The 70520-nt window shown below is 37.3% G+C and overlaps 5 protein-coding genes and 1 pseudogene across 9 annotated transcripts; 4 read left to right on the plus strand and 2 right to left on the minus strand.

Annotated features, from left to right (window-relative positions):
- Positions 1–10145: 10145 nt before the first annotated feature.
- Positions 10146–15467, plus strand: LOC103330973 (DUF724 domain-containing protein 3-like). Of its 2 annotated transcripts, none has more exons than XM_089053653.1 (9): positions 10146–10734; positions 11412–11864; positions 12045–12419; positions 12711–12774; positions 12945–13090; positions 13504–13600; positions 13836–13904; positions 14377–14514; positions 14590–15467. In XM_089053653.1, the coding sequence occupies exons 1-9, from the start codon at positions 10261–10263 to the stop codon at positions 15228–15230; spliced, it is 2457 nt and encodes an 818-aa protein (XP_088909779.1). In that variant the 5' UTR covers positions 10146–10260; the 3' UTR covers positions 15231–15467. The 2 variants fall into 2 exon arrangements, with proteins under 2 accessions (XP_088909779.1, XP_088909780.1); XM_089053654.1 differs by having other exon boundaries at positions 13836–13898.
- Positions 15468–15894: 427 nt separating this feature from the next.
- LOC103330974 (DUF724 domain-containing protein 7-like) lies at positions 15895–21413 on the plus strand. 2 transcript variants are annotated; one of them, XM_008233579.3, is made up of 10 exons: positions 15895–16548; positions 17215–17667; positions 17930–17993; positions 18199–18347; positions 18909–19005; positions 19255–19326; positions 19840–19914; positions 19991–20059; positions 20249–20419; positions 20497–21413. In XM_008233579.3, the coding sequence occupies exons 1-10, from the start codon at positions 16075–16077 to the stop codon at positions 21135–21137; spliced, it is 2265 nt and encodes a 754-aa protein (XP_008231801.2). In that variant the 5' UTR covers positions 15895–16074; the 3' UTR covers positions 21138–21413. The 2 variants fall into 2 exon arrangements, with proteins under 2 accessions (XP_008231801.2, XP_016649892.2); XM_016794406.2 differs by having other exon boundaries at positions 19991–20050.
- Positions 21414–27147: 5734 nt separating this feature from the next.
- Positions 27148–33026, minus strand: LOC103330975 (gibberellin 3-beta-dioxygenase 1 pseudogene; annotated as a pseudogene).
- A 708-nt stretch (positions 33027–33734) lies between these two features.
- LOC103330970 (gibberellin 3-beta-dioxygenase 1-like) lies at positions 33735–35256 on the plus strand. The gene is made up of 2 exons (XM_008233575.2): positions 33735–34213; positions 34527–35256. The coding sequence occupies exons 1-2, from the start codon at positions 33735–33737 to the stop codon at positions 35116–35118; spliced, it is 1071 nt and encodes a 356-aa protein (XP_008231797.2). The 3' UTR covers positions 35119–35256.
- Positions 35257–42251: 6995 nt separating this feature from the next.
- On the plus strand, positions 42252–50551 carry ALA1 (aminophospholipid ATPase 1). 3 transcript variants are annotated; one of them, XM_089052828.1, is made up of 8 exons: positions 42337–42540; positions 42913–44445; positions 44583–44889; positions 45083–45791; positions 45907–46030; positions 46158–46377; positions 46877–47335; positions 48439–48950. In XM_089052828.1, the coding sequence occupies exons 2-8, from the start codon at positions 42936–42938 to the stop codon at positions 48656–48658; spliced, it is 3549 nt and encodes a 1182-aa protein (XP_088908954.1). In that variant the 5' UTR covers positions 42337–42540; positions 42913–42935; the 3' UTR covers positions 48659–48950. The 3 variants fall into 3 exon arrangements, with proteins under 3 accessions (XP_008231798.2, XP_088908954.1, XP_016650153.2); XM_016794667.2 differs by adding an exon at positions 50412–50551 and having other exon boundaries at positions 42430–44445; positions 48439–48662; XM_008233576.2 differs by having other exon boundaries at positions 42252–44445.
- Positions 50552–52747: 2196 nt separating this feature from the next.
- LOC103330972 (Adaptin ear-binding coat-associated protein 1 NECAP-1) lies at positions 52748–56326 on the minus strand. Its single transcript, XM_008233577.2, has 8 exons — positions 56050–56326; positions 55677–55708; positions 55188–55288; positions 55016–55088; positions 54859–54890; positions 53613–53703; positions 53348–53459; positions 52748–53250 (listed from the first exon to the last, which is right to left on the minus strand). Exons 1-8 carry the CDS (start codon positions 56146–56148, stop codon positions 52951–52953), a joined length of 840 nt encoding a protein of 279 aa, XP_008231799.2. The 5' UTR covers positions 56149–56326; the 3' UTR covers positions 52748–52950.
- Positions 56327–70520: the final 14194 nt, after the last annotated feature.

Genomic DNA, 70520 nt, shown 5'->3' on the forward strand with positions numbered 1-70520 from the left:
AAGTCGGTCACTTTAACTTCCATGGGGTTGTATGGGCTTTTTAGTTTTTGCAGCTACTGATGGGCTTGGGGTGCTGTAAAGAGCCAAATGTATGAAATTACCCCTTGAGTCTGAGTTCAATGATCAAACCCCAAGAGTGTTTCGAAAGGGTAGCTGAGCCTTAGGAAACACCTTGGTCTTCTTCACCAATGAAACCGACAGTCGCTTACAGATAAATTCTTAGCTTTGCATGAGAAGCTTGTGGCGTGGGAGCTAAGCATTCATGAGTTTAGCATGAGAGAGAGAAAGAGTTGTGATTTCCTATGAGAAACAGAGGTTTAAAGCAAGGGGGAATAGATTTTAATGGGATTCGTTGAGAGAGAGAGAGAGAGAGAGAGAGAGAGAGAGAGAGAGAGAAATATATATATATATATCAGACTCTGGAATGGCTTGCTAGAGGAGAAAATGGGAGAAGATAGAGGAATAGGGCTCGAAATTGCAGAGGTTTAAGGGATAAGAGATGAAACTTGCTCTCTGGATATGGGTTGCTTGCCCTTTTTTGAGTTGTTTTGGTGGGTAGAAGGTGTCTTCCTTTTATAGGTGCTGGAAGCTCCTTCGTCCCAAGAAAACCCTAGTTGGTTTTCTCCAATTTTGCTAAGTCTTCTCCTCTATTTCTCTTCTCTTCCTTCAATTCAACCTCTTTTGTGAAACCTTCCTTCATCCAAACACACAAAGACAAGATTTTTGGGAACTCTAAGACCTTCCCGTAGTTGCTTCAGTGTTAAACTCTTATTTTTGGCTACTACCTCACCTTGTTTCCTTCCTTATTTCATGGCAAGAGCTGGTAGGAGAAATGAGTGGGTAATGGTGCTAGTCTAAAGGGTGTTTTGCTCAAGTATCCTTTGGTTTTTTGGATGGCTTGTGTTGGGATTTGTCTTTGGCCATGTGCTGTTGATTCCCAGCAGCTTGCATACATAGGTAACCTTTGGCTTTTATCGTTGTTTTGTCTCCAGCCATGTGCTTGAGACTTTTAGATATTTCATAGGTCATTTGGGCCATTCTAAGGTGATGGGTTAACCCATTAATGGAATGGGCTAATTTCCTAGAGTATTGGCCTATTTTTCCTAAAGTATTGGGATATTTTCTCTCCTTTATGCTTACCCACATATTAGGCTCAAGAAATGGGCTTGAGTTTCTGGGCTCCCAAGCAACCCAAAACTTCCATTTCTCGACTCATCAATGGGTCTCATGAAAACTCGTAACCATCCATACCGCAACCCGCTCAGAAGCCCAGGCATTCGCGTGGCTTGGGCCCACTTAAAATTGTAGAGTAGCGTGTTGCTTATTTGCTTGGCGTGGCATGTGTGTAAGCGCATGTGATGAATTATTGAGTACCCAAGTTAGGTTTCTTCCCAAATTAGGTGTTGTATTGGGCTAGAAATATATTTGGGCCAATCCTTAGAGTTTTTGGGCCTCAACATTTGCCCCCTTGATTATTGGGGCTATGAATGTTTATTGAAATAGTCTGAATAATCAATTTCCAGCCCAAAATAAATCGCAATCGCATGGCATGGCATGGGTTTAGGAGCAACTCAAGGATAACCAATTAAGGGTCTCTGAAATTACAGCTAGGTTTTTTCCAGGAAGGTTTGAGGGGTCGCAATGGTCCCGCTTAAAACTCAATCCTTCTTAAACACCGAGGATGTTGCCTTATAGAACTTTCCTAAACACTATAATTTTGGAGGTCACTTACTAGAGTTACCAAGAGTTGGCCTATTTTGTGGCATGACAAAGAAGAAAATGATTGGTGGATTAGCTCAAAATAACTTAGCTTGCATGATTTATTTGCTTGAGTGAATAGAGAGGCTTGATTTTGCATGGTTAAGAGTTGCATTGACTTGTGTGTTTGATATTAGTTTTTATGCTTGATATTGGCTTGCACGCTTGATTTTGACGTGTATATTTGGTATTGTCATGTATTCTTAGTATTTAGCTTGATGCTTGGCAATGGCGTGTATGCTCGATTTTGGCTTGATGCTTGGCATTGGCGTGTACGCTTGATTTTGGCTTGATGCTTGGCATTGGTGTGTATGCTTAATTTTGGCTTGTATGCTTGGATGCTTGGCATTGGCATGTACGCTTGATTTTGGCTTGTACGCTTGGTATTGATTTGTATGCTTGGCTTTGGCTTGTATGCTTGGTATTGGCATGTAGGCTTGGTATTGGCTAAGGTGGCATGGTTTAATAAAGCTTTTGGGATATTTAGCATGGTGGATGTCATTTGACAGTAACCAGATGTGCTAGTAGATGGTGGGGATCCAATCTTGGAGTTGTCTATGCAATTAGCTTTGATTCACCATTGTGTTTGAGTTTACAGCACTAACCTTAGAACATTTGAATTTGGCAGACAAAACCTCAGTGAAGGTGATAGCGTGCGACATGATGGCTAGATATTGGAAGAATGCTTGAAATAAGGCATGTGCTAGAAGGATGTTTGAAATAAAGCATGTGCTGGAAGAATGTTTGAAATAAGGCATGTGCTGGAAGGATGTTTGAAATAGAGCAGGTGCTGAAAAATGTTTTGTTTGACATGGAATAGGGCATGTGCTGGAAGAACGTGACTTGGCTTGGCATGATTAGCTTAAATTTTCTATGAGGATGTGGATAATATAATGGTTGAGTTGAATCAAGATATAGCTTGGTCTAGCATGAGGGTTCACTCTTCCGGCAGCATGAATATAGAGCTTGTGTTATTTTTCAAGAGCATCTCATACAACGCATCATTATCTTCCATGTTTTGCTTGGCTTGAATCTTGGTTACTGCAAGCATATTTTGGCTTACAACAGCTTGAGCTCTTTACAAGTGGCTGCTATCTTTTCCTTTAGTTTGGCATGGCATGCTTTATTTTCTGATTTTCTCTCATTCTCTTCTTTCTTCTTCTTCTTCAAGAACCAAACCCATAGGTATTGTTCATCGGTACAGAAGTTAGATTTTGGAAGCTCATATTAGAAAACTTCCTTGATGAAAGTTGTTCATCTGCTCGATTACTATAGCATGTAAAATTAGTATGATTTTTTGAATTTTTCTGATGCCTCAAAGTTGGTTTGCAACTTCTATGTTCATCCATAGTTGGTGAGTTTCTGCATATTCTTCTTCTGCATGCGTCTTTAACTTCTGCTGCTTGGATGATTGCGCTTGCTTCACAAAATTTGCTTGAAATTATGTTGTTTATAACATATCCAAAATTGAGGATCATCCACCCATTGTAGTGCTCTCTACCTCCATTTTTCTAAAGCCTGTTCGTGAGTTGATGTTGATGCCTTTGTTGCATGCTTGTTTTCTATGCTTGAATGCTTGAGTTCCTCTATATTTCCCAGCATTTGTGAACCATAAATCGAATTCTGAGGTTGAGCCTTTGGTTTAGGATTCTAACTTGGTGATAAACAAGAGTCATACAAGCTCACTTGGGTAATGCATGCCAAGTGTTTGTCAAAATATCTCAAAGTACCTTGTGGGCTGTTCTTTGAACTTTTGAAATGTTTCTCTTGGAATCTGAGTTGGACATGAAAACAGACTTCTCAATGGCTGTGTTGGAACTGGTCTTGTGCCATTTGAAGGAAAAATGAATTTTTGATGCAATTTCAAAGGGCTAAGCTGCTGGAATTGTGCAGTTTCTGCTGCATAGCATGTTTTGAAAATCTGTTTGACATGCTTCTCTAGTTCTAATTGCAACGAAATTTTGGAACAATGAAGCTTGATATGTCTAGTTCAAATATGGAAGGTTTGGGATTTGTTGGTTGTAAGCTTGATTTCTAATGATTTTTCAAAGGTGGGATGTTCCAGCTAGAATGGTTGGAAAGTTTGTGTATAAGTTTTGTTTGACATGTTGCTTTTGTTTGAGAATTTGGCATGCCATTTCTCTTGGCATTGAGTGCTGATATGGGCATTGCTAGAGCATGATCTTGAGCAATACTGTTGTGAGAGCTTGGTGTTGTATGGTGTTATCGCAAGAGCATGAGTTCTTCAATTTGCTTGAAATGCCTGAGTTGCTTGGAATGCTTGAATGAAATGAAATATCTTGGCATGTGGATTGGTATTACGCCCTGTGAATTTGTCAAATGCTTGATAGATGAGTTTGCTTGCACTTTGAGGAAATTATGTTTGCAGCGCCTCCCTTTGTGTATGAGTACTTTTTCGGCGCCTGATTTTGGCTAACGTGTTCTCTTGTTTAGAACCTCCAAAGCATGATAAGTCTAATTTTCTAGGATTTTGATAGCATTAAAGTGAGTTTTGGTTTATTGCAACTTGTCTTTGAAAAAAAAATTATGCTTCAATAATGATTATGCTTCCGGCACCCCCTTTCTGTAACAAAATGATCCTAAATTAATAGTTAAACATTAAATTATTCAAGGAAAATACAATTTTACCTTGAGAATATTGAAATGATTTAATAGTTGACTTTTATTCGGGGGAGATTAAATGATTAAAATACGATAAAATAAATTGAAATAAACAATAAAATAAAAAGATTTGAATTAATTAAGGTTTTTGAAAATTACAGATGTTATTTAATATAAAAAGGGGCAAAAGGTCATTTTAAGTTTGGGAAGGAATTTGGAAATGCCGATTGGATTGTTGCATAAAGCACTTCGAGACGAGTACGTAGACACGTAGTGGGCTCAAATTGGAGTTGTAACGAAGAAATGGCGATCAAGAATAGGCCAGTGGCATAATCGTAAATATTTTGAAGTTCAGTTTTTTTTTTAACCCAGAATTTCTTCACTTGGGCAGCTCGACCAGCCAACTGCAGATCGTGACTTCTCCCAACCTCGGGCATCGTTTCAAGCAAGACCGATCCCAGACGAATTACCACACTTCCCTCTTCTAGCCCCAGCCCTTCGCCACCTCTATCCGCCGCCGTAATTGCCGGAATCAGCCATGAAACATGCGGTTTTGGATAGATTTTTCTTAAACTTTCACCGGCCGTTTCTTCCTCCTCCGGCCACCAAACTGATCAAATAAGGTATGCTTTTCCACCTATTTTTCAAGCTCTAGCTGATGATTGGGTAGGATTTGATTGATTTGTAGCCTAGATAACCCGAAATATGAATTGAAAAATGGTCGATTTCGGATAGAAGTGGCAGGAGGATTGCGGCTTGGCCTGGGAGGATTGTGGCTCTAATAAAAGTGGTATCTCCAAGGCCTGTGAGGATTGCGACTCGAATACATAGGTAACCTTTGGATTTTATCGTTGCTTTGTCTCCAGCCATGTGCTTGAGACTTTTAGATATTTCACAGGTCATTTGGGCAATTATAAGGGAATATGCTAATTTCTTAGAGTATTGGGCTATTTTTTTCTAAAGTATTTGGATATTTTCTTTCCTTTATGCTTACCCACATATTTGGACTGAAGAAATTGGCTTGAGTTTCGGAGCTCCCAAGCAGCCCAAAACTTCCATTTCTCGGCTCATCAATGGGCCTCATGAAAACTCGTAACCATCTATACCACAACCCGCTCAACAAGCCCTAGGCATTCACGTGGCTTGGGCCCACTTAAGCTTGTAGCGTGGCTTGTTGCTTATTTGCTTGTCGTGGCACGTGTGCAAGCGCATATGACAAATTCTTGAGTATCCAAGTTGGGTTTCTTCCCAAGTTAGGTGTCGTACTGGGCTAAAAATATATTTGGGCCCAACCTTTGGTTTTTTGGGCCTCAATAGGGGTAAAGTGAGAATGACTAATGTTTCCAAAGTGCACTGTAGCAATTAAGCCTTAAAATAATGCACATAAGATATAGGAGAAGACTCAGTTACATTGGAGCAAGAATAAGATAATAGCAACATTTGATATTATTAACCTAGATGTAACCATTAAGACAACATATATCTCTTGTAAAATAAGCAAGAATTTGAAAATATGATTATAGATATAAGTTACCAAATATAGTTGAGATAATAAACAAAATTCAAGATAGTAAATATTTTAGTAAATTTGATTCAAAATCTGATCATGATTTTGGAAGATTAAAGGAGCAAAAAAATCAATTTAGTGACAACATTCACTTGTCCAAAAGGATATTTTCAATGGCTAGTCATGCCTTTAGGTTTAAAAATGCACCATCAATCTTTCAAAGGAAGATGGATAAATTTTTCAAGAAGTATAATAGTTTTTGTAGTATATATGTAGATGATATACTTGTACATGCATAAAATAGGAATGAACATAAAAAACACTTAGAAATAATTTTACAATTATTTATTAAGCATGGTATAGTTATTAGCAAGAATAAGATAGAACCACATAAACAAGATATAGAATTCTTAGGCATGCATGTTAAATAAGGAACAATACAATTACAAGAAATCAATTTGAAGATAAAAAGAAATTGCTTGACCTGGGGATTTGAACTCCATCACCTCTCAAACCGACTTTTGGTTTATGAATATAACAACAACAACAAACAAACAAAAACAAAAAAACAAAAACAAAAAACAAAAAAAGAAGAAGCAAAATTAGCACCATAAATCATTGGCAAAGTCACTTTTTGTTCTTGTAGTTCGATGAAATTTTCACTTTCGTCCTTGTAGTTCAGTTATAGCAATTTGACCCATGTAGTTTGATTTTATTGGAATTTAAAGACACGTCCAAATTTTCGTCCAGTTTGTCGATGGAATAAATGCTTGCCTATTATGTGGAGGGGTATTTTAGACTGAATTTTGGATGAAATTGGATGGAAATTTGGTTGTATCCTTGATTTGCGATAGAATCAAAGTACAAGGACCAAAAGTAACTTTTCCCTAAATCATTTGAGGCATTACACAATTAGGGGCTGCTCAATTGGTTTTGGTGTTTTGGGCTTGGTTCATTATTTGACCCATTTTGTTGTTTCTAAATTAGGGGTGGGCACGATATAGATTAGATTGATTTTACCTCAAAACTATGGCTGAATCAATTACAATATAACAGTTTGATTTGGTTCAGTTTTGACAAAAGTCATAAAGGAAACTGAACCAAAACAAACCAATTTAAGACACTTTGGTTAGGTTCGGTTAAATCGGTTTGGACCTAAGCCCAATTCTCATTCCTTTTGCATTTTTTCAATATTGCTAGCCTAATTACAACCAACAAATTCACAACTTGCTCCATACTTAAATCATTTTCTAGAGTACGAAACCATCCTTAGCTCAAGATGCCATAAAACTTCAAATTTCAATAACTAATATAGCTCAATTCAAGTATCCATATATAGTTATTACCTAATTATAATATTACACATATAAAATATAATATGAATAAATAAATACACATATAAACGATCCTACTTGGTTTAGGCCGGTTTACAAAAATTCAAAATCAAACTAAACCAAACAAAATACAATCCTATTGGGTTTTTAAACCGTTTACCAAACCAAAATGGTAATTACAATTTGATTCAGCCAATTTCATCGATTCAGCCGAATTCATGCCCCACCCTTACTCTAAATGGCCGCAAATAATCGGAGGCTAATGTTTATACCAAAAAGGAATAAAATAAGCGCAAGTATGTGGATGGTCCAGTGTCATTTAACAACTTAAAATGAAGAAATCAATCATTTGCTAATTCTAATTAATTTTGGGAAATCATTTGTCTAAGAGCACTTCCACCCACAAGGGCTAAGTCTAAGGCAAGGGCAAGCAGTGAATAGTGGCAGCCTTGCCATTTGTGGTTCCACCCATGAGGGCTAAGTCTAGGGCAAGTCTAAGGTAATTACTATTCACTTAAATTTATTTTTTAATTTTTTATACTTAAAACATTGATTTTGATAAGCTTTTCGGATAGGATTTTCAATTCCCAAATGTTAATATTTATCGTAAAATCCTCACCTAAAAATCAAGATAACATTTTTGGATAAAATTTTGAAATTAAATTGGTGTGGAAAGTGAACAATATTGGCAGGTATGTATAGAAAAAATTTCCAGAATTTTTTGATATTTTTTAAATATTTTTTTGATATTTTTTTCAATTTTTTTTAGCCAAAAATTGGACAACCGTTGGATTGTGCAAATTTTTTTGATCAGAGGCTCCAGGAGAAGTCACATGGCACGTAACCATTGGGCAATGTGGGCTCAAAAGTAAAAAACAATTTGAAAATCTGCTGTTGACGTCATCTTGCGTCGGCCGAGGTTTGGTGCCCAGCAAGATTAGCCCGTGGGCTTGCCCGAGCTAGTGGGTCCCACGCCATGCCCAGCCGGATTTCCTGGAGGTCTCTTGGGCTCCCAGTATGTCTTTCCCCATTTGGGTCTTATGTTGGAGATGCTCTAAGAGCATTGGCGACAAGGGGCCTAAGGGAGGGTTGGGGCGCAAACCCAAAATGTGGTTTCAAGCAACAAGGAGTGCCAGGGCAGCGGTGGGGCCCACATACAGGCTGCCACGAGCCACCACTTGGCCGACGCCACGATGACGTCGGCGATGGAGTTTAAGTTTTTAACGTTGGCGCGTGCGCTCGCCAACGACTCTCTTCCACGTGTCTTCTTCGGGCCATCGGATCGCTTTTAAACATATCCAACGACAACCATTTTTTCGCGAATAAAAAATCGAAAAAGCAACCCCTAACGGCTCTCGCCATGTGGAAGCTCGGGCTCTCGCCACGTGGAAGCTTCAGGCTCTCCGATCTTTTTCCAGAACCCAACGGGACAATTTTTTGCCCAATAAAAAATGAAAAATTTTAAAAAAAGATACCAAAAAAATACTGAATTTTTTTTCTACAAATACCAACCAATACTCTTCACTTTTAACACCAACTCCTCATACATTTTCTTCTCATTCTACTATTTTTCACTTTCTACTCAATTTTTTTTTACTTTCAAGTTGTTTTTTTCTCTATCATATTATGGGTTCTTCTAGTGAAACCGAAGTTTAAATATTATGGGTTGTTTTTTTTTACTTTCAACTCCTTATACATTACTAGTTTGCTTGCCTTTCATTTCATTGTATTTTTTGTTTTGTTTAAAAAAGTAGTCATTATAATTGCAAATATCATGCATGACTTTATTGAACAAATGAGGTTGCATTCTATATCTTGCTCGAAAATGAACATCAGAGTACAGAGAATGTGGGATAAAATAATCTTCCATCAGATTCTTACCCCGAGAATGTCTATGTCTGTCCATATTCGGTGCCCGGCCTTCTCGTGAACCACTGCAGCTCTAGTTTTATGCCTCCAGCATAGCAATGGCTACACCAAGTTGCTCATCTAGATCTCTCTGCGCCCTTTTGCTTGCAACTCTTCTACGCATTCTTGCTCGCCTTTCTCGCTCTTGGCTCTCCAAAACCTCTTCCATGTCGTCTGACATTGAGAATGGAGAATGAAATCTAAAATCTAAGGAATGAAATCTAAAATATGAGAAATGAAGATGTAGAGAAGATATGGTGTGGGAGGTATGAGCTGAGCCTCTACTTTTATAGAAAAATTTAAACAGATAGAGATGACACGTGGCGCAATTTTAGAGTGTAAATTTTTTATCTAAAATTTAAAATTTGAAATTTATCTGGAATTTGAATTTTGAAATGTATCTGAAATTTGACATTTTGAATTTATCTGAAATTTGAATTTTGAAATGTATCTTAAATTTGAAATTTATCTGAAATTTATCTGAAATTTGAAACCGAAAATCTAATCCGATATGAATAGTATTGACACATAGGAACCTAAAAATCTTATCCGAAAATATTATCCAAATTAATTGTTTAAGTAAACAAAGTTGTGAAAAAAAAAAAAATGAATAGTATTTGCCATGGCAAGCCTTGCACCGCTGGAAACACAATTTTTTTTTGGTGCTAGGACAGCAACTATTCATGTGAATAATAGCTATCCTAGGACTCCCCTTGCCATAATAAAGGGCTAACTGATGGAAGTGCTCTAGTAGATAAATCAACAACAATAGAAGCAGGCTTTAATATTATTCAAATCTTTTCTTTGGTATAAAGGTGAGCCGAAGCCCAAGAAAACTACAGCAGTACTTCGGGTCTAGGGATAACCAAAACATCCAATCCAATGACTCCCATTGCGACAAACGCCTGTCGTTTCGAACAAAACTTGTTTTACACGACAAATCCTTCAAAATTTACGATGAGTCGTTTCACCAGATATGCACAATTTGAGTGTCCTGGACGGACCAAAAAAATCCTATGCTTTTTTCACCCAAACTTGACCTTGCCCGCTCTGTTACTAAAAATATAGTACTGTTTCTCTGTGGAGAAAGTGAAGAGAAAGCAAGAAAATATCTAGAAAACAAGTAAGAAAATGGTGGTGAAGCGGAGCCAAGCGCATTTGAGCAAGGATTCAAAGGTGGAAGTTTGCAGCAACGAAGAGGGTTACAGAGGTGCATGGTTCCCAGCCATAATCCTTGACCCTCAACCCCCCGATCTCTCACCGAAGAAGAAAAGGAAGAAACTTGGCAACTCAAGCAACGCTCTGGTGCAGTACGAGAATCTGGTCTCTGAAGATGACCCAAACAAGCCACTTACTGAGCTCGTTGACGTGCGCTCCATCCGGTCAGTGCCCCCTCCTGACAATCTTGACCAGCCCTTGGAGCTAGCCGACGTCGTAGACGCTTCTTACCTTGATGCTTGGTGGGTGGGGGTTGTGATGAGGTTTGAGGATGACAAGTATACAGTGGGTTTCAAATGCCCACCTGATCTGCTTGAGTTAAGGCGCTCTGAGCTGCGGCCTCATTGGGATTTGCAGGACGGCATATGGGTTCGTGCCCGGAAGAAGGTATTAGTTCTACATTTTAATAATGCATGTGGGTTTGTCTTTTTAATATAGGATTTGCACTTGGTTTATGCTTGCATGAGCTTTCTTTTGTTTATCAATGAATTGTTTTGGAGCTTTCTACCATGGGTTTTCATGATTTAAGAACATGCAGGTTGTTTATTGTACATTGGCCTTGCCTTTGTTGTTCTGCTTTTAGATTCTTCTTTTTTTCCTTAAAAAGATTTCTATTTTTCCTAAAAGTATAATCTTTTTATGTTGTTGCAATTTTTAAGAGCAGTTTAGCCGTGTTCATGTTTTCTTTAATACCGGTTGTCATGAGTATCATTGGTTCTCTTGACTATTCTATTGATTTTCCTGAATTATCAACCAAAGTTGTTATTTTTATCGCTTGTTGTCCTTGGTCAGTACTTGATATCAGGTTTGTTTGTGCTTTCTAATTTTTTTCTGGGACTTCTCTGATATTGTGGTGTTTGTTAGGAACTTGTGATTTTATGGAGTTTAAAGTTTGGATTTTTTGAGGTCTTTACTTATATGTTTGCAAGTTCATGCCTTTTCAGTTCATTCATTAATCTCATCTGCCATATATCTGGATTCCTATTTTTGAAGGATGATAGAAATTTCTATATGCTGTGCTTCTAATAGAAAGAAAACTGATATTTCTCACTAATGGTTCGAAGAGGATGGCGGGATCATTTTTCAGCCCTGGGACAGCAGTGGAAGTGAATCTCAACAGAGAACATCTATTCTGTGCTTGGTTCCCAGCAATTTATCTTGGTGAACTAGGGGTCAACTCTTTCTTGCTTCAATATAAGAGCTCTAACAACTGCGATGTTAAAGTGGTTGTAGGTGGGAAACAGATTCGGCCTCAGCCTCCAAAGTTGGCGGAAAGAGATTTTAAGTTGGAGGAAAAGGTGGATGCATTTTTTGATATGGGTTGGCATGTCGGAGTGATTAAAAAAGTTCTTAGAGGAAAAAAGTATATGGTCAGTTTGAAATTCACAGAGGAGGTGAAGCAATACAGTCAGTCAGATTTGAGGCCTCACATGTACTGGACGGATGGAAGATGGGTTACTATGATCAATGGAAAACAGGTTACTATGATCAATGGAAACTGGATTCCTTACTTTAAGGTATGTGTATTTTTGTCTTGTTTTATGATGGGAAAAGGGCGGGGGGTGTCACGGCTTGTTACTTTATGGGTATGATGGTAAACATGTTTGGATCATAGGTAAGTTTGAGTTTCTATGCTGAGAAGCATACATGGTCTCAAATTATTTGTGGGTGGCTAAATTTTTGCCCTTCCTTTTCAGGAAGGTCACTTTAGTAGGGACTATGAAGTACGATCAAAGCTAGCATGTGAGAGTTTCAGTAGTTCTGAGTTAGCTGCAGCACTTGAAAGTTCAGGTGCTACCAAGGATAATAATGAAGAAAAAACACCTTGTTCGAGGATTTCGTGGAAGAATCAGTCGGAGGACTTGAGTCCTTGCATTGATAAATCACCTTATGGAAAGACCAAAAAGAAACTAAAAATAAATCACAAACCTAATGATGATGCAACCATTTTAGGTCTGTCCAAGAAGTTAATATGTGGACATTCAGAAGATTCCGTATCTTTTGCACAATTATTTCAAAGCAGAACGCCAGTCAAAACATCAAGCAAAGAAGCCCCAGTTAGAGATGGTGCGGTAAGTGAACTCTCAAAATATTATTGGTATATATTCTCCTATTGCTGAGTGTTCCTTTCGGGGTAAACAAAATCATAAGTCAAGTCTTCCCTTGCAAAACCTCATTAACATGCCCTCATTATATGAATTTTATAAGTTGATAGCATCTGAAGACTGCCATTTGAATGTAAGAAGTGATATATAGCAAAAAATAAAAATAAAAATAAAAACAGATGCATTATTTTTTCCTCTGGTTTTGTTTCTTCTGACACCTGATGGTTCTGATTAGAATGCATTTTATTCCCATTGCAGAAGACTAAGCAACTGCAGGTTGGAGGACTGAACAATCAGACAATAGTTTTTTATAAACGAAAAGGTAAACCACAAACTTTTGAAGTTGATATCCTTTGGCCAAGACTGAGACATGAGGGGAGGGGCAGGCCACTGAAATTGCCTGGTGAAAAAATCAATAGTCAGAGGCATATATCCATGCTGAGTATCATTACATGATATTGTTTCTATATTAACGTGTATAATTATTTGCAGTCAAGGAAGGCAGTGAAATAAAAAAGGCAAATGAAGATGTTGAAGATGAGTATGGACGAGACAACATTGAATCTTCAGGTATACAGTCAGATTTTGAACTAACAGGGGGATCTCTTGCTGACACATCATGTCTGCTGCCCATGGAGGTATATCTAAAGCCCGTATGCTATGCTTCTTCTATATCTCTCTATTTATCAAAACTGCAGTCTACATTAATCTTATATATTAAAAAAAAGTTAGAAATATTGTTGCAATAAACAAGAGAGCTTAATTTTACCTCAGAGGGTGGTGTATAAGTGAAGGGAAGGACTAAAATGGAAAATGCCTTTAATTCTACAAATATTTAATATTGACCTTACTAGAGGATTTGTTTTTATGAAGACAATTATTAATAAAAAACTATAATATTTCATTTTAATTTTATCTATAATTAATACAAAAAATGTATTCGGCTTTACTTAGTCTTTGGAATAAGTATGGATTTGGAGGCATCCTGTTGATATTTATTTCCCTCTAACACAATTTCATTCATGATGATATTTCTTATTAATTCATGCAGGAGGTTGAGCAGAATGAAGATGGAGTGAGCAGTGAAATAGAAGGGAAGGGAAAACTGCCTGAATATCTTATTGAACACCCAAAAGATCCAGCAACAGGTATGTATAATGTGTCAGAGAGACAATTCTCGATAGATTTGTATATTTACAAAATCCAATGTATACCAGCATGAACATAATTGCATTGGATCTTTTGCTGCAGATGATACGAATGATATATTTGAATTGCCTGTAATAACAATGTGGGATTTGACATGCATGAGTAGCTAACAACCTGAATTAAGCACAATGGAATAGAAGACTTGTGGCCTGAATAAGTTCTGTTTTTTTGCAGGTGAGAAGCACAATGGAACTGGAGTTGGTCAAGTTGAATTGACTAAGACACAATTTGTCAATGGTAATGGTATGGTACATCACAGCCTGGAAAAACCTTTGGTTTATGTAAAAAAATTACAGGAACTCGTGTCCAATTTAATTTGAATGCTCCCCATGACCGATATGCTTTTGCTTTAGTATTCTATAATTTTTTGCTGTGAAAAAGATACGAGTCAAGTACAACATTTGGATGAGTGATTAGTAATACTGAGTGTGCTTTATGCAACTGAATCACGTGTGAGGGAGATACATTTAAATCCTTTAATATTGTTCGAATGTCTACAAGACAGTCCACTTTGCCTTTTCTGAAAAGTTCTCCAGTTGCGGAAAAAATTGAAACCATGGATGTATTCAAAATGTTGCTAGACCAAAAACAATGTTAGCTTAACATAATAGGGATATGCTTTTCCTTTATTGTTTTTTCCCCTTTGGATGTACTTGCTTATCCTATTCATTTTTATCTTGTGTTCTAAAATTTCATGTCTTTCTTAAATTTGCAGGTTCTGAAGAAGCCATGAGAGAGACAAAAATTGTGGATTCTGCAATGGATTACTTGACAACAGCATCTGCCCATGATCAACCTTTATCTCTGTGCTGCATAGAGGAAATGCATTCTGTAAAAGCCATAGAGTGCTCAAGTAAGCTATTGAAAATTTTCAATAGATTCCTTTGGGTGTCATTAGTTTGACTAATATCAAGATTGTGTTCTCCAGGTAACACTACTAGGACTGTCAACCAACAAAATGAGGTTAGAGGAACACAAGTTGAGCAACAAGACAGTCCACATTCGCCTTTTGTGAGAAGTTCTCCATTTTGGGAAAGTATTGAATCCATGGAAGTATTCAAAAGATTTCCGCAAAAGCCACACTTTCATCCTCTGGTGAAGTATAAAGCAGTTTGCCGTGAAGGATCCGCCCTTGGAAATATGATAACCTTTGCCTCTTTGGTGGAGAAGACTTCCAAGCTGCAAGTTGGCGATCCTAGAGACTTATTTGATAGCAATTTGGAGGCACTTGTTGAGTTGGAAATGTTGGGATTTGATGTAACGGCAGTACGGCATCGTCTGAAGGAGTTGGTTGAAATGAAAGTTAAGTTGGGGCAGCTTCATAACCAATTAAAAGAAGTTGACATTCAGATCACTGAGTGTACTCTGGACAGAACCAGAAACAATGAAACCATCAGTCGGATTGATAAGAAGATTAAGGACTTGAAGGAAAAAGGGGCAACGCTGATGTCAATCAATGTGGCCAAAGGTTCTGAAATTAGCAAGCTGCAATCAGAAGCAAATGCTATCACTGAAGGCATTCAGAGCATCCATTGTGATTTTGAGAAATTAGCTGCTGCAGCATGGTGATTGTTGTGATTCTGATGGATGACACCCTTTAGATTACCACCCCTTTTGCTAACCTTCGACACTTATATAATATATATACCCTTTTGAATGTAATGATATAATATTTACACCCTTTAGATTAACTTTTCTGTAGCTTTTTTTATTATAACAGCCATTGGCCCTCGAATGCTGGTAACAAACAATTATTTGTATGTACTACTGTATCCTCAAGTCATTATATAATGAGCGTCTTATCTATAGTCCTTGGGTCCTATTTCGTAACCGTTAGATCAAATAGGTTAATTGTTGGATCAAATTGGTAAGCTCTCACTATAGAATTATTGTTATATCCTCAATCTCGAAATTCTATAGTAAAAGTGTAATTTATCAGTCTGTTATTCAAAAAAACTTTGTTTGGTATGAAGGTGGGCCGAAGCCCAACAAACATCCATTCCAATCCATCAACTCTCATTGGGTCGACTAAAAGCCTGTCGTTTCCAACAAAACTTGATGTACGCGACAATTTTTTCAAATTATACGATGTTACTCTTTTCTCCCAAAAAGTTCCAACTTGAGAGTCCCGGACAGCAACGGACCAAAAAATTCCAACTTTTCTCCCAAAACTTGACCTTGACTAAATAATACTACTCTTTTTATCGACCTTGACTAGATATTACTATTTTTATCGCAAATGGGTATGAGGTCTGTGAAAGGTCTGTGAAATTATCACCTTTCCTACTTTGGCGTTTTTGGAATATTAATGATCACCAATCGTACTTGGGCTGTACATCAATTTGGTACTTAAAAAGGTTTTTTCAATCTGTTTCTCTGGAGAACCAAAAAGTGAGAGAAAACAAGTAAGAAAATGGTTGTGAAGCGGAGCCAAGCGCATTTGAGCAAGGATTCAAAGGTAGAAGTTTGCAGCAACGAAGACGGGTACAAAGGTGCATGGTTCCCAGCCATAATCCTTGACCCACAACCCTCAGATCGCTCACCAAAGAAGAAAAGGAGGAGCCTTGGCAACTCAAGCAAGGCTCTGGTTCAGTATGAGAGTCTGGTCTCTGACGACGACCCAAACAAGCCACTCACTGAGCTCGTTGACGTGCGCTCCATCCGGCCAGTGCCGCCTCCTGACAATCCTGACCAGCCCTTGGAGCCAGCCGACGTCGTAGACGCCTCTTACAGTGATGCTTGGTGGGTGGGGGTTGTGATGAGGTTTGAGGATGACAAGTATACGGTGGGTTTCAAAAACCCACCTGATCTGCTTGAGTTAAGGCGCTCTGAGCTGCGGCCTCATTGGGATTTGCAGGACGGCATATGGGTTGTTGCCCAGAAGGAGGTACTAGTTCTAGATTCTAATAATGCATATGGGTTTGTCTTTTTAATATAGGATTTGCACTTGGTTTATGCTTGCATGAGCTTTCTTTTGCTTAGCAATGAATTGTTTTTGGAGCTTTCTAACATGGATTTTCATGATTTAAGAATATGCAGGTTGTTTTTTGTACATTGGCCTTGCCTTCGTTGTTCTGCTTTTAGATTCTTTTTTTTTTTTTTCCTAAAAAGATAATCTTTTTATGTTGTTGCACTTTCTAAGAGCAGTTTATCCGTGTTCATGTTTTCTTTAATACCGGTTGTCATGAGTATCATTGGTTCTCTTGACCATTTTATTGATTTTCCTGAATTATCAACCAAAGTTGTTATTTTTATTGCTTGTTGTCCTTGGTCCGAACCAGTACTTGATATCAGGTTTGTTTGTGCTTTCTATTTTTTTTCTGGGACTTCTCTGATATTGTGGTGTTTGTTAGGAATTTGTGATTTTGTGGAGTTTTAACTTTGGATTTATTGAGGTCTTTACTTATATGTTTCCAAGTTCATGCCTTTTCAGCTCATTCCTTTATCTCATTTGCAATATATCTGGATTCCTATTTTTGAGGGATGATAGAATTTTCTATATGCTGTGCTTCTAATAGAAAGAAAACTGATATTTTTCACTAATTGTTCAAAGAGGATGGTGGGATCAATTTTCAGCCCTGGGACAGCAGTGGAAGTGAATCTCAGCAAAGAACGTCTATTCTGTGCTTGGTTCCCAGCAATTTATCTTGGTGAACTAGGGGTTAACTCTTTCTTGCTTCAATATAAGAGCTCAAACAACTATGATTTTAAAGTGGTCGTAGGTGACAAACAGATTCGGCCTCAGCCTCCAAAGTTGGCGGAAAGAGATTTTAGGTTGCTGGAAAAGGTGGATGCATTCTGTGATATGGGTTGGTGTGTCGGAGTGATTAAAAAAGTTATTATAGGAAAAAAGTATATGGTCGGTTTTAAATTCACAGAGGAGGTGAAGCAATACAGTCAGTCAGAATTGAGGCCTCGCATGTGCTGGACGGATGGAAGATGGGTTACTATGATCAATGGAGAACGGGTTACTATGATCAACGGAAACTGGGTTCCTTACTTTAAGGTATGTGTATTTTTGTCTTGTTTTATGATGGGAAAAGGGCAGGGGGTGTCATGGCTTGTTAATTATGGGTATGATGGTAAACATGTTTGGACCATAGGTAAGTTTGAGTTTCTATGCTGAGAAGCATACATTTGAATGCAAGAAGTGATGTACCAAAAAAAAAAAAAAAAGAAAAAAAAAAAGAAGAAGTTATTTTTCCTCTGGTTTTGTTTCTTCTTTCCCCTGATGGTCCTGATCAGAATGCATTTTATTCCCATTGCAGAAGACTAACCAAAAGCAGGTTGGAGCACTGGACAATCGAACAATAGTTTCTAATAAACGAAAAGGTAAACCACAAAATTCTGAAGTTGATATCCTTTGTCTAAGAGTGAGACATGAGGGGAGGAGCAGGCCACTGAAATTGCCTGGTGAAAATATCAATAGCCAGAGGCATATATCCACACTGATTAACATTACATGATACTATTTATGTATTAACATAATCATTGGGTAATGTAATCCACTAAACCAAATGTGTATAAATTGTTGCAGTCAAGAAGGGTAGTGAAATTGAAAATGCTGATGAAGAAGATGTTGAAGATGAGTATGGACTAGACAACATTGAATCTTCTGGTATAAGTTCAGATTCTGAACTAACAGGGGGATCTACTGCTGGAACATCATGTCTGCTCCCCATAGAGGTATATCTGAAGCCTGTATGCTACGCTTCCTTTCTACGTATCAAAAGTCTGCATTAAGCTTTGGGGTAGAAAGGCAAGACCAGTGTGCTTCCTATTGAACAAACGGAAGACCAATATGATGAGAAGGATTAAAACATTTATGTTCAAGAGAAAGGAATGATTCTCGTGTTAGCTAACTGGATACATGCTAATTTGGCGATTAAAGTAGTCATGGTTGAAATACAGAGTGGCCTCTTTTTTTTTTTTTTTTTTCCTTTCTAATTATATATATATATATATATATATATTTGATATAGGAGTGTTACATAACACGAGAGATTAATTATACCTCAGAGGGTGCTGTAAAAGTGAAAGGAAGGACTAAGATGGCTCATGCCCATAATTCTAGAAATCATTGTTTTTGTTTTTGTTTTTTTAAGACAATTGTTAATAGAAAAAACTATGATATTTTATTTTAATTTTATCTATAATGAATTCAAAAAACTATGAGGCATCCTATTGAGATTTATTTCCCTCTAACCCAAGTTTGTTGATCATCATATTTCTTATTGATTCATTCAGGAGGTTGTACAGAATGAAGATGGGGTGAGCAGTGAAATAAAAGGGAATGGAAAACTGCGTGAATATCTTGTTGAACACTCAAAAGATCCAGCAACAGGTGTGTGTAATGTGTCAGAGCTACACAATTCTTGATAGATGTGTATATGTACAAAATCAAATGTGTACCAGCATGTGTGGCTGAGGTTGAGGAACATAATGGCGTTGGATCTTTTGCTGCAGATGATACGATATATTTGAATTGCCTGTAATAACAATGTGGGATTTGACTGGAATGAGTAGCTAACAACCTGAATTAAGGACAATGGAGTAGAAGACTTGTGGCCTGAATAAATTCTATTTTTGGCAGGTGAGAAGCACAATGGAACTGGAGTTGTTGCTCAAGTTGAATTGACTAAGACTCAAGCTGTCAATGATAATGGTATGGTACATCAGAACCTGGAAAAACCTCTAGTTTATGTAAAAAGAATTACAGGAACTCATGTGCAATTTAATTTGAATGCTCCCCATGACTGGTATGCTTTTGTTTTTGTATTCTATAATTTTTTGTTGTGAAAAAGGTACAAGTCAATTACCACATTTGGATGAGTAATTAGGAAATGAAATTGGAAGATTCAAGAGTAGAGGTAGTTAAACATAATTAAGAAACAATGATTTTGGAATTCAAGAAATACACTGATTTTGGTAATACTGAGTGTAGATTCTGCAACTGAATCATCTGTGAGGGAGCTACTTAAGTCCCTTAAGATTTTTCTTTTGTCAAAATGAGTCAACAACGAAAAGTACCACATATTGGTAGACGAACAAGAAAAAAGGAAAATAATTGGGGTTTCCTTATCCTTTTCTCACTTTTTAAAATGTTGGTAGTAATTGTTTAATCCTATTTATTGTTATCCCACATGGTATAAAATTCATAGCCTTTTTAAAATCTCAGGTTCTGAAGATGCAATGGTCGAAGCAGAAACTGAAGCTACTGCAATTGATATTGAGAAAATAATAGAGGGCTTAAGTAAGCAATTGAGAAAGTTGTCAAAAGTATTTCTTTGGCTTTGGTTTCTTTGATTAACATCAAGGTTGTGTTGTAGGTAACCCTGCAGGGTTTTCCAGCAAACAAAATGAGGTCAGAGGAAGACAGGTTGAAACTGGTATAACAGGTGACACTGATCAACAAGACAGTCCACTTTGCCTTTCCTGAAAAAGTTTTCCAGTTGGGAAAAAAATTGAAACCATGGATGTATAATATGCTTTTCCTTTATTGTTTTTTCCCCTTTGGAAGTACTTGCTTATCCTATTCTTTTTTATCTTGTGTTGTCTAAAATTTCATGTCTTTCTTAAATTTGTAGGTTCTGAAGAAGGGATGAAAGAATCAAAAACTGTGGATTCTGCAATGGATTACTCAACAAAAGAAGTTCAGGTGTCTGTGACCGGAATATCTGCAACGGCATGTGCCCATGATCAACCTTTATCACTGTGCATAGATGAAATGCATTCTGTAAAAGCCATAGAGTGCTCAAGTAAGCTATTGTGAAAATTTTCAATAGATTCCTTTGGGTGTCATTGGTTTGACTAATATCAAGATTGTGTTCTCCAGGTAATCCTGCTAGGACCGCCAACCAACAAAATGAGGTTAGAGGAACACAAGTTGAGCAACAAGATAGTCCACATTTGCCTTTTGTGAGAAGTTCTCCATTTTGGGAAAGTATTGAATCCATGGAAATATTCAAAAGATTTCCGCAAAAGCCACATTTTCATCCTCTGGTGAAGTGTAAAGCAGTTTGTCGTGAAGGATCTGCACTTGGAAATATGATAACCTTTGCCTCTTTGGTAGAGAAGACTTCCAAGTTGCAAGTTGGCGATCCTAGAGACATATTTGATAGCAATTTGGAAGCACTAGTTGACTTGGAAATGTTGGGATTTGATGTCAAGGCAGTACGACATCGTCTGAAGGAATTGCTAGAAATGAAAGTTGAGTTGGGGCAGCTTCAGAACCAATCAAAAGAAGTTGAAATTCAGATCATGGAGTGTACTCTTGACAGAACCAGAAATAATGAAACAATCAGTCGGATTGATAAGATGATAAAGCACTTGAAGAAAAAACAGGCGATGCTGATGTCAATCGATGTGGCCAAAGGTTTTGAAATTAGCAAGCTGCAATCAGAAGCAAATGCTATTACTGAAGGAATTCAGAATATCCATCGTGATTTTGAGAAATTAACTACTGCAGCATGGTGATTGTTGTGATTCTGATGGATGGCCATTGTGATTACCACTCGTTTAGCTGACCCTTGAATAGTTTGGAGCTAGGTTTGTCCATGGAAACTGATATATAATATTTATACCCTTTTGAATGTAATATAATGATGGAAGTGATACCAAACTGTTCTGTAGTTTTTTTATAACAGATATTAGCCCTGGAATGCTGGTAACAGTTTTCTGTACTACCATATATCCTCAACCAGTATTAGACCTAATGCTGCTCAAAATATATTTATAGACCGGTTTACTGCCTATATCACTATCTATTGGTTTCCTATAAGATGTCTTGTCCACACTTTTTCCCTGGTAGAGAAGCTTCTGGTCCCTTTCAGCAAGTTATGAGCTTTTTTTCTGTTAGAAAGGCAGATAAATAGCAGCGGTGGTAAAACTAGAAAAGTTAGAACAAAACAAAACTGACTCTGTAAGTAGGGCTGAGGTTGCTCTTCAGCATTTATAAGCATGAAATTTGAAAGAAGGCACGCGTAATTGGAAATGGAAAGGCCCACGATGCACTTCAAAATCTCGAATTACTTCATAAAGTAAATGGCCACCATCCACATATCAATCATGACGCGAATCAATATGAACTTTTCCACTTAAACAAGTAACAATAACCATTAGGAACAACTCAGAACGTACATTGAAAACAGGGCTTTTGGCAACAACTATCTGTTTTTTTTCCCTTACAAGGGAAACAACACTGCTTGGACCCCTTTACCTTTCTTCATCAAGAGGAGCAACTTTGCAGCTAAAAGATATCATTCCTCCTTGTGGACTTTGAAGCCATAATTCTCGGAACATAATTCTGACTCGCCTTCTGCGGTTTAAGATGGTCGTAGGTCAAGAAAAAAAGGTGAGGAAATGAGGTTCCAAAATATACTCCATCAATTTCTAAGAGTGTTTGTCAAGGAAACATTGGAAAACTGATGTTCAACAAAACATAACTGAAGTCATTTGCAAAAGTCATATATATTTGGGTAAACGGCCGAAACCCTCCTTGAATTATAACGCTTTTCGAAATGTCCACTCTGAATTATTTTTTCAGCCAATTTAACCATCATACTATTTTAAATGGCCAATTTAGCCCATGCCGTCAAGTTTTTAGACTTCCATCCAACTTTCTATTAATTATAAGGGTAAGTTTGTCATTTTACAATGGCAATATCAACAAATAATAAAGAAAATATAAAAATCATGATTTCTTCTTTCTTTTTTTTTTTTTTTTTTCATATTCTTTTTCCTTTTCCTTCTTCTTCCTCCCTCTCTTTGGACACAAACCCTCATAAAAAAAAATAAAAATAAATAAAAAAATATCCCAAATCTGCAATCCGGTCACTGATGAGGAATCTGAAAAACTAGGTGTCGCTTTGTCTTTGAAGGTACATATGACTTGAACCCAATGTTCATTTGCACCAAACTTTCCATCTACCACCTCACACCCTAACCGACCTCTGGCCCCCTCACATGAGCCTAAACTAGGGGGTGCATTTTTGCTCACCACTTTAACTCAAAGTGTACCATCACCACCCCTTTTAGAAGTTGACACATTTCTATAGTTATAACCATAGTTAACTTTTAAATTTTAAATTTATTAAAGTATTTAAAACCAAATAATAATAATAATAATAATAACATTTTAAAGAAAGAACAACCCTAGCCACCATCCCCGGCAGTGCAGCACCCAGCCACCATTCCTCCCCACCTCGTTCACCACCACGCCCCAGTCAACATATCTTTTACAAAACAAGAAACTAAAACGATTATCAATTTTTAAGAAATAAAAACTCAGGAAGGTTTAGCATTTTGTTGAATTGGTTGGTGGGGCCTTCAAGGCAAATCAGAATGTTTCTTGTATTTAACTTGTCGCTCAGGCATCGACAACATGGCTTGCGATTAGAAGTCTCTCTTCTTTCCAATCGGCCATGGCAGCAACGGATTGGAATCTGGGGCTGAATATGAGTCTCTGCTTGTGCCATTGTTTTCAACTTTAACAGGATCGGACAACTCTCTCGCTCGGATTTTTGGGTCTCTTGGATTCTGTTTTGGGTCTCTTGGACTCGGTTTTGGTTCTTCTTACCTCGCCATCTTCGGCTGATTTTGGATTGCTGCAGGGGAACGGTGGCTGTGGTTGCTGAGGTATTTCTAGCGGCAAGAAGGAGAGAAGGTCGCTGCCGACGGAGTTTACCAGATTGGTTGGGTGCGTGGTTGCTGAGGTATTTTTGGCGGCAAGGAGGAGGAGAAGGTAGCTGCCGGCGGATTTTACCAGATTGGTTGGGTGCGTAATGGTGGTGTTGGGTTTTTGGTTTTTCTGTAATTAAATTTTATTAAAAGGATTTTTGTTTTTTTCACTCTCATAATAATGCCATCAGAAAAATAAAAATAAAATAAAAATTAACTATGGTTACACCTTTGTACACATGTCAACATTTAAGATGGGTGGTGAGGGTACACATTGAGTTAAAGTGGTGAGCAAAAATACTCTCTAAACTAGGGGTGGCAATTTCGGACACGACTCGAAATTAGTGGATTCAACCCGCACGATAAAAAAACAAGTCAATTTCGGGTCAACCCGTTCTGACCCATTTAATAAACGGGTGGGTTTTGGGTCAACCCGCTAACCCACTATAATACCTAACTAACCCGTTTATTAAACGGATCGTGTCACAGGTCGTGTCAACCTGCTATAATACCTGTCAACCCGCTAAAAAATGAAGAGAAATAGAGACTTCAGCACACACACAAGGGGTTTCGAACCCCTACCACCCTCATTTCTCTCACACACCTTATCCACCATGCTACAAACAACTTTGTGATTTTATCATATGTCTTTTGATATTTATAATGTTTTTTTTTCTTTTGTGTTTTCCTTTCTTTTCCATCTTTCTTCTCCACTTTTTTTTTTCTTTCTTTTCCTTCTTTCTCCTCTCTCTCTTTTTTTTTTCTCTATTTTCCTTTCCTCTTCTCTCCTTTTTTATTCTTCTTTCTTTTCCTTCGCTTTAGTTTTCTCTCATCTATCTTTTTTCTTTCTTTCTTTCCTTCAATCTTCTCTTTCTCTCTCTCTATTTTTTTTCTTTCTTTTCCTTCTCTCTTCTCTCCTCTCTTTATCTTTTTTTTTTCTTTCTTTTCCTTATATTTTCTCTACTCTCTCTGTTTTTTTTAATTTAAATTTTTTTCAATTGTGAGTTTCGTAACATGCATGTTATTATTTATGAACCCGTTACACGACTCGAAACTCGCAAGATAAAAGACGACCCGAACCCGACACGACACGACACGTTTATTAAATGGGTTGGGTTCGGGTTGAGCATTCTTGACACGTTTATTATCCCGACACGACACGACTCATTGCCAGCCCTAGCCTAAACAACAAGTTATCTCCCATCGGCCCCTCCGATCTGAGACCAAAATGTGAGTACGGACGTTGCTTCGACATCAATTAGAGCACGGACGATAAGATCAATGGCACCAGCTACTCATCTCCAACTTTAATCTCATCACAGCCGTCCATCTTTCTTCGTCGCACGGGCTTTGCCCCATAATACTTACACCTGCGTCGCACCATAACAATCTCTCTATCTCTGCCGGTGAGTCACAAAAACGGAGAGATTTTACATGGAAGGAAAGTTGCAGAAGGGCGGAGAACTCGTGCTTGAAACACTCGTTCTGATTCGGGCAAGCAAATCGGGTTGAGCTTGGCTCGAGAGCTCGCAACAACCGAGTTCGCCAAGCCACGCGGTGATGAGAGGGAGCTTGTGGAATCGTAGAACGGTACAGAGGTTGCGGCAGGCGTTGATCTCGACCGTTGGATCCATGAAGATCAAGCTTCGCTTTGCTCTGTATTGACTTCACGCTCATCGCGCCGGTGAGCTTCGGACTTTATGGGATGAACCCAAGCTTCGAACGTTGATTGCTAGGGAATTTTTGTTTTTGTTTTTTGTTTCTTGTTTTTGCCTTTTTAGTTTTTAAAGATTTAATTATTTTTATACAAATTTATAAATAAACCCAATCCTAGACATTTATTTATAGAAAAATCGAAGTACTATTTAAACATAGAAACACACCCAAAATCAACCCCAAAGTCAACTTTTTGGGTATGTTTATAAATGGGTGTGTTTATATGTTTAAATAGTGTTTGAATTTTTTTTTTATAATTTAAGCCTCCACTTTGGGTGTTTTAGTGAAACTCCCTTATTTTTAATGGAAAATTAGATGAAATTACATGAAAACTAACGGAATTGGCCATTTAAAATAGTCTGATGGTTAAATTGGCTGAAAAAATAATTTAGGGTGGACATTTCAACAAACGTTACAGTCCAAAGAGGTTTTCGGCTATTTACCCTACATATTTTATTACAAGAATACGATCTTGGTGTCCGAATGTTCCCATAAGTCCACAATAGTCCGCTAAATAAGTCCTAAGAGTTTGGCTACGATCTGACAGTCGGATCATCGTCGATTGCATGATTGGAGACGATCAACAACCCTACTTGGATTGATGACATCGGAAAACTCAGAAAGGTTTGGAATTTTTGAAGCTCACAGTGTCACCGTGAGTGGTTGATAGGCCTAGTTATGGTGTTAGATGGGTTCACTTGTCGATGGTGTTCCTTTTCCAACTGGTGCCATCACCAAAGGTGGTTAGACGGCAGAGATTCCTTGCTAGGAATCCGAGGAGGTGCGGTGCACCTGTTCTGAGAGAGAGAGAGAGAGAGAGAGAGAGAGAGAGAGAGAGACAGACATGACAGACAGAGAGAGAGGTCTCCACCTTACTGGACCAGCTGGCAAGGGATTTAAAATTTGGCTTTTCAAAATTTACGGAATTGTCTCTAACTTCCGTTGATCAAAACTTTGTCGTTTTAACTTCGATTCGAGCTCGCCACGTGGCTACAAACTTGTGAGCTCGAGCTTTATGCATTGGAACCAATAAAATTTCCAAAACTAATCCTAAACAAAAATTGAACCCCAAATCACTTTAAAAATTCTAATGGTGTGTTTGGATGAAGTAATTCTAATTTCTATGGAATGTAAATGACGGAATTTCAAATTACATCATTTAAAAATTATGTCAATTGCAAATTTCAACGTTTGGATGTAATATATGCAGTATTGGACACTGATTAGAACACAACTCAACCATAGAGATCTAATAACAGTACAGGTTACAGCTCAAAATGGCAAACCATGCCAAAAGATTGGACCATATTTCATGGCTACAGCCAAAAGATTGGACACTGATTAGAATACAACTCAACCATATAGATCTAATAACAGTACAAGTTACAACGCAAAATGGCAAGAATGTGCTTGAAGTAGCTTCCTCGAAAACTTAGTTTCAACTTGATTATGATCTTTTTCAAGAATGTGCTTGAAGTATCTTTTCTTAATTCTAAAAATAAAAGAAAAAAAAGAAAAAAGAAAACCAATAAGGGGCCAGTAAATCATAAAAGAAAAGAAAATATTAAATAATCTTAATTGATGTCGTTGTCCACCTCAGCTGCCACATAAGATGGTATAAGGATGTGGTATACAAATTTGATAAGAGTAGCATTATTCTAAGTTAATACTACTTTATTTTAAGAGTATTTTAAACCTTTAATAAATGCTAACTATTTTTTTTAATAAAGATGAACCAACTAAAAAAGACTTATAACATTTATGACTTCTTAAATTAGAGAGTATGATTGGAGTTAAAATTTTATAGAGAGCTCCTAAAATAGCTTTTATATGTTTTGAACTAAATTTTAACTAAAAAATAGAGAGCACGATTGTAGATGCTCTTATAAGATGAAGTGGGAAAAATTTGAGTAGGTTGGCTTATTTACTCATTTACCCTTTAGTTGGTTGTATAGTGGGCTGGGTTCAGGTTCAAGAGCGGTGGGCTAGAGGCTATGTCGTCCACTGAGTTTCCTTTTTTTTGGTCCAATTTCTTGAGTAGCCCATACAGCTCAGACCTGGCTTATTTACGCATTTTTGTTTATCTTTACACTGGAGAATAACACAAGTCTTTATTAATTTTGTTGGACTTACAACAAATGAGAGTAGTCCCCATTCTCATGTCCAACCGACTGTCAAAGCAGGAGAAGCATTTTACATAAACTAGAACACTTAAATTTATTTAGAAAATATATATAATTTATTGATACAGTCGATTTTGAAGCATATGCATGCACAACATGAAGATATGATAATTTAGTTGCATGCACCTATCTTTTAACTTAGAGGAGCACCAAGTCGGAGTGATGGAAGTGTCTTGTCGTTAAATTTTGCCTTGAGCACAATATACTCATTCCAAATGACCGTCGAGTAGAGGGTGACTTGAGCCTACCAATTTTGATAAGGGTGCAATCTGGGAATGCTCTGGTGGACCATATAGACAAGCAATTGATAGACGGTGTCGAGTTCGGTTCACCACTGCCCGGTGAAGGGGGGCAGGTACAACCGATTAGATAATATATGAATCAAGTCGACAACGTTGATCACGAAAGCACCCGGGACCGGTGGAACCATAAGCCACCCTGCGCCTTCTCGGAAAATGTTAGTTCTAGAGAGAAGAGAGGCTTAGGATAATAGCTTGATGATGAATAGAAAGCTTTTAAAAGAGTAACAAGATAATTTTATTTTATTGATTAAAATAAGAAGGGTACAAGAGCTTTAGAGATAGTTGGATACAAGAGGTGGCTGATGGGAATTTTTTGGACAGCTGTAGTTATTGAGCTCTTTCTAACTTGAATACATAATTGGGCTGCTATAGCTATATATAGAGTAGCCAAACCGACTTTCTAAGTTGGCTTTTTGCTTAGTTAGGTCGGTTTGCACAGTGACCGACTTTGCCTAAGTAATTTCAGCCATATATTGTAGTTTTCTACTAGAGCTTTCTACTAGCTTCATTAACTAGTGTTTAGGGAATACAACCACCGACTTTTCATTCTATATTATTCTAGAAAATTCTGTTGTCTTGTACAAATCTCTCTCAAATGTGCATTAATGTTTAACACTCCTCCTTAATGCACATTTGTGTAATTCCGAGCATGTTACGTAGCATTTCGAATCTTGGTCTAGGGAGTGCCTTAGTAAAAATGTTTGCAATTTGCTCCTCTGTCTTGCAATACTTGAGCTCAACCTCTTTGTTTGCTGAGACTTCTCGTAAGAAGTGGTGCTTGATGGCGATATGCTTTATCTTGCTGTGAAATACAGGATTCTTCGTCATTGCTATAGTAGACTTGTTGTCGCAAAGTATTTCAATAGTTTCTGTTTGGCACTCTCCCATATCTTCAAATATTCTTTTGAGCCAAATAGCTTGACATGCTGAACTTGCTGCTGCTACGTACTCGGCTTCTGCTGATGATAAAGCCACAATCTCTTGTTTCTTTGATGACCATGAAAATATTCCTGATCCAATTGTAAATGCATAGCCTGATGTGCTTTTCATGTCATTTACTGATCCAGCCCAATCACTGTCTGTGTAGCCAAATAGTCTTGGATCTGTAGTGGGCTTATACCATATGCCATAGTCAATTGTGCCTTGCAAGTATCTTAATATTCTCTTTGCTGCTCCATAGTGTATTTGACTTGGATTTTGCATAAATCTTGATAGTAAGCTCGTCGCATACATGATGTCAGGTCTTGTTGTTGTTAAGTATAGTAAGCTCCCAATGAGACTTCTGTAAATTGATTCATTAGCTTTTCTTGATCCATCTTCCTTTCTTAATTTCTCATATAAGTGGAGTAGCAACAGTCTTGCACCCGTACATTTTGAACTTTTTCAAAAGATTCTCAGTGTATTTTTTCTGGCATATGAAGATTCCATCTTCTTCTTGGTTTATTTCGATGCCCAAAAAATAGTGCATCAACCCAAGGTCACTCATCTCAATGTTTTCATCATATCTTTTTTGAACTCTTGAATTATTTTTTCATTGTTTCCAGTGCAGATGAGGTCATCCACATATAGAGAGACGATCAAGATATCAGACTTACCTTGAGTTTTAGTGTAGAGAGTAGGCTTGCTTTTGCTCCTCCTAAAGCCTGCGTTGATGAAGTACTTGTCTATGCGGCTGTTCCATGCTTGTGGTGCTTGCTTGAGTCTGTACAGGGCTTTCTTTAGCTTGAGTGCTTTATTTTCTCCTCCTTGCTCAATAAATCCTTGTGGTTGCTCCACATATATTTCTTCTTCGAGCTCTCCATTTAGAAATGCAGACTTTACGTCTAGCTGATAAATTTTTCATTTATTTTGAGCTGCTAATGCTACCAGTACTCTTATAGTATCAAGTCTAGCAACTGGTGCAAAAGTCTCGTTGAAGTCTATGCCTAGCTGTTGCGAATAGCCTTTAGCTACTAGCCTTGCCTTATGCTTTTGTATTGATCCATCAGGATTAAATTTGGTCTTATAGACCCATTTAACCCCAATGATCTTTTTGTCTTTTGGGCGATCAACGAGTTCCCATGTTTTGTTTTTCTCAATTGTTTTAATTTCTTCTTCCATAGCTTTTCTCCAAATTTCTTCTTTTACTGCAACTTCAAAACTTTCTGGTTCTATAGTTATGAAGTTGCAAGTTTCATATATATATATCTTGGAGTGATCTGGTTCTTGGTTATGGAGAGCCTTCATCTTGTATTGCTGGAGGAGTTGTAGGTTGAGGAATCGTACCTGGAGTTTCTTCAGTTTCCTCTATGCACGGTTGTGTTATAGTAACACTTTTCTTTTCAACTTTTTCTTCCTCCCAGTTCCATGAAGTCGATTCATCAAACTCAACATCTCGGCTTATCATGAACTTCTTAGTTTTGGGATTGTAGACTCGATAGCCTTTAGATTGAGAACTATATCCCAATATACCAACTTCATATTTTTCTTCTAGCTTGTGCCTTTTCTCCTTAGGAATGTGCACATAGCAAATGCATCCAAATACTTTGAGATGCTTTGCTGATGGCTTTATATTGCTCCAAGCCTCAATAGGAGTCTTATTTTGTAAAGCTTTTGTTGGGCATCTATTAAGTAAGTATACTGCTGTGTACACAGCTTCTGCCCAGAAAGTGTTTGGCAAGCCTTTTTCAAATATCATAGATCTTGCCATCTCCATGATAGTTCTATTTTTCCTTTTTGAGACTCCATTTTGTTCAGGAGCATAGCCAACTGTTAGTTGATGCTCTACTCCTTCATCTTCACAAAATTTGTTGAATTCTTTAGAGGTATATTCTTTTCCTCTATCACTTCTTAGAGCTTTAATATAGTGGCCACTTTGTTTTTCAACATGGGTTTTGAATTTTTTGAAGATATTAAACATCTCTGATCTTTCTCGTAAAAAATAAACCCACGTCATTCTAGTATAGTCATCTATGAACAGGATAAAATACCTGTTATTATCAAGAGATGGAGCCCTCATGGGTCCACAAACGTCTGTGTGAACAATTTCCAGCAAGGCCTTAGCTCTCCAAGCCTTTCTAGATGGAAATGCTTGTCGATGTTGTTTGCCAAGTTGGTAAGGCTATGCCATCCCCTAAGGTGCTGCTAAATGGAAGGAGCAACCTTCACAGACATCATGGATCTCTTTTATGTTTGGAAGGTCTCTCATCATATTTTTTTGATAAAGAGTTTTTAGTGCATAAAAATTAAAGTGGCCAAATCTTTTATGCCATAACCATGAATCTTCTACTTCTGCTTTCATGGCTGTGGCTTTTACAAGTTGCCATTGGATAGGAAAATTTCTATTTTCCATCTTTACTTTTGTTATTATATGATTTTTATTTCTTTTATCGAATATTGTGCAGGAGTCTCCAGAAAAGTGCAGAGAGTATGCATTTTCAATCATTTGTCCAACACTTAATAGATTATGCTCCAGGCTAGGTACTAGTAGAACATCTTTTATATATTTAGTTCCTTTATTAGTTTCAATAGAGATTGTACCTTTTCCTTTTGTCTCCACCAGTGTTCCATTTTCCAGTTTTACTTGTGATTTTACTGACTTATCTATGTTGGAAAAGATACTTTCATCTCCAGTCATGTGGTTACTACAGCCGCTGTCAATATACCATTTCTTATTGGTTCCTTCTGGTGTGGCTTGATTAATATAAAACACATGTTCATTCTTCTCACTTTTTTCTGAGTAATTGGCTTGATAGTTCTTGGTTCGACAGTCTTTTTCTTTGTGCCCAATTTTTTTACAATTTCGACATTTGGGCTTGCTACGGAACCAACAATATTTTTCTAGGTGGTTTGTATTTTTACACACCCCGTAGGGAGGATAGTTTTTTCTTCCCTTTATTTCTTTTTTATTTCCCCAATTCTTATTGAATTTATAATCTTCTCTTCTAGAACTTTCTCCAATTTTCCTTTCCCCTTCTTTAGTTTTCTGAGACCTTAAATTTAGTTTTGACTGAAAGGCACTTTCAACTAAATTTTCATTTCGCCTACTCAGTCTTTTCTCATAAGCTTCAAGAGAGCCAATTAGTTTTGTCACTGACAGATTAGTTAAATCTATTGTCTGTTCAATGACAGTAACTAAATGATCATACTTATTAGGAAGACTATTAAGTATTTTTTCTACAATTCTTGAGTCATTAATATTTTCTCCATAGGCTCTCAATTGATTAATTATTATTTTTATTTTAGCATAATAGTCTTGTGTGGTCTCAAAATCCTTCATTTTAATATTTTCAAACTCTCTTCTCAAAGTTTGTAGTTTAACTGCACGTACCTTGGCATTGCCTTGAAATTCCTCCTTTAAGGTATTCCATGCTTCCCTTGCAGTTGTGACTCCCATGATTCTTGGAAAAATCATATCATGCAAGGCTTGTTGTAGGGCATATAAGGCCTTTGCATCTTTTTGTTCCACAGTTGGGTTTTCTGGATTATTAAAGCCACTATCAATTATGTCCCATAAATCTTGAGACATAAAATAGGTCTTCATTTTAATACTCCAGAAATCATAGTTTTCTCCCATAAAAATAGGAAGAGGGTCAGAGTTTTGGCTAGTGGTAGACATGATGGAGGAGTAGTGAACCAACGCCCAAAGTTGATCGGAACAAGCTCTGATACCAGTGTTAGTTCTAGGAAGAAGAGAGGCTTAGGGTAATAGCTTGATAATGAATAGAAAGCTTTTGAAAGAGTAACAAGATAATTATATTTTATTAATTAAAATAAGAAGGGTACAAGAGCTTTAGAGATAGTTGGATACAAGAGGTGGTTGATGGGGATTTGGACAGCTGTAGTTATTGAGCTCTTTCTAACTTGAATACATAATTGGGCTGCTATAGCTATATATAGAGTAGCTAAACCGACTCTCAAAGTTGGCTTTTTGCTTAGTTAGGTCGTTTTGCACAGTAACCGACTTTGTCTAAGTAATTTCAGCCTATATTGTGGTTTTCAACTAGAGCTTTCTACTAGCTTCATTAACTAGTGTTTAGGGAATACAACCACTGACTTTTCATTCTATATTATTCTAGAAAATTCTGCTGTCTTGTAGAAATCTCTCTCAAATGTGCATTAATGTTTAACAGAGAACTTGCAAGCCATTGGTGTTGCTTTTGGTGCACGATTGACAATAGGTTTGAATCAGTATGCTGAGCAAGACCCATGGTCCGATCCGGATCCGGACAAGCCGGGTAAGAGTTCAATTGTAAGACAGGAGATGCATATTCAAATTCACGTTTTGGAGCAGCCCATTTGATGTCTTCCTTGGATACGCCAAATGAGCCAAGCATTAGCCACACTAGCCTAGAGCCAAGCCTTCTCATCTCCATTTCATATTCTTCAGTAATATTGCTGACGAGAGAGAGAGAGAGAGAGAGAGAGAGAGAGAAACAAACAAAGCTATTTGCTATGTGTGGAGAAAGAAGAGAGAGGGAGAGTTGTGTGGGAAGGAACTCGTGCATAGCGAGTATATATATAGAGATGGAGTCTTCTTTTAAAACAAAACAGTCTTTAAAGCATGTGTCTCCTTTTTATTTTTTTCATTTTCATCATTTTTTTTTTCTCATTTTGAATCAAACTGCTTTTGGCTCCTCCTCATTTATTTTTGCTCTTTTTTAATGAAATGTCAACTTCTTCTTACTTGACGGATGTGCATACTCTCATTTACTTTTTGATCATTTTTGCTCCTTTTTAATCTGCCAACCTATTTTCTTATTTATTTATTTTAATCATTTTCTTCCCTCTTTTTCATCAATTCAGCTGCTACTCATTTATACATTTTCATTACTCTCTCCTTTTGGATCCACTCTTTTAATTTTTCATCATTTTCTCTCCCTTTTAAGTTTATGCATGCACAATGAAACTGATCCAATAGAGAGAGAGAGAGAGAGAGAGAGAGAGAGAGAGCCAACTTTCTCTCAAAAAACCAAAATCCAATAGTCAACTTTTATTTAATTTTCTTTTTTTGAACTTATCATTCTCACTCTTTTATTTATTTATTTATTTTTTTTCCCGCAACGTCTAATCTCTTTTGGGGTGGGGGTGGTTAGGCTGGGGTGTTTGGGTAAGCTTGGCAGCATCATTATATATATATACGCACTAAATGCATAAAAATTACATCCAAGAACAATCTCTCTCTCTCTCTCTCTCTCTCAACATTTGCTCTAACAATGGCTCCAACTGCAACAGCCCCTGATGCTCACAACCCCAAAACTTTCGATGTTATTCTGGGAAAGGTACCAGATGACTTCAAGTCATTGCATGAGATACCAGAAGAGTATGCATGGACAAACCTCAATGAACATCCATCTTTGGACTCAGATTCTGTGCCCATCATTGATCTAAATGACCCAAATGCCTCCCAACTCATAAGCCATGCATGCAGGACTTGGGGTATGTTCCAACTCATAAATCATGGCGTCCCCAACAATGTGGTTGAAGACATGGAATCTGTTGCTCAAAGCCTCTTCTCTCTACCAGCGGAACAAAAGCTCAAAGTAGCCCGAGGACCCGGTGGCATTTCTGGTTACGGCCTCCACCTCATATCTGCCATTTCGGATAAGAAACTTTGGTCTGAGTGCTTCACTATTCTTGGTTCACCACTTGAACATTATGCCAAACTTTGGCCCCAAGGGTACACCAAAATCTGGTACTCACAGTACTCGCACACACAACTTATTATTATTTTTAATTCATGATTTTAACATGTACTCTTGATATATATATTATTGACATATTAATAATGCATAAAGGCGCTCTCGACATGTTATCGACATGTTCTCGAAACGTAACAACATGTCTCCATGCATTTTTCATACCATATAACATACATTATCTAATTAGCAAAGATTACGATTCAAGGTTTAGGGTTTGAACTTACTTGTTTCGTTAATTAAGTATTGTATACTATATGTAGCATATCTTTGTTTTGCATTAACCAACGTATTGATTTTCTTTTTCAGTTCTATTACCGAAGAATATGATAAAGAATTGGGAAGGCTTTCCTCTAGGCTGATGTGGATAATGCTTGCCTCATTAGGTATATCCAAGGAAGATGTCAAATGGTCTGGCCCCAAAGGTGATAACCACGAGGCACATGTCCTCCAGTTGAATTCTTACCCTGCTTGTCCTGATCCGGATCGGGCCATGGGTCTTGTTCCCCATACTGATTCAACCCTTGTCACCATTGTCCACCAAAGTAAGATCTGTGGCTTGCAAGTTTTCCAAGAGGGCACCGGTTGGTTTACGGTTCCACCGGTTCCCGGCGCTATGGTAGTCAACGTCGGTGACCTCATGCACATATTATCTAACGGGTCGTATGTGAGTGTCCTCCATCGGGTAGTGGTGAACCAAACTCAGCAACGTCTATCAGTTGTTTATACTTATGGACCACCGGACAATGTCCCAATCTCACCCATACCAAAACTACTGAGCGCAAGCCACCCTGCCCTCTACCCACCCGTCACCAACTGGAGTGAGTATATTGACACCAAGACAAAGCTCAAGGGCAAGGCACTTGCATCACTCCGGCTTTATGAGCCTCTTACAAATTGATCGTGTTGTTTCGTAGGTCTGAACGATCAGACAGTAAGAGTAGAAGTAATTACCATATCAAATAAAATCTTCCGTTGTCAAAATGTCACGTGCGTTTTGCTTACATGTGAAGTTTGTATTGGCCGCTAGTGCCCAAGGACCTTGTTATGAACGATATAGTGGGAAAATTGTCCAATTTGAAATATTTCAGTAATTGGAGCAAAAAAACCAGCATCTTTGCCCCAAAAGACATGATTTAATATATTAAAAAAACCTAACAATATAATTAGGTGGAGTTTCAAAATTGAACTTTTTATAAACAGACTCATTATAATATGACATTTTATATATAAAAAAACCCTTCATGTCCAAATACTTTAGAAAAACTCTATGCTGTATTTGCAAGTTTCAAGTGAAAAAATTGTAACGCATTAAAAACCAATTAGAAAATGACAAGTGGTTAATTGAGGGCTTTTTTCTCCACATAGGTTCTTTAAGGGTGTGTAAAATGTCATGTTGGAATAGGTCTATTTGTGAAAATCCCATCAAAATTTATGAAAAGAGTATTAAAATTCAATGGCTCTAGAAGCCTTAGAAGAAGACAAGCAAACATGAGAATAGGAGAAAATGACATTTCCTAGTTCTCAACGTTCCCAAACACGGAAATGAACATCCTCAATTCTCATCTTGTGAGATTAGACATGAGAATTTAATTCCCATAAAGTTCAATATGCAAACGAAATGGACACTTAAATGGATTAGATTCAGAAATATTTATAGACTCGAAAAAAATAAAATTCCCATTAGTAAACTGGTACCTTTTATTTTAGTAAAGAAACTCTTTACACACATACACCATTCTCCAAAAAATCAAACATACATAAGAAGTAAAATTTATATTATATATTGAATCAAATCATCATCGGAAACGACCAACTTAAATTTGATTTAATTTGTTAAGTTGATGGATTATTGGATTTGAATCATAATTAAAGAGTGCTGCTAAACGAACCCTAAAATTAACTTAGTACACCCTACTACCAAACTATTTATTGAATTACTAATTTACCCTAATATAAAATGACCAAAAAAGATATATTGAACTGTGAAACAAATATAATTTTAATAAGTACACCATACTTGCCACATATTCAACCATAATCAAATAGCGAGCACTGGCGGAGGGGGCAACTAGGTGTCATTGAATGTTAGAAGATCCTACGTTGAACTTGAATTGATTTTGGCGTTGAATTATTGTCATGCCTTGAAACTTGTAAGAGGCTATTTCTCTGTTCTATTTATCTACTAAACTTGAATTATTGTCTTGCCTCCACGATTCCTTATTGTAGGTGATGGTTGGCAACATATTGAAAATAAAGACAAGGATACTGATGATGTTGTACAAGAAACATGAAGATGATTTTCTAGAGACGTGGCTATGGTTGCAATTGAGGTGATATTTTGTTTGGTTCAGTTAATTTTGCGGTTTTTGTGCATGTAAGACTTTGGCGTTTGAGGAATACAAGCTATTAGCTGAATGAAACACTTTGGCATTTGGTTTCTTTTACTTTGTGGTTGCGGGAGGAACCGACTATATTGGTGGGATATGTTTCTATTTTTTCTTTCCAAAGGCTTTCGATTTTGTTTCTTTACTTTGTGTGATAGTGTATTAAGGTGTACGAAGGATATTTTTGGTAGTTACATAGGGTGTACTTAGTTAATTTTGCATTTTTATTAAAATATTAGGGTGTACTTAGATCATAGGGTGTACTAAGTTAATTTTAGGATTCGTTTAGCAACACTCTAAGGGGGGTGTATTCAATTGAGATTTTAATAGATTGTTTTGAAGCTTAAAAGTCCATTGGTATTCAATTAGGATTTTTAAGTAATGAATAAAAGTACGTTGGTATTCAATTAGGATTTTTAAGTAGTCAATAAAAGTACTGTGGTATTCAAAAACGTATCGATTTTAAAGTATTTCATTAAGTGGTATATTGTGTGAGACTTTTAAGTGAGTAATATAAATACCAAATCTCATAACAAATCTCACCCTTACATGCCTGATTCTTATAACCCACATACTGCCCCCAGCAAGAACCAATAAAAAGAACCAAGAACACACCAGAGCAGATAACTGAAAAAACAACACCAGACTAGGCATAAAAAAACAAATGTATGTCTTCAGATTGGAAGCACGTCAAATCACCTAGCCCAGCAAACTAACTCCTTTGGGGGCATAGGAGTCATCGTATTGAAGGACAAAGACCAACAAAGTTGGGGATCTGGCTGCCCAGACCTCCAAGTTATGAATGAAAAACTTGTTGAACAGATTCTAAATATTGCAGTGAGAGTTGTTGTGGAATTTCAAGTGAAGTGGATAGAGGATGAGAAGATTATGGTGGTTGTAACATCCCACATCGACCAACGGAGAGGGGGTGATGCACCTTATATGTACATGCCCTCCTCTATCTAGCACGAGGCCTTTTGGGAGCTTACTTGTGAAACCCCATATTTTTAAATATGTATATTAATATTTCATAAAATTAATTATTTATAATTATTAGTTTTCAAAACTATATATATTTTAGTTAGTTGTATGGTAATCTATGTGAATCTAGCTATAGCCTATCAAACCTCATTGTATGACTTTAACTATAGCAATTCATTTAATATTTATTCTATACACACAAAAGCTTTTAGAAAGGTATTGGTGCTTACTAATCTTTCTCTTAAGTGACGTGTTGCATTAGGGAGTCTTCAAAAACCAATTGAAGCATGAGGTGGTATGTTTTGGTATGAGGTGTAAGAACAATAGATATTCTTATATATATAAATGTAATTGGCAAGTGCTCACTAAGCACTCTCCGGAAGCCAAAACCTAAGACTAAATGGGGTGGCAGTTTTACCTTCAAGCCACCCATATAGTCTATAAATCCTAGGATGTAGTCTGGAGATCCCTAGGTTAGTTAGGTGGCATAATGTTAAGCTTCATCTATATTTCCTTTACCGACTCTAACCTACTATATATAGTTCTAACTAATAGTTATTGAATCATAGGTTCTTCAAAGTTGTGTTAGTTTCTTAAAAATTCGAGAGTGAAAACTAAGTGTGTTAAGATTTTGGAAAAGCTCAACTGGGAGATAGCTTTGGATTTGAGGTAGGGGTTTTTCTTGGGGAAATTTTGCATACATTGATTTAATTAAATATTGCAAATACTATATTATGCTTGGTAATATTATTTTAATTATTATTGTAAATCCTATATTATGCTTGGTTATATTGTTTGATTGTTATCCTTGATATTGGATATATATATGTTGTCAATTATCATTATAATTTGATTAATTTTGACATATTCATATGTTGTCGGTGGTGGTTGGAATTTTTGGGTTGATAAAGAAATTATGGAAAAGAGGATAATGGGAAGAGTCTTTTGTGTAGTTGAGTCTAACCATTGTAGGGACCAAGTTCAGGTAAGCCCGTGTGCACAGTAGATTAGGAAATCGGTGGTATAATTGTCGATTTGGTGATTTGGGCTTGGAGATCAATGGTGTAGACAAGATGACTAGCAAAAGGAGAATTATGGGATGATTAAATGGGTGTTAGTTTATATAATGGGGCATTCGGAATCACAGTGGTAAAATGCATGGTATGGGACATGCTGATTTGCTTGCCCTATTATATAGATTAACAGGTTGGGTAGAAATGAAGTTCATTCATGTATTACATAAATTGTACATTAGAAATCTCATTAATCACATAAGACATAGGACCCCTACTGAGCATGTAATGCTCACCCCTTATTGAATCTATTGCAGGCTTTGAATATGAAGTTTAGTTTTTGCTAAGGAAACAAGAAGAACGAGTTGTGGATAGTTTTGAGTGTTATGTTGAAAGTTTGTTACTTTCTTGTTATTTTGCTTGTAATAGTACAATGTAAATTACTTTGACTTAAATAAAAGTTTATGTTCAATTTTCATGTTTCTTGATATTTAAATTTTTAGTTTTAATTTTTCTTTTACCTCACATTCCTATAAAAAAAAAATTTGGGGTGTGACATTACTGACTTCGAAGTCATGGGAACTCTGAAGTTAAGCGAGTTAGGGCTAGAGCAATCTCAAGATGGGTGACCCACTGGGAAGTTGCTCGTGAGCTCCCAAAAACAAAACCTTGAGGGCAGAGAGGGGGCCCCAAAGCGGACAATATCGTGCTACGGCGGAGTTGATCCAGAAAGTTAGCAGAGATGACAATATTGAAAGAAGAATAAGCCACTATATGTATAACACTGTAGGGGGTCTTTTTGTTCCAGCACCCTGATGAATGTGCTTGAGCTGCCGTAAGAAGGAAAAGAAACAAAATTCCCCAAGTGTCTGAGTTCGAAAACCAAGCTCTCAAAAGAGTTTTAGAAAAGTCTGATGAAACTTTTGAAAAACACTCTTAGGTTCTTTTCACTAATAGCTAAATAAACATGATAAATCAATTAATGGCTTAGCTTGAGGAACTTGTGGCATGGGAGCTAAGCTTTCACAAGTTTAGCAATTTGAAAGAGAGCGAGAAGCATGAATTTCTTACAGAGAACGAAGGTTTGAAGTGGGACAGGGGAAGATTAGAACGATTTCTATCTTAAGGAAAGAAGAAAACAAATGAAGAAGAAGATTGGGTGACTTGAGTAAATTCTCAGATGCTTGACAAAGCTTGGTCAGGCTCTGGATGGATGCCCTTGCTGGGTAGGAGAAGCTCCCTTTTATAGGCTAAAAGAATCCTAATTTCATCTAACTTTTTTCTCCCTTTTTCATTGTTTCTTCCAACATAATCTAATTTGGTGAAATTCTCTTATCCAAGGTCCCTGGGTAAGGAGCCCTTTGTGGTTCCAAGGGTTTGACGCAGCTGGACCTCCCCATGAGGGTGAGGCGCCACCCGCTTTCCCTCTTGGTTTTCAAAATAAAGCTTGTAATGGAAAAGAAGATAGGTAGAGCTTTTTGTCTGATGGATATTCTTCCTACCTTCATAGATTTCCTTCGGTTTCTGCCATGGCTCATTTGTTGACTGTTCTTGGAGTTCTTAACAAGGGTGAAACTTGGTGCCCGATTTTTATAAGTTGTTCAGCTGGGCTTGTATGCACGACATAAGGTTATTAGCCCATTATTTCCAGCGTTTAATAGGTTTTCGTCAAGCCGCTGGAAATAACTTTATTAATTTTGGGCATTCTATTGACGTGGGCTAGTCTAAGTGTTATGGCAGGCTACTAAGGGCTCGTTTGGGAGTGCTTTTGGAGCAGCGAAAAACACTTTTAAATGGATGAAAGCACTTCTGTCTTTTAAAAATGGTGTTTGGCAAAAATTGCAAAAGCGCTTTGGGTGAGATCCAAAAGCACTTAGAGTGGTTTTGGAAGAAGCACTTGAGAAGTGCTTCTTCTTAAAAGCGTTGCAAGACAAAAACAAGGGAAGCACTTAGCTCCCTTTAATGAAACTTTTAAAATGCCGAAAATACCCATATTTAATTTTTTTTAATGCTAAAATACCCTTTCTTTTTTTTTTCTTATATATATATATATATATATATATATATATTTCCTATGTTTATTATAATATTTTGAGATTCTTTATATTTTTTTAAGTACTTTTAAAAGCGGTTTTACTATGTTAGCAAAATACTCAACAAAATATCAAAAGGGCTTTTATATAGTATAAAAGCGCTTTTAAATGTGACATCCAAACAACAAACTGCTTCTTTGTAGAAGGGCTTATGTCATAAACACTACTGGCATAAGCACTACTGGCATAAGTGTTTTGAGAAGAAGCACTCCCAAACGAGCCCTAAGTGTCCTCCTAAGGCATTGGACCATTTTCCCTTTTCTCTCATGCTAACCCATATATTTGGGTTCTAGGAATGGGCTTGAGTTTTAACGCCCCTAAGTGGCTTAAAACTTTCATTTCTTGAACCCTTAATGGGCCTCGTGATCGCTTGTTCATTCATACCACAACCTTCTCAGCAAGCCCCAGATAATTTGTGGCTTGGGCCCACTTAAACTTGTGAAATAGCTTGATTTTAGAATAGTGGTCCTTTGCATGGCATTTACTTAACGTGCTTGTGCCTGGGTTTTATTGTACCGCGATAGGCTATAATCGGGCCAAGTAACACCGAATAGGTAGGTGAGCGTGATTTTGTAAAATTAGTATGCTCTTGGCCCTTTTTCGCATGCTTGCTTGGCATAATATGTGGCCCATGTCTCGCATTGGTGTGTCCTACAAATTCTCTTTTGTCTCGAAGGGGTTCCCCTTGTATTCAATTATCCGTATTGGGTCGAGAATAAATCTAGGCCTAGCTCTTTGGATTTTTGGGCCTCAACAAACACATTACCTCCATTGAAGGGCATGTCAATAATTGACCAAAGCCAAATAAGAAAAAACAAACAAACAAATGATGGAAGAAGAAGAGAAGGAAAAAGGAAAGAAAAGAAAAAAGAGAAAACGAGGAAGAAAGAGAGAAAAAGGAAAAATATGAGAAAAGATGAAGGTGAAGTACAAAGGAGGAGTACAGGTCCGAAAGTATCAGTTGCTCAAAAAACTACAAGCAAACCAAATACGAGATTATGCCATAAGAAGCTTAAAAAAAAGCGTGTTTTTTCACCCCACAATTTTTGGTCCAAGTCTTGACAAAACTCGGAGTGGTCATGGGGTTAGGCGAACGTGACTAACACGAATCTAATCTACAATGGGCAAATTTATTTTGGAGAATACAAAAAATTCCTAAGTCAAATTGCAATTTATTAAAATCATAAGTAAAATTATGTCATTTCAATATATTAAAATCTTGTAATTACAAATCATGCTGAAATCCGTTGCATTATAATATTGTAATTACAATATATTAAAATCTTTATTGAATATATCTGTATCTTATTAATTACACCAGATTAAGATTCTGATTCATGATCATGAACGAAATAGTGAGAACTCTCTCTCTCTCTCTCTCTCTCACTCTCTCTCATATTCAATACGTCTAATAAGAAATAAAAGATCATCCGGTCAATTTCAGACACCCAATATTGATTTAAGCAATAGATTAAATTAATAATCCATAGCAGTCCTTCTAGAACATTTGAAAATAAAGAGCCATCATTAACAATCTCTCTCTATCTTCCTCTTGTCTTTGTCCTTGGCTTTGCTCTCTCTCTCTCTCTCTCTCTGGAAGAACAAAGACTTTACCAACATTTTTGAATTTGATATGTTCGCTGTCGCCACCCAATACGACTTCTTCCTCATTTATTGTAATAGCCGCCCTTCCTCTAACTCTATAATGCTTAACATGCCTTTGACCTTTTACAATTCTTTAGTCTCTTTCAAATTGTATCACACGCTTCTTCTTCAACCTCCATTGAAGCAGAGCTATAACACCATGACCATCCACCTCTACGTGTAAAATGCCGAGGTCTGCAAGCGAGTAAGCTCAACCAAAGCTCATCTGACTCTCACTCTCAAGTTTTGCATGTACAATATCTGTATATCTAGCTGACTAGTGAGTTGGGTTCCTGTTCTTGCACATATCTATTGTACTGATTTCTGGGTTTGTTTTGTTTTCTCGATTTGGTTGCTGTTGTTGTAATATATTGTGATTCTGATTGGATTTGGCATCTGGGTATTTCTTGAATTTCATGATTGTTGACTGAATAATGCTGTTCAAGAGGCCTCTGATCTGATCTTCTTCAGATCATGACATCAAAGCGGCCTCTTTTGATCCCATCTCCAAGAACCCCAAATACGCAAGAGCTCCCTACTTTACCTGTCTTTTCTGATTTTGTAAATCCCAGTTCAGGTCACTCTGGATCGTTTTCCGGGATGGATTCTAAAAACCCAGCTGAGAATTCCCTCAACATTGAACCCGCCTTCAATTCTTCCTCACAGAGAAGCATTTCTTCGATTCATTCCAGGGCTTCTGGCACGAATTCTGTCCGGGAAGTGAGTTTTGGTGATGTCGGATCAAAGCCTGTACGGTATGGATCGAGAGGAGCTGATTCGGAAGCGTTCAGCATGTCCCAAAAGGAGATGAATGAAGAGGATGTAAGGAACATTTATATAGATGATCTTGGTAAGACTCACGAGAGGTTTGAGTTTTCTGGGAATTCAATAAGGACGGCAAAGTACTCAATTATCACTTTTTTGCCTAGAAATTTGTTTGAACAATTTCATAGGGTAGCATACGTATATTTTCTTGTGATTGCTGTGCTCAATCAGCTCCCCCAGCTGGCGGTTTTTGGCCGGGGAGTTTCCATTTTGCCACTGTCATTTGTCTTGCTCGTTACTGCAGTTAAGGATGCCTATGAGGACTATAGGCGGCATAGGTCTGACCGAATTGAGAACAATCGGTTGGCATCAGTTTTGGTTAATAATCAGTTTCAATTAAAAAAGTGGAAGGATATCCGAGTTGGTGAAATCATCAAAATTGAAGCAGGTGAAGCTATTCCTTGTGATATGGTACTGCTCTCGACGAGTGACCCAACTGGGGTTGCTTATGTGCAGACTATCAATTTAGATGGGGAATCAAATTTGAAGACCCGGTATGCAAAACAAGAAACTCTCTCCAGGTTGCCTGAAAAGGAGAAGATTACCGGGTTGATTAAGTGTGAAAACCCCAATAGAAATATATATGGTTTTCACGGATTCATGGAAATTGATGGCAAGAGACTGTCATTAGGACCCTCCAACATTGTACTTCGAGGCTGTGAGCTCAAGAATACTCGTTGGGTCCTCGGGGTTGCTGTTTATGCTGGTCGTGAGACCAAAGTTATGCTGAATAGCTCCGGAGCCCCATCCAAGAGGAGTCGTCTCGAGACCCGTATGAACTCGGAGATCATCATACTGTCGGGGTTTCTTGTTGCTTTGTGTACAGTTGTGTCTCTGTGTGCTGCTGTTTGGTTGAGACGCCACAATGATAAGTTGGATGACATACTCTTCTACAGGAAGAAGGACTACTCTGAGGGGAAAGTGGACAATTATAAGTACTATGGATGGGGTTTAGAGATTCTTTTCACATTCCTAATGTCCGTCATTGTATTCCAGATCATGATCCCCATCTCTTTGTACATTTCTATGGAGCTTGTCCGGGTGGGTCAAGCATACTTCATGATCCGTGATACTCAAATGTATGATGAGGCCTCTAATGCAAGATTTCAGTGCAGAGCTTTGAATATCAATGAAGATTTAGGACAAATTAAGTATGTATTCTCAGACAAAACTGGTACGCTTACCGAGAATAAAATGGAATTTCAATGCGCAAGCATTTGGGGAGTAGATTATAATGATGCGACAAGCAATTCGGGAAAGGACCAAGTGGGGTACTCTGTTCACGGTAATAAATCTGTGCTTTTGATTATACTGTCCTCTGAATAATACTTTCTATTGTTTAGGGTTTAGGGTTTCAAGAAAAAAAAAACTTTCTATTGTTTTAGTAATTTCCAATTTCTTACTTCTCTTGTTTGGTATCAGTGGATGGGAAGATTTTGAGGCCAAAGATGAAGGTGAAGGCTGACCCACAGCTTCTACAATTACTAAGAAGTGGAGTGGACACAAATGAAGGCAAACATGTGCATGAGTTCTTCCTTGCATTGGCAGCTTGTAATACTATTGTGCCTCTTGTTATAGATACGTCGGATCCAAATGAGAAATTAGTAGATTACCAAGGGGAGTCTCCAGATGAACAAGCGTTGGTTTATGCTGCTGCTGCCTACGGTTTTATGCTTATTGAACGAACCTCTGGTCATATAGTTATTGATATCCAAGGAGAAAGGCAAAGGTAATTTGACACTCTCTCAGCTCGCTTATTCATCAATATAAATACATTAATCTATAAATAGATAATTTTGGCATTGCATGAGCTTGCTTGTCTAACCTTATGATTACAGTATGATAATTAATACTGAACCGCCTTTTGAGAAGTAAAGACCTTAGTTATCTCATTCATAATTTCCCACTCATGGGCAGTGCAGGTTCAGTGTTTTGGGTTTGCATGAATTTGATAGTGACCGGAAGAGAATGTCGGTTATATTACGTTGCCCTGATAAGACCTTCAAAGTCTTTGTAAAAGGTGCTGACACTACCATGTTCAGTGTCATAGACAGAAGATTAAACTTGGACATAATACGAGCAACAGAAGCCCATATTCATGCGTACTCCTCTCTGGGTTTGAGAACGCTTGTTGTTGGGATGAGAGAACTGAGTGCTTCAGAATTCGAGCAGTGGCATTCGTCTTTTGAGGCAGCAAGTACTGCGTTAATTGGCCGGGCTGCTCTACTTCGCAAGGTTGCTGGCAACATAGAGAACAATCTCATCATACTAGGTGCCTCTGGTATTGAGGATAAACTACAACTGGGGGTGCCTGAAGCCATAGAGTCTATAAGAACAGCAGGGATTCAGGTCTGGGTTTTGACAGGGGATAAGCAAGAAACAGCCATATCCATTGGCTACTCATCAAAGCTTCTAACAAGAAAGATGACTCAGATTATAATTAACAGCAGCTCTAAGGATTCATGTCGAAGGAGTTTAGAGGATGCTGTACTCATGTCTAAGAAGCTTACGATGTTTTCTGGGGATACACACACCGCCAGAGGAAGTTCTGGAGATGGTGTGACTCCAGTAGCTTTAATTATTGATGGTACCAGCCTTGTTTATATTCTTGATAGTGAACTTGAGGAAAAGGTAATTGCTCCTAGACCTTGCTGTTTAGTTTTCTAAACTTCTTGATGATGTCTTGTATGCTTGTTTTGATCTGAGTGATGTCTTATATGCTGATCAAACTTATTTCATATTGCAGCTCTTTGACTTAGCCAGTAACTGTTCTGTGGTGCTTTGTTGCCGAGTGGCTCCATTGCAAAAAGCTGGAATTATTGCCCTTGTGAAGAACAGGACTGCTGATATGACACTTGCAATTGGGGATGGTAATTATTCTTCTATTGATTTCACTTAAATAAATATCTTATACTTCCAACACCAAAATCAAGATCTTATTCCCAGTCTCATTGGGAAATCGTGTTGATGGTAAAATTTTTTTTGGAATATTGATAGGTGCTAATGATGTTTCCATGATCCAAATGGCTGATGTGGGAGTTGGCATCAGTGGCCAAGAAGGTCGACAAGCTGTAATGGCTTCAGATTTTGCAATGGGGCAGTTCAGATTCTTAGTTCCCCTTTTATTGGTACATGGACATTGGAATTACCAGCGAATGGGTTATATGATATTATACAATTTTTACAGGAATGCAGTGTTTGTGCTTATTTTATTTTGGTGAGTAATTCTTTATCAGATAAATTTTCAGTTCATGCATGCCACCAAGGTCACTGTCAGTGGTTGTTGTGCAGACTTAAGTTCTTTTCCTCCAGCCTGAAAAGGTCTTGAGATGCGTTGGTTTTTCTTTTTGAAGTTATAAATCAAAAGAAAACAAAATACTAGACAGAAGATTGCTCATGATTATGTAGATATGGAGTCACGGTCATTAAGGGCCAAAAGTTGTCTAGTTCCATTTTTAAAAGCCGTAAGCTAATTTCTGGTTATGAATCTGATATGACTTTTGAACTTGAAGCTACGAGGTTGAAAATAGTCAGATTTAAATCTATTTGCGTCAAACCTAGGTCGTTGTGTCCAGATTGTCATGTGTTATAATTGATGTTGAATCTTGATGCGAGTTATAATAGGTTTTAGTTTACATGGAAAGTGAAGGAAAGAAGAATTATTATGAATCCTTGCTTATCCATTTAGCTGATTAAATTTCATGTGCTTTCTGTAGGTATGTGCTCTTTACTTCTTTTTCTTTGACAACTGCGATCACTGAATGGAGCAGCATGTTGTATTCTATAATCTACACTGCAGTACCCACAATTGTTGTTGGGATTCTTGACAAGGACCTAAGTAGAAGGACCCTTCTGACATATCCTCAGCTATATGGAGCTGGTCAGAGACAAGAATGCTACAACTCAAAACTATTTTGGCTAACAATGGTTGACACATTTTGGCAAAGTCTGGCCGTCTTCTTTATCCCTCTCTTTGCATATTGGGGCAGCACCATTGATACATCAAGTATTGGAGATCTTTGGACACTTTCAGTGGTAATTTTGGTTAATTTGCACTTGGCTATGGATGTCATCCGGTGGACGTGGATTACACATGCAGCCATTTGGGGATCTATAATTGCGACTTGGATTTGTGTCATTGTCATTGATGCTTTACCTTCACTCGTTGGCTACTGGTATGCTCTCTAATTTAGTAGTATCAGATTTATATACTCTTTTTTTTTCACCAGCATAATTGCATTTATACTACTATCGCACCCTATGAGATGCAATGGCAAGCATTTATGTTGCATTTCATGTCACACAATGCATGTAAAGATTACATTTCATGATAAGTATGCCTCTTGAACTCGGTGGCTCATTTAAATAGCGCAAGTGCAAACAGCTCACAATATTGAGGCAAATAAAGAACGCACCACAAAACTAAATATTAAGTTAGTTGTCTCATGGTGGGTTACTATTTTCAACAAAGAATTCGATGGAAGTTTTCCTTACATTACAGGCACAATATCTGTACCTCATATAAAAATGTAGTAGTTCATGCCTCCACAATTTATTCCCAAAGTAACCATTATTTCCAGAAATTATTTATTCAAAGTACATGGGTTGATTGGTTTTCTTTTCTTTTATTTCCACTTATTGGATCTAGGTAGAGTGACATGTGGGTTAATTGATTTTACCTTAGTATATCTCTAAATTATTTCTAGTAACGGTCTCAAGTCACTCCATCTGCTGTCCCTTGGAGGCTTCAGAAACCTGAAGCAGTGGTTCCATAAAGAAGTGCGGGCAGTAATTGCAAGTTTATTTTCTTCTAGCTAGGGCAGAATTGTTTAGGGTTGGTAGACAATAGCACTTGTTGGTAGACTAACTTCTGGGGACCTGTCTGTCAGAAGTATGGTATCATGGTTTTTATTCGCGCACTACGTGCACTACTTATTTCCATTTGGTACACTTTTGAGGTCAAGTCATAGGTGTTGAACTTCTGACTGAGGTATGTAATGAGCTCATAACCAGCAGCTTGTGGTTGAACATGCTAATTTTTGTCATTCTTCCAAAAAAGAGTGAAGAAACCATGTCTGAGAAATACCCATCACCAATTTTTTTTCTTTCTTTGAACTAAAATTTGGCATCTCCAGTCAGAAACTTACGACTGCCAACAAAACCAAGTTTGTTGTACTATGAGAAGCTCCATACATGCATCAAACTGAAATTTTCCATCCATAATGTATGATACTTGCATGTGTATACTAATCTTTGCAGTTCCAAAATAATTTGACAGGGCCGTTTTTGAAGTTGCAAAGACTGCATCATTTTGGTTATGTTTGCTTGCAATCACCATAGCAGCAATCGCTCCTCGCTTTGTTGTAAAGTTTCTGTATCAGTACTATAGACCTTGTGATGTCCAGATTGCAAGAGAAGCTGAGAGGTTTGGCAATCAGAGTGCGTTAAGCCCTGTACAAATAGAAATGAATGCTATCTTGGACCCCCCAAGGAGATGAGAAGGTATTCGTTTTTTCATCCCTTTTCTTTTTCTTCTGTAATATATGTTATTCTTTAGGCTGCTTCAGAGTCTCTCTCTCTTGGTTGCCTCATTTTTCATTGTTTGCTATCCAAAGGATAGGGTTGTAACTTTGTAGTTCTAGGTTTATATCTTGTGTTATGATTTTGTTTTGTTGTATCGCATACGATTCATTCAGTGTAATTAGCCTTATGTAAACGGAGAATACTTAAGACACTTGGTACATGATTTTTACCACAAAAGAGTTATAACAAGAGTTTTTGTTGTCTTTTCTTGGCGGGTTTATTTCCTTCAGTAGTTGGATTCTGGTTTGGTGAAGTGGAATAGCTGATTGAATATGCTGGGATTTAAACTCTCTCATTATTTTCTAATTCTTGGTTTTTAACCTAAATCGTCGATTGAGTTATAAACAAGATGGGAGAATCCTCGAGTTTCTAGCAGACGACTAAAAACAAAGAATCCTTTGTTTTCAATGTAAATCATCTATCGACTTTTACCATTAGCCAGATGTTATGTTTTTAGTTACCAACTCTTTCGGATAACACTCTCAACCCAACCCTCAAAATTTGAAATAAAATGAAGGCAAGATTCCCTAGTCATAAGTTTGAAAAAAAAAAAAAAACCATAGTCCCAGTTTAGGGTGGCAAATTTAACATTCAAGATAAATAATTAAAAATTCCAAAATCTGAGGCTAAGCCTGATACGTTCAAACTTAATGCATAAGCAAGATAAATACTTGTAATAATTCAATCAATTCTTTTTCTTCAAAATGGTCATGTAATTTGAGTAAAGATTAAAAGACAAATATTATCAAATTCTAACTATATTTTTAAAAGCTAACACTTCCACATGCTTGATCAGTTCATCTTTGCCTTTGAAATTACCTGTAAGATGACTAAAAATGCCTAGAGGAGATGAATAGGCCAATTTAATATTAAATCAATAATAATAATAAACTTCGGTAGCACGTGCATAGCATAAAATAAAGGAACATTGAGTTAATTTACATGGTAAAACCCCACCTATGAGGAAAATCCACGAGACTCATTAGTCCAAAACAAATCCACTATAGAATGATGATTACAAGTACTCACACACTTATTATTTTACGAGGTAAAAGCCCACCTCTAGGTAAAATCCACAGGACTCTTCAGTCAAAACAAATCCATTATAGAACGATGATTACAATAAGTACTTAATTACTTATCCTAGACACATTCTAGATAATGTTTACAGACTTCTTCGTAACTCAATGTCTGTCACAAGATGATCTTTCAACACTCCTTATGTTGAACGAAATACTAGTCACGATTATTTCAAGCTCACCGGAGAAAAACCGCCACCGCAGTCTTGGTGCCCTCAACCGTATGAGTCACCAATTAATGCAAATGAATGCAATATAAATGATAAAAGTGTTTAATAAATCACCAAGTAAACATGGAACACTTAATGATTTATCTCAAATAAAAACTTAGCTTTCCAAACTTTATGGACTAAAAATATGATCGTGAAAACTACATGAAGAAAGAAGACAAAGCCTTATTATCTAAGTGATTTTCTTCACAAGGAAGAAAACCTGCATCCAAAACACAATCTCCACTAAATTTGATTCTACATTGTCTTCGACGAAGGTTGCTGCAAATTACCCAATTGTTCTTTGGCAAAGTTGTTGTTTTTGTTTATTTATTCGCTCTTATGTGCAAGTAGATCACTGGAAATCATATTTTCCCCAGATTTGTTATGGATGCGGTGGTGGGTGTGGCCGTGACGGCGCTTCATCAGGTGGTGGTGGTAGAGTTTGTTTAGGCTCATAGGTTGTTTTAGGTTTGGTTATGTTGGGTTTGTGGGCTTTGTTTGGGCTTATGGTTAATTGTAGTAATGTGGGCTAGTAGTTTCAGTGCGGCTTTTGTCCGCATTACTTGTGTTTTTAGCATGTTAGTTTGTTGCCTTATTGGGATTGGTATTTTAGATGTCTTGTTGATGTTTTTGATTGTACCATTGAAGTTTATCTAATGAAGTTTCTATTTGATCCAAAAAAAAAAAAAAAACACACACACACAATCTCCACAATTGAATGCTTGACATAAAATCAATCACGTGTACTCCAAGAAGGATATTCACAATCACTTTATCAAGATTCCTAATATTCTTGAATTAATTCCAAGACTATCCCAACCCTTTAGACACATTGATCTGATTAAAAAAGTGATTGCCAATCAAAGATACTTTCCAATATAAAGCAAGATTACCCTTGCCGCACAAGGAAATACCAACGTGATCTTCAATCAAAATACTTGAAAGACAAGTAGGAATTTTATAATAAAAGAAAGAAAGAATAAACAAAAGATATTGAAAAATATGCCTAAATGAGATGCACTTCTAAAGGGATTCTTATTGACTTAAGATCAAAGAAAGTCATGAAAATAAAATCATATTAAATGCCACAAACGTTCTTATCATGTATGCATGAGAAATGCTATGTCTTACCCTTCAAATCAAATGTCTTGTATGTGTTAAGTCACAATTTTGGAATTTGGGGATTGCTGAGCTATTTTAATCCTGCAGTTTCTGGAAATCAGAGACATCAATTTTTCTTCAATCGTACAGCTAAATGACACATCCAAATCTTAAGTTCTAGGAAATACAAACACAATTTCATACTAACAGCCTTCCTTAACTTACTTGAAATTTCATTACATCCTTAACAACCAAAGCAAAATAGCAGCAACTTACTTCAAATTTCTTTGCATCTTCAACACTCAAAGCAAAACAGGAGCAACCTACTTGACATTCCTTTGCATCCTTAACAACCAAAGCAAAACAAAAATTTGTTTGCATCCTCAATAGCCAAACCAAAACGCTAGCAAGCAACCTACTTGAAATCTCTTTGCATCCTTAATAGCTAAAGCAAAATAAGAGCAACATCACCTACAGGATAAAGGTAAAAAACAACAAAATCACAACTAAAAAAGTATTATTGAAATAATCTTCTTCTTGCATTTTGAGAAGCAAAATCCTCAATTATGCTTTCAAATTCAAGTTTTTTTAGCATATCCTTTTCAATGCATAAGATTGCTAGCCCATTTAGCCTTTCTTGTGACATGGTCGATCTCAATTAAGATTTCAATAATTTTAATTTTGAACATAAGCAATTGTTCTAGCTTCAATCATAGCTGATGCAAACCCATTTTCTCTATAATTTTTCATAAAAAAAAAATTAGCACCTTCAACTCTTTTATGGCAGCATCAATGCACATATCTTTAGATTGTAACTCTTGGCTAATTAAGTTAAATTTCAACAAAATATCATGCCAAATTACCATGCCTATTAAAAACTCAAAAATTTCAAGTTCATGTGCTGCTAAACTTTCAGCTCCACTTTTTGTTTTAGCATCTTCACTGATTTATGCTACTTTAAGTTCATGAAACTGAATTTTCATATTTTAATTTGTTGGGAATTTGATTTTCTAGTATTTTTTTATTGAATCCAAATTTAAGGGAGGAATGGAGGGGGGAATGCAGTATAAACGGTTACCTTCTGAATGACCACCTTGTACAACCATATCATATATTTCAAACAGGCTTTTTGCCTGATTTCAAAGATGAGGAAAAACATATATCAATCAATCAATATGACCAAGTTTTTCCAAAATCAAGCAGCTGCACTCTTGGCTTAATTCAGATTTCCAAATCAGAATTCAAAATGCAAATAAAGTTTTTCCAAATCCAACAGTTGTTATATGTGTAAAAATGGGCAGATTCCTTTTATGCACTATAAATCTAATCGACAGTTAATATTGGGAGAGCTTCATTTATATTCTCCATTGTCAGGCATACTGTTTTAAATCTTGAATTGCAGTCCTATTCGCCCCCCTGGAGGGTTGATTCCTTGTGCGATAGACGGTAAGATGGTAGGATTATGAAGAGCAATAAAAAGATGGAGATTAAAGTTGGATTGAATTATGTTTAATTCTGTTAGGCATGTAATAAGATATTTCAACTAATCTAGCATCTTACTCGTGTAATACCAAACACATAATCTTTTCGACCGAAAAAATATACGCTACAATAAGATAAAAATCATTCTGATTGGCACAATTTCGCTTTCTATGTGTAACTTCACATTAGTTAGTTTGTAACAATATACACCACATCAATTAAATTTTCGTTATAAATAAAATCTAAACCATCACAAACCCCAAAACCATCAAAGGCAAAAGACATTCAGGCATTCGAGTATAACATGTCTCATCTGAGAGTTTATGCTTCATATTAACTAGCTGTCTGAAAATCCCCAAAGTCATCATCTGGTATATCTTGAGTGATTTCATTTCCAGGAGAAATTGATTCTTTTGAATCATCTTCTGTTGATTCTGAGGCTTTGTGGTTAGAATCCCCCAGAAGATTGAGATTTGGGGGACAGTTTGTGGGAGACTTCTGACCAGTAGACGGTGAAAGTGGTCCGGGGGGCGGTGGTGGTGGTTTGATACAAATCAAGGGCTCTTTTTGGTTGGCCTTTTTCTCTGGTGAGTTGTTCTCAGAAACCTTGGACTTGACAATTTCAGCGCTTTTCTGTTGACAGCAACAAGAGATTAAATTCAATCAGAGTACTCCAGTAAGTAGCATGAGTCACAGGACACAGTTGACAAGAAAATGAATATACACTAACGTTCTTTAATTGTAGTACAAGAGTCTCCCCCTCTTTTAAGCTGTAATCAACCAAGGAAGTTTGCTGAAATTTTTGCTCCATCTCTTCTGCAGTTTTCTTTTTGTCCAGATATCTTCAAAACAATTTAGAAAGGTACATGAGCTTGAATGATGGAAAATTCATCCTCTAATGCATATGCATTTAAAATCACCTAACAAACTTCTAAAATGTTGTGGAGAAAATGATGAACGGGCAAAATTGTAATCACTGTACATATGGGACGTACTTCATGTGATCATGCAAGGCTGCTTGGAAATCATACGCTTCTGTTCTTTCTCGAAATCCTATGCCAATGAAAGCATGCCGAAGCCGACCATCTGCATAAATTTCAAAATAATGAGAAATAATACATGGACAAATAACTGGAAATAAAAATTAACTGAAATGGCAAAAATTGCATCAGAGTCAGGCACAAAATTTTGGGAAAGTGGGAATACTAAAAGGTTATACAAGAGGTAAAATAAAACGAAGCAAAAGAAGTGGCATAATCCTTCTATGGAAAAGAGTCACTCTTCTGTCTATGTTTTCTGACATATCACCACATGGTGGTAGCACTACTCAAGCAATAAATATGCTCCCCTGTCTAACAGAAGTAAATACATTCCTGTATATGCTGCCCAACTGAGAAAATGTCTTCGTCTAATTTAAAAAGTTGAGCTGCAAAATGATGTGCCCTTCCAGTAAATGAATCTAGATTTGCATAGGCCTCTTTCGTTCTACATCACATATGTATCTAATCACCCACTATCCCAGCCTAGTATAGGCATCCCACTTCCTACCTTTGAGAAACGATTTACAGAAGTGGGGAAATTGTATATCACAGTGATATTAATACAGTGATCTGAAAATGCTTTCTACATTCTTGTAAAAATACTTCTTCCGTCCTTATTTCAAGGTAGACTGTTCTTCATCTAAAATAGCCTGGTCTACTCTTGTCCAAACCACTATGGACAGATGGAAAGCTTGTGAGTATTAGCCCTCTCCGACTAATAGGAACATATTTGAAAGTTTTTAAGTCATGTAAGCATAGTTCCTCATGTTTAGAATGGATATACATATATTAATGCACACAAGTTTTGGTCTACTCTGCTGTCGTAACAACCTCTCTGTGGTGTCTCTAGATCTACGACATTTCTTCTCAAAATATCATCAATAGGGAGGACCTAACTAAGACCAGGTGTGGGTTTCCGCCCCCCCAAAAAAAATGTTTTTAAGCTTAAGGTACTTGATCTCTACTTCTAAGTGGGCTAATAATGGTATTGACTGATAATCTAAGCCTCCACACAGTTCCACTTAGCCTACTAAGAACCCACCAAGCCCCCACATGCACTAAATCTCGGGTGTATCAAAGGTGGACATGGGGAAAGATCTATCTTAGGAGTCAATAATGCCTCTGAATCGTTCCAACAATAGTCTAATAGGTTTCCCTAAACAAGAGATCTTAAACCAATGAAGCAAGTATAGCAGCTCACCAATGTTCTCCTCTACACGTAGCACAAAATATCTGCAGAACGAAAAAAATTATTTAGACACTCTCTAGATACTAATCAAAATGCATAAATTGAAACTTAAATAAGATTCTGCAGTCCAATAAAGATGGGCTCCAGTTTAACTAGAAATAGGGTAAACCTGCTGCTATCAATTACAGGTTCCACTGGATGAGGCTCTCCCTTTCTCAAAAAAGCCCGAGCATATAGTTCACCTGTAAGGATATATCATATTACAGTAGAAGAAACAAAATGTCTCATACTACAAAAGGAAGAAATACAACTTCATCTAATAATAACTAAAATATCCTCACTGGTGTTCTTATCTTCAAGTCTGATAATGCACTCTTCTCCTTTGCTGATTACTTTCAATATCCCTTCCCATACCCATTTGTTTACATCCCATTCATCAGCCCTGAAATAAACTTCAGACACTTCAAACTCAACTCCAACTCATGCAATGTCTTCCAGCAGTTATCAATTCCAATAGAAGAGTACTCTTCTTCTTGTTTGTTCATTCTATGATTAAAAAGCATCCAATCTCAGGATTAATAAAACCCATCCCCATTTGTTTGTCTATTTTTGGATCATTTGATTTGTTGCCAATCCAACTCCATCTCAGAAAACTTATCCACAAAATAGCTTTTAAAAGCTCACACAATCTAGCCTAACTGTAAGCTTCATTTCGAGGTAACTGATCGATGTGCAGAACAGAAGCATCAAAGTTACAAATAAATCAGATTAATCACAAATAAACTGCTAAATGCATATCACGTTTTCTATTTTTATGAGTTGAGCATAACCTGTATGAAGCTGCACTTTTCCTCGGTGGTATCTGCACAAACAATATAATAGCTTAGCTTGATATCACAAATAACTTCAAGAACCCTACATAACAGTAACCATACGTTTCTCTCGTTGTCGATTTCTTATAATTACTTGCTCAATTGTAATTTAAAACCCATGACTTTGTATAACTTGATAGATCCCAACAAGCACCAATAAATTACCCATGTCATTCAACTATTACATGCCTCAACAATCATGAAGAAATCCAGTTGAATTATGCATTTTCCATTGCATTCCCAAGATACCCTTCAACAGAATCACTACAAAAATTGATGAAAACACAGGGATTCGGGCACATCAGGTATTGTATGTCAAAATGAACTATACCAAGTAGACATAGCATTCAGGCACTTGAAAGAGAACAAGCTCCAGAGCTTCAGCTTCGTTCTCTTCTTGATCATTTGGCGCCGCCTCTTCCTTCTGCATTTTACAGTGAAAAGATAGAGAGACCCAGATTGGGATCAGAACGAGTGACCAAATGTGAATCTGAAACTGTTTTTCTGATTGGAATTTGGTAAATTAATTTGGGTTTTATTTAGACTTTCAAGACTTATATCTAGGAGGAGGTTTCTAGTCTCTCTCAGTTTCCTGTAAAGAGACGATTGCAGAGCTCTTTATCAGTGTCCTGGTCAGTAATTAGCATAACCAGCGGGAACCGTTGGATTAGATTACTTTTCTAATCTAAGGCTTTGTGACTGTTTGCTGATTTAAACAAAAATGGGATTGATGGACAGTTGTGATCGATGGAAAGGTCTATTATTGTATGCGATCGGATGGAGTCAACGAATTTGATTTGATTCGGAGAGGTTGCTTGCATTTGTGGGAAACACCGAAAAGGGTCATTTCAATGCAAGGAATATGCTTTGGAATAGTAGTAAGAGGTGGTAATTTTTGACACCGACCTGATACATGACTCGAAATTTGCATAGAAAATTAGTGTGTTAATCCGCAAGATTAAATTTTTGGGTTATTTTCGAGTCAACTCGCCACTGACCGATTAATAAACGGGTGAGTTTCGGATCAACCCGTCAACCTACTAAAATACCTATGTAACTTGCCAACTCGTTAAAATACTTATGTAACCTACCAACTCATTTCTTTGTTTCTTCTTCCTTTTTATTAATTTTTTTAATTTCTCTTTCTCAATCTTCACACTTAGAGAGAGGCAAAATGTAATCACTATTTTCTATAAATAAAAATTAAAAAAAATCCAATTACTTGATTAAATTATCAAAATTCGTTTTTTTATTTGCTACCACTTAGCGGGTGATCATGACACGACCTAAAATCCACACGAGAAATTAGTGAATCAACCCATATACGACGCGTTTATTAAACGAGTCAGGTTTGGCCAATAAAACAGGTAATAATAATTTCACCTTTAAAATATCTTGTGCGGATACAATATAGAGCAAAACAGATACAATAATTTCACCTTTAAAATTTGTACCTTCAAAAAACAAAATGATGGTGAAAAGTGTAGGGGTTTACAGTTCAAGTGAAGATGATGGCATATGATATGGCCTGAGCTGATTGTCCACTTACAATCCGCCATGTGGATGGCCTTGATAGCAAAGATCTCGATATCTGGTCCCACATGACCTGACCATCCTCACAAAAACCTGACCAGACCAATTTGCCATACCATTGTCTATGACCAATCTTGGTCGGGTCGGACAAGCTCACCCAACCTAGGCACTTGGGGCAAAATCAGCATGAGCTTCTTCCTCGTGTGGTTCGACTAATCAAACTGTGAGTAATTAGGACATAGATAGTTACATGCCGCAACTCTAAACCAACCTGCTTGGACAAGTTTCACCACATGGCTAGAGCAGGCATTAAATAATCCTTTGGTTGTTCCCCTACAATTAGCACACTAGGGCATGTTTAAGCACCCCCCTCTTCATAATGGTACCATGGCCAAACACCTTCTCCTTAGATTTAAGGACACCTTCTCCTTAGATTTAAGGAGACCTGCTCCCTGTGGACCTTCTATAAATATCGCCACCTACATTCGGACAAGGTAACTTTCTCATTTTATTCTCTCAAACTATCTTTATTCCACTCTTACTTTGACATCAGAAAGGGTTTGGTTGGTACTACACTAGTGCCTCTTAGGTGACTAATTTTTCTGTGTGTAAAAAAAACCACTTTTATAGTGGAAAGAAGGCATGGTGCTTCATACTGACCATGTGGAAGCTCCGACTTTGCCCTGGTCAAAGTCCTAAATTGACTATTCAGAATAACTCAACATAAGAGATCATTGTCCCTATTTTCAAGGCCATAACATAGTTCTCCCTCCTCATTTTCACTTTTTTTGTAAATTTTTAAAGAATGTTAATTAAAAAAAGTCAATTACAAAACTATGGGCGCAGTGCATTTTGGTTTAGTTTGATTATCAAATCACGCGTAGCACTAATGAAATATCATGATTCCAATTGGTTCACTTTATATCTAATCCTTGAAATATGATGAAATTCCCCTCATATATTCTTATTTGGTGGTTCGGGTAAGGAGAGTAACAACGTATGATATGAAGGAAGTTGAGGTTCCACCCTAAGGATGGAGGGAGTAGCCCAATTCCTTATACACCCAGGTTAGATTACTTAATTTTTCAATGTTGGACAAACACTTTCAACATGATATTGGCATCATTTTTACTAATACATTCTAATTATTAAGTATGGTAAGTATTTATACTAAAACTCAGCCTACAAACAGGATCAGTTGTATGTGTTTGATGCACTTATAAATTTTGTATTAGGTTTGGCATATGGATGTTGGTCAAGGATGTTACCATATCAAAAATCAGTTCTAAACTAATTATATAACAACGAATGCAAGCATGCTCAAGCTCTTGTATGCCAGTGTCACAACCCAACTTCACTAGCAAGATATTATTCGCTTTAGGCCCTGCCCGCACAAATTTGTACTCGGGCTCAAGCCTATGCTATCTTACCCAAAAGACCTCTAGCTAGGAAGTGCCCACACATATAAGGCACTTCACCTTTCCCTCCCCGAGCAATGTGAGATTACTCACTGATCTTACCCATTTTTGCCTTGCATCATTCATGGATCATAGGTCTTACAATCCACCCCCTTGGGGCCCTCATGCACATTTAGTTTCTATCTCCTAGTTGCACAAAACCTTCCCCTTTTCCCTTCTGCTTCGTAAATAGGTGTTTTTACTTAGGCTTTTTGATTCTTCTCTTCGATAGGAAGTGCGGCAAGAGCATGAATCACCTATCCTAGGTGCGGCTGACCTAGTAAAGCATGGCTAAGGTGATGTGGCATCTCCCATGATGACTTGGATGCAATTTTGATGACTTGGTGTGCTGATGTGGCATCTTGAGTTGCATGTTAATTGTGCGGCACTTCGACTTCTCATTTTCTTTATCTAGGCATGTTCATAATTCTTATAGATTTCACCATCGCTTCGTTAACATTTCGCTTCGTAGGTCTCGAGTTTCACCATTGATTTCCTAGTTTGATCGGGAAAACTCCATTTTTCTCAATTTTCAACAATTTGATTGACTTAACCTGCACATTCACAAAACATGATTGAACAACTCAGATAGTAGAGAACTAGACGTAAAAACTAAGAAACGAGAGACTAAAAAGTCGTAAAATATGGACATATCAATTTTGCATTGTTTTTATATATTTACTATCTAACCCCTCTTTCGTTGTTTGGTTTTCGACAAACAATAGGACATTACAAATATATTTTTAAGGTGAGCTTGCACACCCTTAATAAAGCTACACAATTGTAATTGAATTAGTCATAACTAGGTATCAAACTCATCATAAATATATATCACCTTGCAATGCGCTCGAGATTTGGGATACACTAGCGGCTTCTCATCCTTTATGGCAATATTTTGGGTGTTTGGATGTAATATTTTTGAATGCCTGGAAAGGTTAGAGTTCTCTACTAGTTTATGAAACTGCAAAATCTGTTAAAAATAATGGACCTACAGAAAATGTACAGGGTCATAGCACTTAAAGGATAACTATCTTAATTAACTTGAAACCGAAATAACCTAACTCGTATGGATGCTTGAGATAAGCTCTAGCAGTCCAGATTAAAATAGATGAAGGGTCCAAAACTTACAATGAATCTTGACCTACGAAGCACTCCAGAAGTTGACCTTCTACTACTACTATAACAATAAATTGTATATGTTTTATAAAGAGTGGTGATTTTCTCACTCCTTTTTATCTTATTTTATCCACTTACACTCCTTTTTTATAATTGAAAAAGGAGTGTAAGTAGATAAAATAGGAGTGGGGAAATCATTGCTCTTTATAAATTGTACAAACATGTTGGACATTGTATATATTAACAATAAATTGTATATGTTTTATAATATAAAAAATCATAATAAATAAAAAATGTGTGTGAGGGGAAGGGGTGGCCCACTCTAGCATATAGCTGGAACAATCCCTGTGCATAGGTGACATGTCGTTCAAACATTGCCAAGTGGGAGGTGAAATTTCAGTCAAAAGATAGGAACAATTTATACGTGCCATATATGAATTTTCGTGAACCAATTAGAATGATGAATGATAGAAGAAGGAAAATATATGTATAAAAGGAAAAAAACAAAAAAGTTACCACAACAAAATATTTAAAGAGGAGGAAGGTTTGATGGTAGCTTAACTAGTGTGACGCACTATCGTTGTAACAGTTTTGGTGACGGCGAAAAATCTTCGAAGTGGTGGGCAAGGGTTCGTCAACCACAGGTCAGATTTCGTGAGATCTACTTAATTCATAGATTACGTTATTCGAGTTTGAATAATTAATTCTCTATTTTATTTTTAGTTTTGATTATCAATTTCAATTAATTAATAATATGGGTCGCCAAGTCACTGGTGTTGACTATCATTTAGATATTTTCATTCTTCGTATCAAGAATGTTTGTACTTGGTTTGAAAAACTTCCTGATATTATTTATGATGTTTTCTTGAGGATTGTAGTCTCGTTGAATTCTTTTGAGCAATAAAATATCGTTTCATTTAAATAAAGAAAGTTAATTGAAATTTTGGAGTAATTTATTAAGTGATATGGTACATGATTTGGAAATTCATGTAATGTATAATGTGGTGATGATAAGTTGGTATAAATAATGGGAGATGGATTGAGATTCTCAATTTGAAAATTCAAATATGACCCAAACCCGATAAACCATTGTTGAGGCTCAAAAAGTCACAAGAAGCCCAAATACATTTAAGGCTCAATATAACATATAATGTTGGTTATGCGTTAATCCAAACTGTATTTTGGGAATTAATTTATTAAATAAATATAGAAATAGTGTACATGCCATGCCAAACCAATAATACATTTTTCTTATGCCAATTACCTATGAAGCTCACATGAACCCAAGTCATGTGGTTTACAGTGCTTGCATGGGGGATTGTGGTGTGGAAGGTTACAGAGGTCCACAAGGCCTACTGAAGCTCTTGGATAATAGAAACTTTGGGCTAGCTACTTGGGAGCACTAAAGTTCAAGCTCATTACTTGGAGTTCTGCAATATGGGTGAGCAAATGAGATATTCTTCAAGCACTCTCTTTTACCCACTAGAAACAAGCCAATTCCGACACTTCCTTTTACCCATAAGAAATAGTCATTTTCCAATGCCTGGCTTTACCTGTTGGAAATAAGAATGTCACAATGCTCCCTTTTACCCATTGGAAATAGACTAGCTCCAACACTTCCTTTTACCTATTGGAAATCAAAGAGAGCCTTCACCTTCTATAAATTGGGAGGCATTGCCCAGGCAAAACCAACTCATCTTGGTTGCTGCAAGCCTCCCAGCAACCATGAGAACTCACTATTTTTTCAGCTACTGCAAGCATTCCAGCAGCCATACCAGCCATTCCTATCACAACCCTTTCTTCTATTTTCTCATGCTTGAAATCCTCCATTTTCCCTATAAAGCCTCACCAAACATAACTCTAAGCTTTTCCTTCCTCCTCATACCATTCCAAGCTATAAACACCATAACCTTCAAGCTTCAACCTTTTCCTTCCATCCTCTCACCTCTAAACTCATAAATCTCTCTAGACTCATAGTCACAAACACCATAGCCTTCAAAGCCTTAAGCTTTTCTTTCCTCAGCCATGCTATTTGGAACCCCATTCATTTGACTGCTATAAACATGCCAACAACCATCACAGCCAAACAATCAAACCACCATAGCCATAGCTTCAAACGATAACTTCTCAAGACCCAAACTCAAGCATATCAAACACCAAGCCAAGCACAAGCATTCTCATTTGCTAAACTTGTGGGTCTTTAGCTCCCACACTCCAGGCTCTCCTGCCAAGCTCATATAATCTTAGATCAACATCAGCAAGTCATCTTCAACCATCCAGAGCATGACCAAGCAATCGTCAAGCTACATGAAATCTACTCAAGGCACCCATCCTTTATCTATCTATCTATCTATCTATCTATCTATCTCTCTCTCTCTCTCTCTCTCTCTCTCTCTCTCAAAAGGATCCATCCCAAATATGAAACACTCATCCTCTCAAGCTAAGTTGAAACCATAGTCATTACTCTTTTAGTAAGAAAATGCAGACATCGCAAGCTCTTCGTCTAGCTGCCGAAAACACCCAAAATCTCAAGCCTTAATCTTTTCTTTATACTAATTTTCTCTTAGCTCCCACGCCACAAGCCTCTCATGCCAAGCCTAGTAGTATTTTAATTCACCAAAGAAAACTCTTCTTTAAGCTGCCGGAAACATCAGCACAAAACACGTAGCCGCTGAAAGAAGAACAAAGTACTCCCATGGGACTTGCTTCTCTCTCGGGATGCTTTGGGCCTAGTTTTCTTTAACTCAGAAAAAGGGGTAACGAAGGCTTGATTCACCACTATAGCGGTCCAAGAATCAACAAGCCCGAATGAGCCTTTCGACGGAAAAAGACCCCAACAACCATTAGCTTAAAATCAAATTTGGATTAGAGTTGATTTGATCCGACTAAATATAAATATTATATACTTTTATGTGGTTGATATGGATTGAGAATACACTTAAACTGTTTATATTAATTGAGAATACAATTAAACTATTAAAAAGAAAGTCTAGTGAGGTTTTTGTTTTGTTTTGTTTTTTGTTTGTTTATGTAAGTCTTAAAATGAATATGAAAATAATCAGATTCCAATCGGATGCTTTATGGATACAAATTAATAATTTCAATATGATAATCTATTTATAAATGGATTTAAACTTGAATTGAGATCAATTTGATTGGTTTATGGGCCTACGTATAATATGTTGTGTCTTTGGCATTATTGAACGCTAATGTGTATATTTATTTAATGAAAGGCCTAATGACATTTTAGCCCCTAAAGGTTTGGGATCATTGTTGAAATGGTTCATGAGGTATCAATTTTTTCAATTTAGGCCCCAACATTTTAAAATTCGACCGATTTACACATTTCGTCAATTTAATTGTCTGGTCTTCTATTAAATTGTTGACATGACATCATATGATATGATTTGTTTGTTTCCCTGTTTGACTGAATTGTTTTTCCCTCCAATTTCATTTAGGCAACTATTTGAGCAAAATTCAACGGGGGGAATATTCAAACGTAGATTCTTTGACCCTTGAACTTCTTTCCCCTTCTTCTCCCTTGATCCCTGCGAAAAAAACAGAGTAAATAGACCACACCCAGGGGGTGTTGGACAAAGGCCCTCCGATGCCTCAGTTAGTTAATTGGATCTTGAGAAAGATACGATAAATAACAGAAAGGATGGAGTTTTCTCTTGAGGGGAGAGCCGGGTGGTCGTTGCCATGTGAGGAAGAGAGAGAATGGCTAGAGAAAGAGGGAACTTCAGCAACAATTAGCTAGGGTTTTTAGAATTACCTCATTTGTGTGATGTAGCCATGTATTTATAGTGCTCTTTGTCAGCTAGGGTTTGAAGAATAATCCTTATTTAATTAGGATTATTCTTACCCAAACATAGGAGATTGGAATTATCAAGGAGATTCGGTGGAAATCTCATCCTTGATTTAGGGAGTTATTCCCATCTAAAACCAATTATATTTTCCCTTAAATAGGGTAACTAATTGACCTAGGGAATTTCCATTTTCCAGTGTCACTCGTTCATTGGTCGCTGAAATATATGCTTCCACAAATGCCCCAAGCTTTTGCATGTCGCGTATGTGGCATAGAGGAGGTGTAAAATACTCTTCAGCCTTTCCAACTACATTTGGGCATCCAATTGTGAGCTGGGTTCCTAGTTGGAGTAGGCATTTGACTTCTACTTGGAATTGGGCTCATAATTGGAATAGGCTTGTGACTCCTTGTTGGTCAAGGATACCCAATTATTATAAATGTAAGGCTTCTCTTTGCTCCTCTTCATATTGCAATCTTGTTTTCCCCTACTTTCTAGCTTGTGAGGGAGATCTTGGAGGATTGTATTGCTTGTCGAGGAGAGGAGTTGTCAGGCACACCAAGGTAGGTCATGCTTGGTTTTTGAATTTATTTTCTTTATTTTCTTGATTATTCTTGGCTGCGAGGACAGGTTGGCTTGACTAGCTGATTGTCGCTATGATGTGGCGGTTGAAACGAGCTACAATGGTGGCAGTGGTTGCTTGCAGCGTTGGAGGTTGTTGCTGCAACCGTTTTCTTTTCTATTGGTCGCTAGCGTTGTTGGTGGTTGTTGCCACAGCCTTTTTCTTCGCGGTTCAATGGCTGGGTCGCGTCTAAGAGGAACCGCAAGGCTGGTGTTGGAAATTTTGGTCGTGTGCCCCTATTTTTTAATTTTTTTGCACCAGGCTGCACCTTGACATGCTAGAATGTGGCTAAGTCGTGGACTGCTAGCTGGTACGGCTTGGGCCACGCCTTGGGCTGTGCTAGCCGATTAGGCGTCATAGCCTTTTTTTTTTCCAACAGCAAGCCATATGTAATTTTTTTTTTTCCTGCAATTTGAGTCATGAATTCCTCTTCCTTTTGCAGCTGCTCGACCATCATGTCATCCGATGGGGGAAGTCAATCTTCCTATTCACAAGTGCCCATGTATATGTGAGGTGGCTCCAGGTGCATAAGAGGAGATTCGTCGCAACCATGCATCATATCACGACCGAGTCCCAGTTTTAGAAGTGGTGCACCATCTTCGCTTTTGCCATATTGGATAACGTGCATATTAGGTTGGCTGAGCCTTGGACAAACAATGTGGGTCGCACAAAAATTAATCATCCAGATGCCAGGATCATCACATTTAGCCCATTCTACTTCTCTTTGGGCTTTCGATTTCAGATGTCAAGGTTCTTCAAAAGGGTGTTCCATACCATGGAGTGCGCTCCTAGTTAGTGTAATCCAAATGTATACCAGACGGTTATCTACTTTGACAACCTAAATCGCTTGTTCAAGGTGGTCTTGAACTTGTAGGTGTTTTTCTACTTCTTTGCGAATGGCGTTGGCTATTGAGCGAATATCAAAGGAAAGCAAGTGATCTTGCCCCGACCAGAGATATTGAAAGGTGGAAGCTACACAACCCTGGCTCGGATGATCTGCCTGATGAACGAGAGGAGTCGTCGATCGAACTCTTTGGAAAATGAATATTGTTGCCAAGCTTTCCAAAGATGAAGCTGCGACCTCACGAGCAAGGGATGTGTCTCCATTAAGAAAAAAGCTAAGACTGCCTTTGAAGGAGTTTTCATGTGCTAGGATCAAGCACATTGTGGGCATTAATAGCAAGAAGGTGTATATTAGGTAGAATATTCATGATATTCTACTCAAGTCTTCTACTGAAAGGCTTAAAACCCGATATCTGCTCTGCAATGACGTCTGCTCTCGACCTGGTTTGTCTGCTGAGAAGTAGAGGCCAGTTGACTTTCCTCCCAAGATTTTGAGTCTTTTGCATCACTCAAAGGATGAGGATCAAACTGAAAGGGTTATTCTTCCATTTGGCAAATGCGCGCCATCTGCCAAATCATTAGTGATCAAGCATGTTGCAAATCTAACTTTGTCGACTCCCTTGGAAGCGAGGGTGGCTGTGGCTAAGAAGGTCAAGGAGTCGCTTGCTCAAACTGTTAGAAATATGCCCTTAAAGGCAAGTAATTATGTAATAGTTAGAGTTAAGGATGTCTTTGATAAAAGACATATTATGTTATCAATGGGCAAGAAAGGTTGTTTTATACATTAAATCATCCTATATTATCTTTCAATATGTAGAAAAACCATAGTCCAAAGAATACACAAGTGAATATGAGAGCTATGTAATGAGATTATATACATGGAGACTTCTCATTATCCCTAAATCCTGAATATGTTCCTAGTCATAGGAATATTGATTGGGCGTCAGTTTTCCACAAAGACCAGTACACACAGTATTGTCTCTATATGCAGGGAACGACAAGGTCTCAAGTCATTAAGTGTGTAGACACATCGATATGTGTGTAGGTGCTTGTAGAAGAACAAGTACACTGAACGCGATCCAACACATGTACAGCATGGAAGTCTTTACTCACATGTCAAGCTAGAACTCATAAATTGCAATGGTGCAAACTAATCCTTAGACCCGAGGCATCATAGATGTTTTGTGGCTATGTTGTTAATATTTGAGGGCACTATACAGTCATGTTGAATTAGGCATAGCTTAAAGGTGGTCATCAAGATTCTCAATAGAGTCATGGAAGCAAATGAAATGTACAATAAGGAATCTCTACTCTCAGTAAAGGAGAGAGGAAACTCTAAGATATGGTTGGTCAAATCTCTGCGCAGAGTAATGGATAAGACTTGAAAGAAGAAATCTTCAAATCTTACAAGGATAATCATATAAAAGAAATGATTCACATTAGGATATTGACAATCAGATTCCATGATCTAATAATGTGAATATGGAGTATAGACATAAGAGAAGGATTCAATTGCATGGTTATTCCAATTTGAATAGGTTCTTTCACAACATCTCATTTAGCTCGGATAACTGTGGCTTGCTACTAGGCGACAACTATGATTTATGGATGTCCTAAAAGGTTTCAATTAACCTTCATTAATAGGAAGAATTAAATTGTGGAATTTAATTCGTATATCATTTCTGATGAGTTGAGTCAACCCACTACCTTGCTAAAGGGAACCTACAGATCTGCACACCAAAAGAATGCGATTAGAGGTACAAATGAGGAGACACAAGTCAATGGTTGATAATCAAATGTCAAAGTCAATGGTCAAAAGTCAAAATATTGACCGGAGCAATTGACCAAAGTCAAATAGTTCGACCGGGTCAATTAAGTAAGACTATAATTATAATTTAATAGTTAAACTATAATTAAAAGATTAATTATGAAAGTAATATTGACATATAGAAATATTGGATTGGGCCTCTAAATATGATTTAAAAGGAAAGGGACAAGTGGCATAAGATGACATGACCCATGGACGAAAATGAGCCCCAATACCCACCCAATAAGCTAAGTGTTGGAGATAACCTAGCTAGGATTTTTGGTTTCCTACTTTGGTTGATGAGTGATCATCTTTGTATCTCATCTTCCATAAACCAAAAATTGGTCCAATCAAGAAGTAGACTAGCATCCATACTTCTTGATTGCCTTCTCTTTATCTCTAGGAGAATTTGGTGTGGTGAGGTAGAGGACTCCAATCTTGGAGCCTTAAGGTGAAGGAGTGAAAATCAAGAGAAACAAAAGGCCGTTCTAACAAAGGTGTTCATTCTAAAGAAATCAAGAAAAGATCATCAGAGGTAAAGATCTATTTCATTTCCCCTTTTTCTATTTGTGTTCAAAGAGACTAGGTTAAGATACTTTGTTTAAAATGAAAAAGTTTTAGCTCAACTAGTATAAACAAAATGAATTCGCCATTTAGAATGTTTTTGTTGTATAGGTTGTGGCTAAAGTTCATTTCCTAAGCATTAGATGCATGTTTCCTTCACAAACAGGAGATCGAACTGCTAGTCTGATTGCTGACAAGCCTGGCTCTGTTGTGGACGCATGCAAGTCTGATCTGCTCAAGATAAACTTCCTGTCAAGCTTTGGGGTGGGCATTGGAACTGCAAAACCGCAAAACCGAACCAAACCAAACCGAAAAGATTTGAAAAAAATCGTGTTGACCAAAAAAGTAAAAAACCGAGATAAATCCGAACCGGACCAATTCAGACCGGTTCCGGTTTCGATTTTCCACCATAAGGAACCGGTCCAATACAATTAATTAATATATATTTTTAATATTAATATTTTATATTTTATATAGTTTAACATGTTGATGTTTTGTATTGGTTGTCTAAAATATTACCGTACGCACACACACAGAGGATCATCACAACTAAACATGACTTAGGTTTTCTTTCTTCCTTCTTCGATTTCATTTCCTCTCTCCCTTAGTTTGAGCCGCCGAACCTCTCTGTCGCTCTACGTGAAACCTCTATCTCAGCCATCCTCGTTCTCCTTCAGCCGTCACGCCGCCAAAGCTCTCTCTCACCGTTGAGCCGCCATCATGCAAGCAGGTCCGATTCTGGCTTTCTTTCTTTTCTTTCCTTTTTTTTTTCTTTTCCCCCTTCGATTCTCTGTCTAACCATCTCTATGTCCTCCAGCTGCAGTTCATGTAGATCAGCAAGAAATTTCTAGCTCAGTCGCGCCTTCCAAAGAATATTTCTAGCTTCGCCTCAGACTTCGGCATCAGCTCTCTCTCTCTCTCTCTCTCTCTCTCTCTCTCTCTCTCTCTCTCTCCCCCTCAGATTGTGAGCAATGAGTATATTTGGAATTTGATGTTTGCAACTGAAATTTGATATTTTGCAACTGAATTTCATGTTCTGCTGAAATTCTGCAGATTTTTGACCGTCTATTGTTTGGTTACTACTGATTCCTTAATGCTTTTATTCACAGGTATCCAATATGTTGGAATAAGGCTGGTTTGCATGAAGTCATTCTTGGAACCTCCGCTGCGAAAAGTGCACATTATTCGTCTACTGAGTCATCTTTATGCAAGTAGGGTGATAAGTATTCTCTAACTTTTATTTAGAAATGCATTTTATTACAATTTTGTCATACTGTTTTTATTGTTTGACAGAAAGCGGCTATTGCAGATTTTCTTGTCCCTAAGACATGAATGCCTTGCCAAAATCCCAGTCAATCAGATTTCGTATTGAGAAATCAAGGTAGTCAATATTATGGATACTGATTTTGTAGACAACTTTTGGTCAAATTCTATTTATCTAGCTAATAAGGTAACTTTGGGATATTGGTTTACAATGTGATTACTAGAGTTCATGACAGTAAATTAACTCGCAAAGTTGTGCAAGTGGTTTATATTTTGGAAGTATCTCTTTGTGCTTTGATTGACAAAAAGTACTTCGGACTATGTGTAGGGATTGTGGTTTATGTGTGAATGAAAGCTTTTTCATCACATTTTTTTAATACAATCAGTGTCTTGTGTAGTATCAGATATCTGTAGATTTAGCTTCTGTTTAGTATCTGTTGGTACAAAATTTATGGATTAGTTATGTAACTATTGGTTCTTAATTAACTAGTGGCAAGGTGTCAACTGGATATGACTTTTCATCCATTAGCTAATTTCACTTGGTTACCTTATGCAGAAAATGGCGCATGAATTCAATTTAACCTCAAAAATTCTAAAAAGAAGACCTCCCTTTAGTAATTGGCCTTAGAAACTCCCACATTTTGAGGCATCCTTTGCCATGATATAGTGAGGCCAGTGGATACTTAGAGTGAATACTCTGGTATGTGCATATTATGATCTTCATTGTGAAATTAATATGGTAATCGAGGAGTGCTTTGCACTAATTATTTAGAGCTTTTCAATATATCTATGTGGTTCGAGAAGGATAGTTCAGTCAGTTTCAAGAATATAATATAAAGAGAAGGGTCTGTAATATAATAATATTTTGGGCAGGTTTATAAAAAAACTATATAATAAAATTTTCTCAGTCCTACACCGAAAACCGCAAGAACCGAACCGGAACTGGATAGGTGTGGGTTGGTTCGAATTTACCTATGAATTTTTAGCAAAACCAATCCAAACCGAACTGGTCTTCATTTTCAGTTCAGGTTCCATTTTTGTGAGAAAACAGGTCCAAATTGAACCGTGCCCACCCCTAGTCAAGCTCGTTTGCTTGCGCCAAGATGGTTGATCACGTACATCAAGCTAGTGATCTTGACATGTTTTTTAGCCTTTCTTCAAAGAAACAAAAGGAAGCGACTATAGCTTTGCTTCAAAAGGGGATAATTTTTGTTGTTGAGGCTTTCTAGAGCTCGCCTATCGTTACCCCTTCTTTTGCTTAACTTGAGGAGTTGGAGAAGAAGAATGTTTATTTAACAGACATGCTCTTAGCCGAGCGAGCCTGCTATGAGACGAAGGAGTCTGACTAGAAGAAAAGCATGTCCTTGCTGTAGAGTTCTCTTTCCATGAAAGATAAAGAACTCAACTCCTTTGCCACCACTCTTCATGAGCGAAATGATACCTATCTTTGCCTTGAGCGTGAGTTTGCTAACGTGACCCACAGTTATGATAAGCTGTTGGCCAAGTTTGACGCTTGCTGCGAAGCTGTCGAAGAATCCACGTCTGAAGCTGTTGTTGACACATACAAGCTGGGCTACTTGGATTGCAAGGAAGGAGTTGCCCTATGTCATCCCGTGGATGATGAAGATACCAAGTTATTCTGTCCTAAAATGCCCCTGCAGTTGAAGAGCAGGTAGTTGATAAGGGTGCGACTGATGAGCTCCTAGATGAGGGAGGCGACGTCAAGGAGGGTGCAGCTGCTGAGTAGGTGGTCGTGGCTGACCTTGGTGAAGTCACCGAGCAGGTGCTGTG

This window comes from Prunus mume, linkage group LG5 (genome assembly GCF_029339155.1).
Source record: "Prunus mume cultivar Tortuosa linkage group LG5, ASM2933915v1, whole genome shotgun sequence".
In the NCBI taxonomy this organism is placed as follows: Eukaryota; Viridiplantae; Streptophyta; class Magnoliopsida; order Rosales; family Rosaceae; genus Prunus; species Prunus mume.

What these genes read in the sequence shown, in the direction of transcription:
- LOC103330973 (XM_089053653.1), top strand. Translation starts at nt 10,261, where the DNA reads ATGGTGGTGAAGCGGAGCCAAGCGCATTTGAGCAAGGATTCAAAGGTG. An exon ending in GGGTTCGTGCCCGGAAGAAG is followed by an intron (nt 10,735 to 11,411) that starts GTATTAGTTCTA and finishes AATGGTTCGAAG; the next exon opens with AGGATGGCGGGATCATTTTT. An exon ending in AAAAGCCATAGAGTGCTCAA is followed by an intron (nt 14,515 to 14,589) that starts GTAAGCTATTGA and finishes TGTGTTCTCCAG; the next exon opens with GTAACACTACTAGGACTGTC.
- LOC103330974 (XM_008233579.3), top strand. Translation starts at nt 16,075, where the DNA reads ATGGTTGTGAAGCGGAGCCAAGCGCATTTGAGCAAGGATTCAAAGGTA. An exon ending in GGGTTGTTGCCCAGAAGGAG is followed by an intron (nt 16,549 to 17,214) that starts GTACTAGTTCTA and finishes AATTGTTCAAAG; the next exon opens with AGGATGGTGGGATCAATTTT. An exon ending in AAAAGCCATAGAGTGCTCAA is followed by an intron (nt 20,420 to 20,496) that starts GTAAGCTATTGT and finishes TGTGTTCTCCAG; the next exon opens with GTAATCCTGCTAGGACCGCC.
- LOC103330970 (XM_008233575.2), top strand. Translation starts at nt 33,735, where the DNA reads ATGGCTCCAACTGCAACAGCCCCTGATGCTCACAACCCCAAAACTTTC. An exon ending in CAAGGGTACACCAAAATCTG is followed by an intron (nt 34,214 to 34,526) that starts GTACTCACAGTA and finishes TTTCTTTTTCAG; the next exon opens with TTCTATTACCGAAGAATATG.
- ALA1 (XM_008233576.2), top strand. Translation starts at nt 42,810, where the DNA reads ATGACATCAAAGCGGCCTCTTTTGATCCCATCTCCAAGAACCCCAAAT. An exon ending in ATAGTGAACTTGAGGAAAAG is followed by an intron (nt 45,792 to 45,906) that starts GTAATTGCTCCT and finishes TTCATATTGCAG; the next exon opens with CTCTTTGACTTAGCCAGTAA. An exon ending in CCTTCACTCGTTGGCTACTG is followed by an intron (nt 47,336 to 48,438) that starts GTATGCTCTCTA and finishes ATAATTTGACAG; the next exon opens with GGCCGTTTTTGAAGTTGCAA.
- LOC103330972 (XM_008233577.2), bottom strand. Translation starts at nt 56,148, where the DNA reads ATGCAGAAGGAAGAGGCGGCGCCAAATGATCAAGAAGAGAACGAAGCT. An exon ending in CCTGTAATTGATAGCAGCAG is followed by an intron (nt 54,891 to 55,015) that starts GTTTACCCTATT and finishes TTCGTTCTGCAG; the next exon opens with ATATTTTGTGCTACGTGTAG. An exon ending in ACGTGTAGAGGAGAACATTG is followed by an intron (nt 53,704 to 54,858) that starts GTGAGCTGCTAT and finishes AAATTTATGCAG; the next exon opens with ATGGTCGGCTTCGGCATGCT.